At 33.2% G+C, this 72,089-nt stretch overlaps 1 pseudogene; it reads right to left on the bottom strand.

The window, feature by feature from the left end:
- Positions 1–16,358: 16,358 nt before the first annotated feature.
- LOC139862576 (G-type lectin S-receptor-like serine/threonine-protein kinase At4g27290) lies at positions 16,359–38,827 on the bottom strand (annotated as a pseudogene).
- Between the last annotated feature and the right edge of the window lie 33,262 nt (positions 38,828–72,089).

The following is a 72,089-nucleotide window of genomic DNA, read 5'->3' as shown; positions in this document are numbered from 1 at the left end:
TCGGATTTCGATGACTCGAACATGAAAGTTCATACCATCATCAATCTTAACACACTAGTACACCCTAAGGACTCTAAAAATGGTCACAAAGTCGGACCAAACCTGATTCAATTCGTTTTCATAGTTTAATCTCCACATAACACCATTTTAATCATAACTAGACATCCGGGAATCGAAATGACATGAATCCGGAGTCTAAAATTAATGTCTTGATGAGAGGAACTCATATAGACACTTTAATTTCACTTTTATAACAGTTAAATTTCCAGAAAATAACAAACAAGCTGCTGTCCCAAATTAATCAAACCGAAAACATGAATTAACGAGCATTTCTACGCATACAATCAACAATACAATAACATATAAGCATCATACTATCATTATAACATATAAAAACAGAAAAGTTAAAGAAAAATTGAAAAGCTAGGGTTAGGGTTTATACCCTAATCAAGAATTGATTTATATGAACGCGTAGAGAAGAACGAGAGCAATCCGATTATGTAAAAAACCCTATGATCCAAGCTTGATTTGATGATGAATTGATGATGATGATGGTGAGAAGGTGATGGCCAAGAAAAAAAGAAAAGAGGAAGAGGAGAGAAATTAGGTTTAGGGAAAAACAAGGAAATATGAAAAATGATAATGAAATGAAAAATGAAAAAAAATGAAAATGGGGAGGGGGGGTCCCATTTGGCCAAAATTTTGATATTGTGGGCCCCTTTGTGGCCCAGCATTGATAAATAAAATAATTCTTGTGGCCCGAATGCCCGAACGAAAACCCGAAACGCGAAAATGCTACTACGCGATTGATTTTTCGGAGAGATAACAAATACACGACGAATAAAATATATAAACACTATATATAATCATATGACATCAAAATATCATATTTAAAATAATTTGAATTTAAAAATCCCAAAAGCTTGACCGTTGGTTTGAAAACCGAAAAGATTCGTCGGATAGAAATCCGCGACACGTAGAAGCGTATAACTTAAAATATGAATACGAATATTCATTTAACACATAATAATTAATATATTATTACAAAAATAATAATATAGGTCATAAAAATGACGTGGCACGAATAACAGTTAACGGTTGTTAAATAATTAACGGTAAAAGATAACGGAAAAAGTAGGGTCGTTACATTTTGTTTTGTGATACAATCGCTGCACAGCAGCGTTTTTTTCTTTCTTTTTATTTTTTATTTTTTCTCATTTAAATACTAATTAACTGATGTTGAATCTATTTATTTTATCATAAAACGATTTTAGTAAATTAAAAATCAACTGATCGAGAAAAGCATGTCGAACTGGGTTGAAACAGAAGGAGGATATAAGAAAATATGGAATTACGAGTATTATGAATTAAGTTGGGTTTTAAATCAGGAAAACAGAAATAGCTGGGATGGTTGAGTGTTATGTGGTGTTAACGAATGGTCGGGAGTTCGAATCCTTGTTGCTGCGTTTATTTTTTTTTTCTTTTCAATTAATCAGACGGACTATATTTTAGGCCATGAATATGTGTTGGGTTTGGAAACTTAGATGGGCTGATATATATTGCGGCCCAATATGTACTAATAGGTATAAGTTACATAAATTACTCGGGGAAATTAAGTTAGAGAAAAATGGTACGGATCGTTTGGTAAAGGAGTGTTAGCGGGTTAGCGGAAGGTCGCGGGTTCGATACTTGGCTGAGGCATTTCTTTTTGTTTCGAAATTTTGAGGTAGTTTTCAAGTTTTAAATTTATTATTATTATTATTATTATTATTATTATTATTATTATTATCATTATTATTATTATTATTATTATTATTATTATCATTATCGTATCATTATTAGTATTGACATAAATATTATTATTATTAATACTATCATTTTATGAATTAAGAAAATAAGTATCATTATAGTTCTTAATATAAAAATTGGTATCATTATTATTATTAGTAAAATCATTATTTTTATAGTTGTTATTATTAGTATTCATTATTATTAAAATTATTATTTTTATTAAAAAGTATCATTTCTATAAAAGTTATCATTTTATCATTCATATTAAAAGTATCATTTTAACCCTAATATCATTATTATTATTTTTATCATTACTAATATTATTTTAGTATTATTATAATTTTAACAAACAAACAATATATATATATACAAAAATATATTTAATACAACCATAGTAATATTTTATAGTAATTATTTATTTAAGGTTTATAAAATAAAGATAATGTATTTAAGTTATTAATAAAACATGATTTAAAATAACAATTAAAATCACTGATAATATATAAATTTATTCGATTACCATTATATGTGTTAATATATATATAAATGATATAGGTTCGTGAATCCGAGGTCAACCCTGCATTGTTCAATATAGTCATATGTATTTTTACTACAAAATACATTAAGTGAGTTTCATTTGATCCCTTTTACTCATTACATTTTTAGGCTGAGAATACATGCAATGTTTTAATATCTGTTTTACAATATTTATATGCGTGAGTTTCATTTGCCCTTTTTACTCTTTACGTTTTCGGGCTGAGAATACATGCAAATGCTTTATTAACTGTTTTACAATATTTATATGCGTGAGTTTCATTTGCCTTTTTACCCTTTATATTTTTGGGCTGAGAATACAAGAGCAATTTTTTATAAATGTTTTACGAAATAGACACAAGTACATGAAACTACATTCTATCGTTGAATTATCGAAATCGAATATGCCCTTTTTATTAAGTCTGGTAATCTAAGAATTAGGGAACAGACACCCTAATTGACGCGAACTCTAAAGATAGATCTATCGGGTCCAACAAGCCCCATCCAAAGTACCAGATGCTTTAGTACTTCGAAATTTATATCATGTCTGAAGGAGGATCCCAGAATGATGGGGATATTCTTATATGCATATTGTGAATGTCGGTTACCAGGTGTTCAATCCATATGAATGATTTTTTTGTCTCTATGCATGGGACGTATGTTTATGAGAAATGAAAAATATGAAATCTTGTGGTCTATTAAAATATTGAAATGATTCTTATGATTAACTAATGAACTCACCAACCTTTTGGTTGACACTTTAAAGCATGTTTATTCTCAGGTATGAAAGAAATCTTCCGCTGTGCATTTGCTCATATTAGAGACAATTCTTGGAGTCATTCATGACATATTTCAAAAAACGTTGCATTCGAGTAGTCGAGTTCATCAAGATTATTATTAAGTCATTTATAGTTGGATGTATTATGAAATGGTATGCATGTCGTCAACTTTCAATGAAATGAAAGTTTGTCTTTTAAAAACGAATGCAATGTTTGTAAAATGTATCATATAGAGGTCAAGTACCTCGCGATGTAATCTACTATTGTGATTCGTTTGTAATCGATGTGGACTTCGTCCGGATGGATTAGGACGGGTCCTTTCAAGTATCGAGCACTTGCAGACTGCAAATGAAAACTTACATGGTTACAAAGCTTACTTCAGGATTTCAGAGTTCTCTGTCCACAGCCTATCTCCATCTATTGTGACAATGCATCTGCCATTTTTCATAACCCGTCCTAATCCATCTGAACGAAGTCCAAATCAATTATAAATGATTCACAATAGTTGACTACATTGCGAGGTACTTGACCTCTATATGATACATTTTACAAACATTGCATTCGTTTTTAAAAGACAAACTTTCATTTCATCGAAAGTTGACAGGCATGCATCCCATTTCATAATATATCAAACTATCAATGACTTAATAATAATCTTGATGAACTCAACGACTCGAATGCAACGTCTTTTGAAATATGTCATGAATGATTCCAAGTAATATCTCTAGAATGAGCTAATGCACAGTGGAAGATTTCTTTCATACATGAGAATAAACATGCTTTAAAGTGTCAACCAAAAGGTTGGTGAGTTCATAGGTTTATCGTAAACAATCATTTCCATAATTTTAATAGACCACAAGATTTCCTTTATTCAATAATCATATACTCGCAAATGTTAAAAAAATCATTCATATGGATTGAACACCTGGTAACCGACATTAACATCATGCATATAGAATATCCCCAAAACAGAAATCCATCTGTATAATATAAACTCGAAGTACTAAAGCATACCATTTTCCAGTATGGGGGGAGTTAGTGCCCGTAGATCTACCTTTAAGATTCGCGTCAATTAGGGTGTCTGTTCCCTAATTCTTAGGCTACCAAGCTAAAAGGGGTGATATTCATTTCGATAATCCAACCATAGAATGTAGTTTAAGTACTTGTGTCTATTTCGTCAAACATTTATAAAAGCAGCGCATGTATTCTCAGTCCCAAAAATATATATTGCAAAAGCATTTAAAAAGGGAGCAAATGAAACTCACATACTGTATTTTGTAGTAAAAATACATATGACGTCATTGAACAAGTATAGGGTTGGCCTCAGATTCACGAACCTATATCATGTATATATATATTAACACATATAATGGTAATCAAACAAATTTATATATTATATCTTAAATTATATATTTTATATATTTAATTTGTGTATATATTTAAAATGATTAATATTTATATAGTTATATTAATATCTATATATGATTAGTATTATATTAAAAATACTTAATTTTGTTATACATGAATAATATATAAAAGTGTTAATATGATTAATACATACTTATATGTAATATTACTATAAGTATATTTTTATATACATAATCTTTATTTGGTAAAATAATATTAATGATAGTAATGAAAGTTGTATTTGATGATAATATTAATAATAATAATTATAGTAATAGTAATACTAATAATGATAATAATAGTAATGTCACTAAAAATAATACTAAAAAAATAATAATAATTCTAATAATAATTAAAATGGTAATTTTAAATAAAATGTTATTTTAATGATAATAAAAATGATAATTTTATTAAACTGATACTTTTCATGCTAATGCTAATAATGATAATTTCAACAATGATAGTTATATTAATAATGATAATAATAATAATGGTTTTACTCATATTGATACTACTAATAATACCTAAATGATAGTGATAATAATAATACTTATAATGATAATAATAATAAGGATAATGATAATCATAATAATAATAATCATACTTGGAACTATAATCATAATAATAACAATAAATGATAGTTAATACTTATTTTAGTTAATAATAATAATAATAATAATAATAATAATAATAATAACAATAATAATAATAATAATAATAATAATAATAATAATAATAATAATAATAATAAATAACTACCTCAAATGGGAAAAGCTAAAAATAAACTGCCTTGGCCCGGACTCGAACCCGCGACCTCTCACTAACTCGACACCACACCAAACCATTTAACCATTTTTTTGTTTCTGTAATAACTCGCTCGCTTATACATATAACACGTACAGAAACTGTTACCATTTCCTCACCATTAGCATTTACCATCCCGTACATCTATCATCTTAACCCAATTAAATCATGGCCCAATAAAGGAAACACGGCCCAATTAATCCAAATGAATTGCACAGCCCAACAAGTTAAATGTTTGGATTTATAGGATTCGGTTATAAAGGGAAAATATAATCGATGATTTTGTTAATCAAATAACAATACTCCATCAACAGCCGGTAGCAGTAGAAAAGAAAATGGGTTCTGTTGGGTGGTATTTGTGACTCATTCAAACAGCAACCAGAAAGACAGATTGTGATTTCTGCAGCAGCTATTTAGCGATGGATTTTGGGTCTGCTACCTTACGAATGACAAAGAAACAGAAATAAGGAAAGAAGAGGAAAGAGAAAAAAAATCATCATCTTGATAACATCATCTCATCGTCATCCTTACATCATCTTCCATTAACATAATCTAATGTATCATCATCTCCATCATCTGTATCATCATAATCATAATATCATAATCATTCTATCCAAACCAACCATGATCATCATGATTATTATCATCATCCTCATCACAGAATACGTATCAATATCATCCATATCATAACCGATTGTCATCATTATCTAACATAATCACCTTCGTGTTTCTTTTAATAGTAGCGGTAAACGATAACTGTAACAGAAAGATTCAAACTGCAGAAGTGGTTTTTCGAATAAGGTGGGTTTTGGGTTTGTGGTTGTGCGAATAAAAATGGGAACGGGCAAGGATAAAGTCGACTGTTAATAGGGTTTTCATGTTGGTTGGTGTTTGATGATAATTGAAGATGGGTGTGGTTATGGGGTGATCGAAACAGGAGTAGTAGTTATAACAGAAGTGGCGTGTGATGGTGTTCACTATAGGAAACAAAAATAGATGAGTTCAATGGTGTTGTGGGTGAAGGTTCTAAATGAAAAAAATATGTGAGAGAAAGGAGAGAGAGAGAAAGAAAATGGTGCTAGTTTCTTGGTGGTGATTCCCGGATATCATAGTGGCTCGTTGGTGATGGTTTGTTTGTCTGATCAAAACAGAAAGAAAGTATAGCATAGCAGTAGCAATAGCGATGTTGGGGGGTGGTTGTTTGGTGTTCTATAGAGGTGAAATGGTGGCGTGGAGGTGGTGATCGGGTGATGGTGGTTTCTTGTTAAAATGGTAGTCACGAGGGTGTTTGCTTGTAGTGGGTGGTTCATCAAACAAAGATAGAGGGAGAGATAGAGAGGTACCGAGGGTAGTGGTAACCGGGTGGCGATGGATTATGAGGAAACAACCAAAGTAACTAGGATGGTAATTATAGGATGGTTATAGTTGATTCATGGTGGCAGGTGTTAGAGTGGTGATGGTGTAAGGTATCTAGTCTCGGTTGAATGTTAACTACAAATATATATATATATATATATATATATATATATATATATATATATATATATATATATATATATATATATATATATATATATATATATATATATATATATATATGCATATAACATACACATATTCCTTCAAGCAATCAATCTAGTGCAGTACACAAAATATTATAATAAATATTATAAAAGTAAAATGAATTATAGAAGTAATAGTATAGTAGCCAGAGAGGATTGGACTCTTCCTACCGACACCGAATATTAAGAGTATTATTTCGTGCCCCGTTGTTAATCAGTGTCGGATTAAAAGTACTCAAAAAAATCTCAAATTTTTATATTAGATAGTTTTATTTATTTTGGTTATTATGGTATAAAATTTGATCATTAATCTATTAAATAAAAATTACATCAACTGTCCCTCTCATTTATGGGTGAAATATAAAAAGTGCTAAAACTTAACAAATAGTTCCTAAATATATTTTTAATAAGCCTAAAATTTATAGAACTCATTTTCATATCACTGTTTATTTTAAAATTACATAAGTTTGAATTTAACTTGCTTAATATCAATCGAAACATCAAATGAGTATTACAATCATTTAATATTTATTTTTAATACACTTTATTTATATATATAAATATATTTTAAATAATAGTTATTATAATATCCTATTTTTATTTTATTTTACATAATTAAATTTTAATAGCAATAACATATAATATTTCAAATTATATTTTTAATTATCATTTATATATATATACACACACATATCTATTTACAATTAATGGTTCGTGAATCGTCAAAACTGGTCGAAGGTAATTGAATACATGAACATAGTTCCAAAATTTTTGAGACTCAACATTATAAACTTTGCTTATCGTGTCAGAAACATATAAAGATCAAGTTTAAATTTGGTCAAAAATTTCTGGGTCATCACACCATTGCCTTAGCTTCTAATCCTGTCCAACATGCCCGTACCAAACATATAGAGATTGATTGTCACTTTGTCCGTGACAAAATCAAGGCAGGTCAGATTGCTACCATCTTCATTCCTTCAGCTCACCAAGTTGCAGATGTTCTCGTAAAAGGTTTAAACAAAAGTCCACATCACAAATGTATTGCTAAGTTTGGCATTTGTGATCCCTACACAATGCCAACTTGGGGGTGGGGGGGGGATAATGGTATGACATGCACAACAAATAAAGTCAACAGCAAAGTCAATGCCATATCAAGCCAACATACAAGACGCAGAAGATATTTTACACACCTGGATTGTATATAATGGATTAACTTATATTGTTAGAAGTTTGTTATTACTGTTACAGTTGTTGGTAGTTAGGATATAGATATATATAGTGGTATACATATAGACACAGTCATATATATATATATATATATATATATATATATATATATATATATATATATATATATATATATATATATATATATATATATCAGATACACCATTTGTAATTGTAAGAACACATTAATGAATTTCAGTTCTTCAATTCAATTTACTCTCAAAATTGCCATCAACATTTCAGATCTGAGTTTATTAGATTTTTTTTTCCTTCAGAAAATGAGTGAAAGAAGAAGATGCTTTTCCAAAAAAAAAAACGCTACAGTAACTGCTACAGTGCCACTACAGTATAACAGTGAATATGGGGTACTTGGCGGGTCTCTATCGGGTGGCGTTTTACGTTTTTTTTGTTAAATATGTCAGTTTAGATTAAAAAAAAAAAAAAAATTGCACCAAATACTATAGTAAAAATGTATAGCTATATTTTTTTTTGGTTTTTTAGATCTAGTTATTAGATCCGTATGTAGATCTATTAGTTTTTTGTTTGTTTTTCATATTTTTTTTTAAATATGTTAGTTTAGTTAAAAATAAAAATAAAAAAAATGCGACAGTAGTTGCTACAGTTCAACGGTGAGTTTGGTGTGAATTTGGGGTATGTGGTGGGTTGTTATTGGCTGTCCAATTACGGGGTTTAGTATGTAGTATAATGACAAAGAACTTCACAAATGTCTAATGTTATATTATATATACTAGGTTTTGGAGCCCGTGCTTTGCACGAATGTATAAAAAGTCGTTCAAAAACCATAACATATTATATCATTCAAGTATGCAAATAGCGAAAGTAAATAAAACGTTAGAGCCCGTGTGTTACACATGTGAGTAAGATAATCGTGCGAAATTAATTAATTTTTCAAACAATTATTCTTTTGAGTTTAAGAGCTCATAATATTGACAAATTTTAAAAGTTCTTTTGAGTTTAAGAGCCAGTGGTGTTGACAAATTTTAAAAGTGGTTTTGAGTAGTGTTGGTAACTAAACGTCTACAATTTTTTTTTATTTCTCACCATGAACATCTTTTTATTATATATAAATTATATTATATACTACGTAATATTTAGAGAAAATATGAGTCTTGAAATTTGTCATGGAACGTGTCAGATTAAAACACTTTAGTAAAGTCAAGTTATATTGAAAATTAAATATTAATATAAAATAATTACAATATTTAGAATGTATATGTTAATTATTTTATTGAATGAATAAAATCTCTATAGTATTGTTCATAAAAAAACAAAAATTCAACCACTATATATACCATCATATTAAATACTTATCTCTAATAAAACAACAATAACAAAACTTTTTTTTTACGAGGAACCCCTACTACAAAACTTAATATCACATGAGTGGTGTATGAGGAAGGTGAGATGTAAACAATCCTTCCACTATCTTTGATTAAAGAGAAGTCATTTCTCTATCCACGGTGAAACACTCAAAGTAGTAGAAAAAGTCCTCACTCTCTCTCTCTCTCTCTTCGAAGGATAAAAAGATTGTTTCCGAGTGGACCTCCGACCAATAAGTAGGAAAAGATTTCAAAAAGTAAAAAAATAATAAAAAATGAAAAAAAGAGACGCCATGAAAATGGTGGAATCAAATTTTCATGGGTTTTAAATCATGCATGAAATTCAATTTAGGCTCTAAGCGTCAGTTAAGTCGCCAATAAATCGACGCTTGCCGTAAATTTACTTATATCAAACCAATAGACACTAAATACTTGTATTTTTATTATTAACATAAAATAAAAGTATATATAAATACTGTAACTAAATCAAACCTTCCTTATTTAATTTATTTCTGAATCCATTTACATAATCTTATCTAGTCTATAGTTCTATATTATTTTCTATACTACGGAGTAATAAAAAGGTTTTTGAGAATTATGATCACCTTCTTATTCTTATTCTTAGACGCATGTTACATACTCGATCAAATATTAAATTCGGCTTGTTTTCTTATCCATATTTATATGGAGCAAAAACGAAACCTGGCAACCCTATAATTTAGTAATGGATTATGGAAAGTGATTTAATATTGAATTATGTTTAATTTAATTTTGACCAAATCTTTTTAAGATCTATTCAATTTCAATTATTTAATTAAGTTTAATAATAAAACGACACGTAAGATTCTCTATTTAGGATTGACTAATAGAATGACACGTAAGATTTATTTAATTCCAGATTAATGAGAAATTGACACTTAAGATTAAAGGCATGCACTTTATATATATGTAATGTAATAATAATAATGTAATAATAGATACGGAGTATGTTATATATTATATTAAATATTAATTAATATTAATTAACTAAGTTTAATATTGTATAATTACAAAGCAAATGTTGACGGCTGAGAATAAACAACTGGATACAAAGTTGTTGTCTCGTCGACATAGGACAGTAGGGACCAAGGAATTTCTCAAGGATACCATGTATTTTGACGTTTGTTCTACGTTAAAATAGTTTGAAATACCGTACATGAATGCCACAATACAAAATTATTTTAATTGTATTTTGTTTTGTTTGATAACTAAACCTTGAATACAGGTGAATTTATGTAGGTTTCAACATCAAAATCATCTTATAGCCAATATCATCATCAACCCAATAGGAACATCTATTGGGTCACCAAAAGGAGCTTGACATGCCAAAAATAAAAAATAAAAATAAAAATAAAAAATATATTTTTATCGAGGTTCTAACGATCTCAATGTGACGTCATTGATAGAAATCGGGTGGATGATAAGCAAACTGCTTATACCAAAAAATGGAGGTTGTTTAGGTGGTGGCAATGCACCATTTTGATCGAACATTAAAAGCACGGATGACATTGTTGGTCGATCACTTGCATAATTTTGCACACATCAAAGTCCGATATGAATTGTTCGAACAACTTCAGAGACTACGCATGAAACCAGCTACGTTATTTGTGTTCGCACAGCTAAAAGTTTTATGGGTTATGATAACTTACAAAGTTCCAACTATGTTATTCGTGTTTGCTGCGTTCTCGTTTTCTCTAAACATTCTAGCCAAACCAAAGTCGGATATTCTCGGGTTCATCTTAGCATCCAACAAAATATTGCTAGTTTTAAGATCTCGATGAACGATCTTAAACCATGAATCTTGATGGAGATATAGAAGCACTCAAGCGATACCATGTATGATGTGATAACGATCCGACCAATCTAGTTTTGAACTTCTAGTTTGATCTGTCCAATATGAACTATCAGTTTAATTAATTAACATTCAGAATTGTCTACAACAAGCGTTGATTTATTGGCGACTTGACTATCGCTTAGAGCCTAGATTGAACTTCAGGTATGTTTAAAACCCATGAAAATTTGATTCTACTATTTTCATGGCGTCTCACACTTTTTTCTCCTTTTTTTTGTACCTACTTATTGGTCGGAGGTCCATTCGAAAGCAATCTCTTTATCCATAGAACATTGAGAGGGATGACTTTGTCTACTTTTGGGATGTTTCACTCTGGGTAGAGAAATGACTTGTCTTTATTCTATGATAGGGGAAAGATTGTCTACATCTTACTTTCCTCGTACCCTACTTATGTGGGATTGAGTTTTGTTGTTGTTGTAATGCAATATCCTAAAAGCTTTACGAGATTTCTATGTTGGAGTTCTGCAATGAATTTAACTTCGTTTTGTGAATTAATCAATCCCTTGTCTTGAAGTTTTCGACAACCTTTTCACAGCTATTTCACGTCGGTCGTCCAATGTGACGATCGGTCCAAATCCATATGGACGAACACGTCATTCATTGATTTCATTGCGAGGTATTTGACCTCTATGATACGTTTTGTAAACATTGCATTCTTTTGAAAAGGCACACCATAAATGAATATTTAAATCAAAGGTTTTCGACATCTAATGATTTCTACATATAGACAATCACCATAAATAATAGTTTACAACAGTACTTCCATTGACCATGCAGTCAAAATAAGATACATGGTGATGATTTGGTGAATGCAACGTTTCCTTGAAAAATATGTCATGCAAGACTCCATGCACATAGCTTGTCTAACATCTAAGCAAACAGCGGAAGACTTCTAGGAAACCTGAGAATAAACATGCTAACAAGTGTCAACACAAAGGTTGGTGAGTTCATAGTTTTAGTGTTTCGTATAATCTGTATATAAAAGTGGATCACAAGATTTTAGTTGTTTCATCCAGAAATGTTTATCAATAGATTATATAAAAGTGGATCACAAGATTTCAGTTGTTTCATCCAGAAATGTTTATCAATAGATTATATAAAAGTGGATCACAAGATTTCAGTTGTTTCATCCAGAAACGTTTATCAAAATATTCTACGAAATTGAGCACCCTGGTAACTAAACTTTAACGTATATATAATTTGTACCCTTTGTATAATCATCTTAATAATACACGCAAACCAACGTGTACGCTTCTCAAATAGCATACGTCCGTTAAAAGGCTAGTGCTCTAGCTCGGACGGGGATATCAAGCCCTATGGATCCATATATAACTACTCGCGCCTACCAGTTCTTATAACCGGCAGTTACTAGTTACCAAAGCTAAGGGATTTTCGGTTCAAACTCGGTGTAGAATTTAGTATGTACTTGTATCCATTGCGTTTAAAATAAAGTGCATGTATTCTCAGCCCAAAAATATAGATTGCAAAAGCAATTAAAAAGGAAGCAAATGAAACTCACGCATATAAATCTAGTATTTTTAGTATTTATAAACAGTCGCATGTATTCTCAGCCCAAAAATGTATTGAGTAAAAGGGATCATATGAAACTCACGCATATAAATATTGTAAATCAGTTTATAAAGCATTTGCATGTATTCTCAGCCCAAAAATGTAGAGAGTAAAAGGGATCATATGAAACTCACAGTTTAATATTGATATACAATATTGCAGGAAAGCACGTAGACGCATCGGAGATGATAAACACGAGGTTTGATTCACAAAAATACCCCCGAACATTACCCATAATTTCCTTGGCAATAACCCATATTTTCCTTAGCTTTAGCTCGCTCGGAAACTCGTTTTGAAAATTACTTGAACAGTACTCCGTCGTAATATTTTATGTACATTATTATTTTTGTATCGCAAAAATAATAATACTAATAATAAGATTAATAAGATTAATAATAATCTTAATAATAATAATAATAATAATAATAATAAATATTATACGGAGTAATATATATTTGTGTATGTGTGTTTGATTTTTCATTCGAGCAAAACACCTGAATTTATAGTACCTGGCCTGGAATCTGGAGTCATGCGACTCGCATGGAAATGGCCTTCTGGCCATGCGACTCGCATGAGGACCAGGGACAGCTCACATTGTTTTTGTCCTAACATTTGTCGACATAATAAAATATAAATATAATATATATAATTTAAATTAATTAATTATATATTATATTAAATTCACGTGCATAGTTGACTTGTAATTTTTGTTCCGATAAGTCGTACGTTGTCACTCGACTTATGTCCCGGTTCCGGTTTTTCGAACGCCCTTTCGTACGCTGAGAAAACTTGTACTTTACGTTTCGTGAATCATACCTTTGTCAAAATATAGTCTTAAATCATCCATAAAATATACCACTGTAGCAAAGTTACTTTGCAAAGTCAATTTTTACTGTAGCAATTCACTATAGCAAAGTCAATTTCACTGTAGCAAATAGTGATTTTCAAAAACACTGTAGCATTTTGGGTACTGTAGCAATTTGAAAATACTTTATCAAATTAGTGTTTTACTGGTTCATCTTAAACGTTTTAGTTAACTTATCTAAATATCAATCAAATCAATAATCGAATGTTACTATCGTTTACTAAATAACTTGAAATCATATATATTTAATTTTGGGTACTGTAGCAATTTGAAAATGTTACTATCGTTTACTAAATAACTTAAAATTTTATATATATGTATATATCTTTTTAATATATATAAATCAGTTTTTAAATACACATTGGAAGTTATTTATAAATAAATTTTAATAATAAATATTTCAACTTATCATATATATTCAAATAGATATTTAAACCAATAAGTTTAATGTACGGTATCAAACAATTAATACATTGTTACCTTTTCATGTTATAGTATATATGTATCTATTTACATATAATTGTTCGCGAATCGTCGAAAACAACCGAAGGGTATTTAAATATATAAAAGTAATTCAAAAATTTTGAGATTCAGTTTTACAGACTTTGCTTATCGTGTCGGAAATGTTAATCATACAAAGATTAAGTTTAAATTTAGTCGAAATTTCTGGGTCATCACATCCAATACACCCTAAAGATTTTGATCCCATTAATTTGGCAATTGTGATTTTCTATAAATTAATGTATGGTTTCAATAATAGGAGACAGCATATCCAACGACATTTTGACTTATGTAAAAATGATTGTCAAAGTAACGTAGGAAATATTGTGAATTAGATATCACCCGTTAAAAAGTCAAGGAGAGGTGGTTGGATGTTTGAAATAAAATGTAGTGATAAGTTTTGGGTCTGTTTTGACTCTTGACCCGAGACTCTCTAAGATTTATGGGCTGTGTTGGGTCTGTTTTGACAGGTTAAATGGGTCTTTTTTGAGCCATAACCCATTAGGATTTATGGGCTGTTTTGACCTGATCCATGAACCATCAGGGCTAACCCAGCTACTCTGTCCTTCCAACTACAACTCAGTTACGAGAGGGTGAACAAAAGGCTTGAAACAATACTTCATTCATCACAGGTTTAGTGACATTAATCATTAACATTATTCCATCAGATTAATGCATCAGTTAAGGTTTTGTTGTATATATACAGCTTCACTTTCATCTCTAAAGACACTACAGTAAATCATTCGATAGTTGATCCTTCTAAAATCATTCGATACCAAGACTTGATGGAATCGATAACATAACTATGACTCTTTCTCTCTTTTTGTTGGAACTAGATTTGGACGTAGATTTCGGAACTGCTATAACAAGTAGCAATGTCAAGAAGTAAATAATTACTGCACATGTCTGTATAAGCTTTCCAGTATATAGACCATTCTTGAGTTGGTTCGTTCCAGTTATATCGTAACATTGTTCCATCTGGAAGCAGCTGAACACGCGACCTGGCTGATTTGTTCACAATTGTGATTCTATAAAAAGCCTCTTGATCATCATATACAAATTCGTGCGTGTTTAGGGTGTTCGACGTATGTGCAGGCGCTTCACTGAATCTTTCACCGTTCCATGGTCCTAATCTGAAAATCGGAACAGAACCTCGTTCTTCGAAGAATGGGGGAAAACCGCGGGTGTCCAAAAATATTTGAATATTGACCCGTTGAAGGATCGTCGAATCTCTTCCACAATGTTAACCGTCAATCCCTACCGGAGACAAAGTCCTTTCCTTGTTTCATACCGGGAAGAAATATATCTCCCAGCCCAGGGAAAACAAAACTTTGCCAGATAAAGTTTTCCGGACCCAGTTCTCTCACGACAGGTTTCCGGAGTTTAGCAGTTCGGCCTCCGGAATGATGGTCATGACAGATATTGGGTTGTTTATAGAAGACCAAAGAATGGTGTTGTTCCTACCAGCGATAACTAATAGGGATCCGTTGATGTCTAATCTAAAGACAATGGATGGATCCCCAAATAACTGTTTGTAGAGGTTCCGGGACTAAAAAATCCAAGCTCGTACATTTGATCGTCGAGGAGTGTATCGCCATCATGGATGGCCTGATTAGCGGTTAGGGTTACTTGTATGGTCGTAGTTGTCGAAATGGAAAACAAAAAAACGCAAGAGTAAAAACTTGTGAAAGTTGTACATTGATGCCTTATTGCTTGTAATATTGGAATTTGGAATTTATGTAGTCTGTATATGAGGACTTTGAGGACTTTGAACAAACAGCTTATGTGCAAGTTACAAGCTAGAATATTAATATTAATCAAATTCAAATCATATGTACATGGAGTATTAAACTAAAAATATTATTACAACGATTCACCTAGAAGAACAAATGATTTACAGTAATATTTGAAAGACATCAAATTAACACTTTGACTATAATGTGATTTTCAATTTTTTTTTTTTTTTTTAGATTTATTTTGAGGTCTTGATTTTATTACATTCTATGTGTTAAATTGCATTAAGCTCAGAAAAAAACACACTTATGGTCACCAAATGGACCTTAATTGACACGCAAAAAATTACACATCTTATCGAGGTTCTAACGCTGTCATGGTGATATCATTGATGGATATCAGATTGACATTAGGCAGACCGCCCAACACAAAAAATGCAGGTTGTTTAGGTCGAGGTAAGGCATCATAATTTTGATCGAACATCAAAACTACAGACGCCATTGTTGGCCGATCTTTCGCATGATGTTGAACACATAAAAGACCAATATGTATTGTTCGAAGTACTTCAGAGTCTACACATGAGTTGTGCATATGTGGACTAAGCGAATCACGAGCCTTGCCTTCTTAGTAGAGTCTCCATGCCTAAATACAAGTGATGAATCAACGACAACAATAATCTTTTCAAATGGGTGATAATTTGTTATACCGGTATTCAGTTTCGGTTTTAAACGATTTATTTTAAAAGCTAAACTGAATGAAAACCAATTAAAAACAAACCGAATTTAAATTATATTTTTGGATCATTTCGATTTGGTTTACAGTATGAATATGATTTTTTATTCAGTTTTACTCAGTTGAATTCGATAAAATTGAAAATCGAGAAAAAAGTAATAATAAAATGTATTACTTATATAGAAAATGTTAACAAGATCCCTAAGGGTTGTCGTTAAGATGCATAAATAATTTATACACGACGGTTATGTTTGACTTTGATGTAACGGTTATTAAATTGTACAAGCTTTTTATGAACCTTAACGACAACCCTAAGGGTTGTCGTTGTTGATGGCAACGGAGACAGAAGCCAGGACCACCACAGAATATTGTCCGCTTTGGGAACAGCGAGCCACCAGCGACTCAACTGCCCTCACGGGTTTAAAACGCGTCCTGTGAGGAAGAGGTATCAAGCCACATATAAGGGCCTTTGTTTTTGCCTCTCCAACCGATGTGGGAAAGGGGTGAAGGTCACCCCAACAATCCCCCCCCAACATCGGTGTGGTAACCCCGGCTCTGATACCAGTTGATGGCAACGGAGACAGAAGCCAGGACCACCACAGAATATTGTCCGCTTTGGGAACAGCGAGCCACCAGCAACTCAACTGCCCTCACGGGTTTAAAACGCGTCCTGTGAGGAAGAGGTATCAAGCCACATATAAGGGCCTTTGTTTTTGCCTCTCCAACCGATGTGGGAAAGGGGTGAAGGTCACCCCAACAATAATTGAAAAGGGGGAGATTTGTTGGGTTTATATTTAAGTTTCCAAATATGAGGAATACTTAGCCCAAATGTCAAAGCCCAACAGTCGTTAGTATTTTCCTCGACACCGAACAAAATTAAAGTTTCATTTTGAATTTGTTTTGTTTTGTTTTTGAAATTTGAATTCAGATTCAGTTTATTTTTCGGATTTTGTCCCAAAGAATCTAAAACCGAACAATTCGAAATGAATAAACTGGGAAAATCGAAGATGAATCAATCAACACCCATAAAATTTAGTATGAATTATAGGTATATAACTTTCATGTGCAAGAAGGTTGTTACTTGCATATTCACGAGTGAATCCTCTATTTTTCTTTCCACTTACAATTTCCAAAACAAGAACTCCAAAACTATACACATCTGATTTTTCTGAAAAAGTCCCGTCTACAGCATACTCCGGCGATATGTATCCCCTACAGAGATTTTATGGAAATTAAGCATACGATAAGTGCGGCAAACATATAGAAAGACTTATCATGTATAGTTCAAGTTGTCTTCTTACAAAGTTCCAACCACGTTATTTGTATTTGCTTCGTTCTCATGTTCTTTGAACATTCTTGCCAAACCAAAGTCAGAAATCTTTGGGTTTAAATCCACGTCTAACAAAATGTTGCTAGCTTTAAGATCTCGATGAACAATCTTAAATCGTGAATCTTGATGAAGATAAAGAAGCCCTCGAGCAATCCCATGGATGATGTGATAACGAGAAGACCAGTCTAACGTTAAACTCTTCATTTTGTCTGTCGGACGTAAAATTTTAGTAAAAGAAAACATTTAGATATACGGTTGTTCTTAATTCATTAATAATAGTGCCTTATATTTGTGGATTAGTACAGTGACAACCTCTAAATACATTGTTAGCGTACATAAAAGTGTTATACACAGTACATATATAGCTGTTATATTTTGAGTTTAAAATGACAATTTTTGGATTGTACAAGTTGTACAATCCACATTAACAGCATCGTTAACGGTCAACGTTATACCATTTTATCTTTTTATGAACCGTTTTATATTTTAAAACCAGAAACAATATATATCAATAATTTGAAGTAAAAAAGTCGTACCAAAGATGAACGTGTCTAGGCTTTTATTTGGCATGTATTCGTAAATTAAGTTACTTTCATCTCCTTGAACGCAATATCCCAAAAGCTTTACAAGATTTCGATGTTGGAGTTTTGCAATGAATTTAACTTCATTTTTGAATTCATTAAGCCCTTGTCTTGAACTTTTTGACAATCTTTTCACAGCTATTTCTCGCCCATCGTCTAATACACCCTGAATATTAATTACAATCCGTTAACATCCACAATTACTAATCAAGAATGTAATTTTCTTATAAATAGTAGTTACTGTAGTTACCCTGTAAACAAGACCAAAACCCCCTTCTCCAAGTTTCATGTCATCAGCAAAATCATTAGTTGCCTTCGATATCTTAGTCAAACTAAAAGATATTAACTCTGTATCATCATCTTCGCTTTCCATGGAATAATCTTCGCCGACAGTTTGAAGCGGTTCATCTACAACGACAATGTATTACGAGTATATAACATGAGTTATGGTTCAGTTAGCTTTCAAATAATTTGTATCCATATCTATACATGTTACTGTTAGGACCATCATAGCTTAACATGTCTGTTATATAAGCCCTTCTTTAATACTCTAGAACTGTACTATTTAGTGATAGAGTAAGTAGTTCATGTAGACATTATATTCTTTTATCATTGATGTGGAACTTTGATTTGTACCCAATATATACCAATTAATACTCTACATGTCCCATAATAAGTGTCACATTTTAACTTTTAAAAGTTTTTTTTTTATAACTTTTGATTTTAAATATTTTTTTTTTGTTATATAATACTTCATAAGAGTTATACTAACGAAACTATATTGGGACACATTTTCTTCATATAATTTTCATCAAATATCATATAACACACAGAAAAAATGTATTTAAAGTTAAAGTTTAAAAAAAACTTTCAAAAGTCAAAATGAAATATTTATTTTGAAGCGGAGAAAGTATTATATTTACCCGATCAAAAACGATGGAAAGCATACCTGTTTTTTCGCTTAGTCTTCTTTTCTTCCTACTCTTGTTATACAGGATTGCTAAAATCAAGATCACTATAACAAGACTTGAAGAAATTGATAAAGCTAGTATGATTTTTTGTCTCTTTTTGTCATTGGAGGTAGGTTTGGATGTAGATTCATTAACTGGTATACATAACAAGAGCAAGATATACAAGTTAATAATGATAAAAACCAAACAGGTTGTGCTAGAAAATATTGTTTGATGTACCCAATACAAAGTCCAACTTTATGTATAATTCGTATTACTTTTATACATTTTATTTTTTCCCGGCAGTTACTTCGCGGAATTAGTACTTAATACTTAATAATAATAAAGATAAATAAAATTAAATAATATAATATAATAAAATAAAATAAAAGTAAGAATAATAATATGAAAAAAAATAATTTTATTTGCATTATCAATTACCAAATCAGTGATTAAAGATATAATCATTTGTTTAAAATTCAAATTAATCAATGTTTGATGTGAAAAGAGAGACAAATATAACATGTAATCCAAATCAATTGTTGAAATTGAAGGTTAAAATCTCATTTAAATGTCAAGATTTAATCTTTTTACAAATGCTAACATAAAGTTTTATATATATATATATAACAGTATAAAAAAGGAAGAAAAAATTAAAATTTTTTCATAATAAATAAACCTCTGAGATCATATATATTCATATAACTTCCAAGAACACTACTTCCAAGAACATTATCGTGATGTATAGTTAGTCGGGTTGCTCCCTTAGCACCCATTTCGTGTATTTCTAAATTGTTTCGTGTGATTCATGGGTGATTCAAGCATGTAAGAATCCCCATTGTATTGTAATCTTTGTGTTTTTTAAAAATATTTGCCTTTCAAAAAAAAAAAAAAAAAAAAAAAAAAAAAAAAAAAACTCAACGGTTTGGATGAGCCTTTATAAAACTTTGTATATTTTATTTAGTTATTTTAGTGTGATTTCCTAAAGTTTACATAAGAGTTATTATACATATAGACGCCCCTTGTTTGCATTATTTTATTTGCCTTGAAAACTTTTTCTATAACTTTTTTTTATATTTATAGAAAGAAAAAAATCTTTTACGGGTATCATTTAGATCGAATAAATATATCTTTAATCAAATTTATATGGAAAATTAAAAATAAATACGGAGTTTTACAAACGGGAGGTGATATGTACACAACCCAAAATTGTTATGTACACAACCATAATATTTTACAGTGCTGTACAGTACAGCACTGTAAAACATGATAATTGTGTACATAACAATTTTCAATTTTAAGTTGTGTACATATCATTACCCTTTACAAAATCGTTAGTTGTCAATATTGATCACTTGGGCACCTTGTCAGCCTGATTCAAAATTTGTCTGCTAGTCATCATTATTGAACTATATACTCCGTACTACATATGACTTTAAAATAACATCAGTTTGTGACAGAAAAATGTTGTCGATGACTTATTTATTAAAGGAGTTGATCCGTACACCATTTATTTTTTTACCATACACCACCAAACTATAATCTTTGACTATTTTACCCTTCTAATTCAAGGCTCTTTTCCCTAAATTAATTATGAGAAAGGGTAAAATAGTCCAAAATTAAATTTTGGTGGTGTATGGCAAAAAGTAAGTGGTGTACGTATCAACTCCCATATATTAAATGATCGACTCAAACCTTGTAAACAATTAAATGATCGATATGATATGAAATGTAAACTTACTTGTTAAATCTGATATGGCCATTCTTACGTAAAGATTTTGGCTTTCCTCAACCGTTCGAACATCCAACAAATCATCGAACCATATCAAACATCCGCTTCCGCCCATGGTTACATTAATGTTCGCGTAGGCCGTACACGAGCAATTGTTCTTGCAAACCCTCGCGCATTCACTTAACGTCATGCTTCTATTATACCACGATCTCCGAGTGTCTGGAAGTTTAACGTTTTTAAACACTCGAAAACCATCCCCATTCGGACAATTTAAAGGTGTTTTTCGACGACAACCACTTGACCACTCAGTCGCGGTCCATTCATTTGGGTTTCGTGGTTCAAACCCTTCCATACTGTTGGTGCATAAAAGGCCCGAGTTCGGATCAACCAAACAAGTTGGGCCCGTCAACCGACATAAGCCCAAGACGAGTATATAAGGAGTTGAAAGGCTTCATTTGTAGGTTGATGGTTCCATAAACCCTAATCAGTCCCCTGGTTGTTTCTCTCCAATCACAACCATACCAAAAATCCACCAAGTCGAATTAAAGACTCTAGGCTTCGATCTAATCAATCATTCTTGATTGGTTCGACTAAATCGACACCCGAACGTCACGAATTCGCTAGAACATCGATCTAAAGATCCGAATAGCTCCTACAAAGTGGTATCAGCGCGTACGGTTGTAGGATCGAATCGTTTGCAGCGAAAAATCGTTTTTGAGTTGTTAAAAAAATTGATTTTTTGGGTATTTTCACGTTTTTGGGTCAATAATTGAAAAATCCGATTTTAGGGTGTTAAAGTTCGAATTGATCAGTGATATACGTTCCTGGTAATCGTACAAACAATCTCCAATTTACAGATTTTGTTTTCATTTCCTATTCATCAAGAAATCTGAGTTTTGTATCCAATTTTTTCGTTCTTAAATCGACCGGATTTGTAAGTTTTAAAGTGTTTTTGGAAAATCTAAAAATGTAGAAGTGTTAGAAATCGTGTCTAGTATCTTTCTGCAAATTTTTAGCTCCTAATTCCATGTTTTGAGCCTCTTCTACCGTCGACCGCCACAAAACGCCACCACCGCCGCCGGTTTCTGCAAAATTCACCAAGAACACCCTGTTTTCTCCCTCGGCCGTTCGTCTCACTCCCTCGACCGATAGTCTCATTCACTCAACCGATTGAAACGACTCGCACGACCGATCGTCTATAATACCAATTTTCTAAAATTGTAACGAAGTGCTGCCCGATCGTCGACTGATAGTTGTATGTCGATCAACACTCCTGTTTCTGACGATCGATTGTGAAGAATCAAAGAAATTAAGTCGAATTTTTTTTTTAAAAAAAAACATTTAAGTTGCAGGTTGTTATGTGTACTCTGTTTCTGTTTCTGCTGTGTGTTCTTGCGTAGAAGAAGAAGTAACAGTATACTTCTATTGGTTTAGATATTGGTTTGGATTGTGTTAAGACTCATTTCAAGAGGAAAAGAGAAGGTTATCTTTTTGTGAAAAAGCAAGGGACCCCATCTTGGGATTATTTCTGGTCGATACAAACAAGAAGCAAGAGAGTTAATTTAATCAATTATTTCAACCCTTGTGGGCTCCATCTCTTGTTTAACCTTGGTCAACAAACAAAAAAAAGTGTTGTCTAATTGTGTAGTCTACTTGGTCCCACCTCCCTTCTTACTCACGTGAAGAAACAAGAAAGAAAGCAAGGAGGGTGTTTTTGATTGGTACAAGACAAATAAGGTGGACCCCTTTTGGCTTATCTTGGTCAACTAACAACCAAACATATAGAATGGGTGATTCATTGTCCATTGTTAAGCTACATTAGTTATCAGTTCAATTAATAAACTTTTTGTAAATTGTTTGTCAGAGACATAGAAAATTGATTTTAAGGATTTAAAAGGTTTAGTCATTATGATGGATAATTATGATGGATAATGGAATGAAGAAAAATATGGAAATTTTTTTGAAACATGAATGGAAAAGATTTACGGCGCGGAGTACTGAGAGTTTAGAAGATACGATAGCGAGGTATTGTCATCTCTTGTCTGAAATGAAAACTTGCGGAATCGAAGTGACGCAATCTAAAGCTGTTAAAGTTTTAAAAGAGGGTTTGCCACGGAAATGGGATCAATACATTGAGCAGATTGAATCAAGAGCATGGGCTTGCAACAAGGTTCTTACTCTTAATTCGTTTATATCCAAGTTGATAGAGAAGGAATTGGAGCAATGTACTAGAGGGAATATACTTCAAGATTCTAAGATAAACGATGTGTCTGAATCTGGGCCAGAGTTTAAAATTGAGAAGCTGGAGATAGTGTCAGACAGTTCTAGGCCAGAGTTTGAAATTGAGGTCTCGAACTTGACTACCGACTGTACATTCATGGCCAACACGTCGAGTAATGATAAGGTATGCAATGAATCTACTTCTGTTTGTTCTAAATGTGTTGATTTTGAACAGGAAATAGCTAGACTTGAATGTGTAGTTTCTAAACTTAGTGAAATACCTGTTAATTGTGAAACTTGTTTGAATCTTAGACTTGAACTTAAAAATTTGAGTCTTGAAAATCAGACAAATAAGAAGAATTATGATGATGCACTTTTCTACCTTAATAAGCAAAAAGACTATGTTGATGTTATTAAGGCCTTAGAGAATCAGGTAGGACACTTGAAAGCAACAGTTGTAGATGATCAGAAAGTCATTACTATGTACTTGAATCAGATAGAAAGCCTTAAGGAAGAAAAGGAATCTTTTAAGATAAAATATGAAACTGAAAAGGCTAGGATTGACAATTGGCAGAGATCAAAGTATGTCCTACAGACCTCAAATCCTCCTAAGGATGACAAACAGAAAGGTGTTAGTTACAAAGAGTGTGCGCCTCCTCTTATGAACGAATATCTTAAGAAGCCTAGTGAGAAGTGTAAGGATGATATTGTTGAGCAACAATATGGTGAGTCTAAGGAGACACCAGTTGACCTTAAGGATAAGAGTGAGAAGGTAGAGGTTAAGAAACTGCTAGAAAGTGTTTATGAAACAGAGTCAGATACTGATATTGACACTGAGAAAGACGGCAAACCATTCCGACCTGTGACTAAACCCATCACCATTTTGAAAAATCCTGAGAATGCTCGTAGGGTTAGTGCTAGTAAGAAACCAATATCAAGAAAAGTTGAGAAGTCTAGGAATCCTAAGGAGAAGCTTGTGTTTCAAACACCAGTTAAGTATGAGAAAGGACTGAACTTAGAAAATGAGTATGTTCTTACTCCACCACCTGAAGAACTTTTTAAGAGTGAGAGTTCTAAGACTAGCAGTGTTCCTAAGTTTGTTGACGAAGTTCTTTCAAATGATGAGACAGTTGAGGAGATTATGTCAAAACCTGTTGATAGACCTAAGTTAAAACCAATAAGAGCTACTAGATCCAAGTCCTCTAAGTCTAAATCAAAATTCAAGGTTAAGTCTGATCACAATCCAGTGGCCAAGCAAGTTACTGAGGAAGGAGACCTAGAATACAAGACTATCCCTGGGGTCCCCATAAAGACTCCGAACGTCGAAAATAGGTACATACCTCCACATAGACGAACTTTGAGTCACGAATGTAGACTTGACAGGAGAGCAGGTCATTACTCAGGTAAATTCGCTGACCGTAGAACATATTTTGATTCAGGAGAATTAGGACACATTGCATGGAATTGTCCAAAGAGGTCTCGTACACCATATAGGAAGGTTGACCTGAACCAAACATTTAATGAAAATTTGTCTAGGTCAAAATGGAAGAACAACAAATTTTTCAAAAATCGTTCAACCTCACCTATTAAGAACCGTGTTTTTTCTCCAACTGTTAAGATTTCCACGCCCATTGATGTTAATGAAACACCATTTTATCATAAACAGTCACAATCTAAGCGTCGTGTCTGGAAATCTAAATCTGAGGGAGGTGGTAGTACTAGTGATAGTGATGTGAATATGACACCGTCAGGATCCATTGGAAAATGGGTGGATCTACAGGTTGTTGGTGTCGACGGGAAACCCACTGCCATTCGGGCTTGGGTTCCCACTTTGAACTAATATTGTTTTTGAGCTTGTGCAGGTCACCATGGTTGTTTAACCTTGTTGATAGTACCTGGATTGTCGACAATGGGGCGATCCGCACAGAATTGCCCAGGAGAATGGCTTGTATATACTTCTGTATGCAACCTGAATCGAAATGTATGTTATTGGCTTCTACATAATTCATTGTAGAACCCGTGTAATAACGTCATTTGGTGTCAAAAATCAGTCTGATATCGTCCCAGAAACGAAACGTCAAATGAGTAACCAACTCTTTTTATGTTTTCTTTGTTGTATTTGTTTACATTTGCATGTTAGGTAGTTTAAATTTCCGCATTGCATTTTATTTTCTGATTGCATAAAATCCAAAAAGCCAAAAAGATTTTCGGTTTTAGTATTTTAGGGGGAGAAAATGGTAACATCAGAAAATACAAAAAAATCATAATATTATAAAAATTCATAAAAAAAATAAAAAAATCTTGAAAATGAACCGTTGATCTATCTGTTGGAAAATGAATGTATTATTGAACTTGCATGTTTATCGTTTGGCGCATATAGTAAGTAATATAGATTAAATCAGTGATTATTCATATCAAGTACTATTAAGCCTTATGACTCAATCATAGAATGAGATGATCACACTCATAATCATGTAAATATCTTGATGAGGAAATCATGGAAAGATTTACAGCGGTTGAATGGTAGTCACCTAATTATCACGTGTGCATATTCTAGAAATAATTGTTCAGGTAATCAACAGAAGGTGAGGGTATTCCCTATTGAGATTTATACTGGACATATTTGGCGACGAATATCCCCAAGCAATAATCAAAATTTGCTCTACCATTGAGTCTGATGACTAATTAGGATATTCAAGTGATCAATACAAGGTGAGGATATTTTGTACAGATATTGTATATCAAATTCTATGCTTGAATCCAAACATAGAAAGGTTAGCTTACATAGAGGTAAATATATTTCGAAAATAATGTCTAAAAGTATATCCGACCATCACGGGCCGTCCTTGTCTTTAAGGGAGAACACCTATGAATGATTTGAGCATCCAAAGTAATTATGAAGTCAATGAGCATCTACATAAAGTTCAAGTCAAGTTTCAACAGGATGAAAACAATATTCAAATGTTCAAAGACGAAGAGTTCAAGTCAAAATCAATCAAGAAGAAAGATAATGAGGAGAGTTCCCATAATTAAAGAAGATTTGTGCTCAAATCTCAAATCATTCATAGTGTGCCGCTCTCGCGTGGCTTGGATTGTTGATCCAGGAGTTCACATTAAACTGCCGAGCATCCTTGTGCCTGTGATATAAGATATACCCATTAAGACAGGAAGCTATAAATATATTTACAGATATGTAATCTAAGTTATGCTATCACAGATGAAAAGTATGGGGCTTATAGCGTTTGTGTATGCACATCTCAAAATATTCAAAATACTATGAGATCTATCCAAGCCATCTAAATTAAAGGTATAGGTTGAGGTAGAAGCTCAAGGCTGACAGGAATATTCAAAATACTGTGAGAGTACCTCCTGATCAATTAGATCAAATGTATGTGCTAGTGATAACGGACAACGTCTGGACTTTAGTGCTCAATTGACTACCTGATACATCGTGCAATCTCAAATGAGGACTGATTCTATGATCTAATCTAGCATAGCAATATGTTAAAGTAATTAATCAATATGATCATCAAAATGTCTATGAGGAAAGAATATGAAGGCTTAATGTGACTTGATATCTATAATCAGAGTTTTAATCTGTAGGTACTTTATCCTAAGAGTTGAACGAAGTTGATTTGCTACTATAGTTTAGTATTGATTCCATGTTAAGATCAACATCTCGCAAAAATATGTGATTTTGTTTCCGTTAAAATGTTTGTTAGTATTTTAGCGTAATTGCATCAACTTTTCATACATGCATTCATACTATGAAAAATGCAAAAATATTTTTAGTGTCTTTTAGCATAAATTTTAGAAAATTCAAAAATATTTTCTGTCTTATTTATTTTTTGGTTACTCATGTGAATTCAAATTGACGTATCAGACTGAAGCTGAGTTTGTGTGAAAGGCGAATAAATGTTTTGCTGATTGAAAATTCATGTGTTTTGAAAATGTTTAAACAATTTATTTTGAATGTTTGTGAAGAATGTTGTGTCAAAATGGTTAAACCAGTGTGTGTTTGAGATAAATGTTTTATATGACCAACATTTTGTTAAAGTTGATATACGTACGAGCCATGTTCACTGCAAGAAGAAGTTAAAGTTAGAGCTTCTGAAGTTCTGATGAGAGTAAAGGAATGGCGTACGTGATAGAAAGGAATGAAGTTGCTTAATTGATTGTCTCGCATATTCTAAATGTTTATGATTGTAAAGAAATGAGAGATTGATTATGTCTAACGTGCTCATGTCTATATATGTCATTGTGCTTTGTGATGTTTACATGTGCAGGTTATGAAGCTTTAGAAAGAAATAGAAGTTACTGTGGGGTAATCAGAATCGTCTGATTATTTATGGGCCAAACAATGTCAAATCTTAAAATTCCGCTGCTTCTAAGAAGATTTGAAGAGATTGAAGAACCTGAAGTCACAACAGTCATAAGTTAGGGTTAATCTGATGACTGGTGCGCTTTGAAGATTGTTGAGTATAATTCTCCGGGTATCTAAAGAGATTTTGAAAGGACCCGTCCTAATCCACCTGGACGAAGTCATCAACATTTGGTCCCATTGCGATGATCGGCTCTAAGTAATGTCCTTATATTGAGCAAATGCACAGCGGAAGACTTAATTCGTACCTGAGAATAAACATACTTTAAAGTGTCAACCAAAAGGTTGGTGAGTTCATAGGTTTATCATAACAATCATTTCAATATGTTAATAGACCACAAGATTTCATAATCATAAACATAATACACTCGCAAGTGTATGTAAAGCATTCTAAGTGGTTGAGCATTTGGTAACCATACTTAACATTTAATCAACGTGGCATATTCCCTTTATTATGAAATCTCACTACACCGTACCAAGTGTAGTCACCAAAACAAAGTACTGTGCAACCGTTGAATACTGGTCGTCCAGTCCGGTTGGGGTTGTCAGGCCCGATAGATCTATCAACAGGATTCGCGTTTACAATACCCATGTAAATAGTAGTTACCAAGCTACAGGGAAATATGCCAGTGGTACAACTCAATGTAGAATATATTTTTAAGTACTTGTGTCTATTTTGTAAACATTTATAAAAGCAGCGCATGTATTCTCAGCCCAAAAATATATATTGTAAAAGCAATTAAAAAGGGAGCAAATGAAACTCACTTTTGCCTTGAAGGTATTTAATTCGACTTGGTCTCCGATAGATATCACGAACCTAACCATATATATAATATATCAACATATTTTCTTTTTAAGTAATCGTTACATATATATATACTTTTAGTACTTTTAATATTTTCTTAGTCCGTAGTTAGCAGTCCGATGTTAGTGGTCCACAATTAGTTGCTTAAATAAAATAAATAAAGACCCCATCGTATTCGTATTGATCAGAATTAATCTCGACCCATGGTACCATGTTGTCAAATGACGTGTTGCGTACATAAAGTACCGTGTTGTCAAATGACGTGTTGCGTACAATCATGAGGTCTTATGATTAATCTTCTCGTGTTGTTTACGGGTGGTCCTGAAATATATAAAATCAAATCATAAGTAATTATATATAAAATATCATATTAATTAGAAAAGATATGATTAATTTACTTTTTCTCCAAATATTTTCGTAGCTAAACTAGCTTCGGATACCCAATCTTGTTTTAGTCGTAGTTTCTTCATTACAACTCCGTTTTTGTTGGTTCAACTTGCCACTTCCTTGGATCGAGTCAAATTTTAAGAATATGAACTGAAAATACCTTAGTTTGTATTCGAAATTATAGGTTATAGGTCAAACTTTGGTGAAACTTATGAAAGTGATCATTTTCCATTATAAAAACAACATTTAATGATCATTTTTCTAAAAATACTTACACTTTGAGTTAAACCATGAAATTTTTATGTGTTAACATATTCATAAGAAATATCATTTTTCCAGAACATGAACTTCCAATTCAAAGTTCAAGATGGTTTTTAATTATCCAACCCAAAACAGCCCCCGGTTGCACTCTGACGACGTAGATTCAGTTTTTAAGATGTTCTTTGTAAAACCAAGTTATATTTTGTTAGGTTAGCATATCATTATGATATATTACAGGTCTTAAATTGTTTTAAAAGTCAAGTTAGAAGGATCTATTTAGTTTGCGAACAAGTTTGAAATCATTCAAACCATGTTCTTGTTGTTAAAATTTTATACCACAAAATAAGATAGCTATATGAATATGAATTGAATAAGATTATGAACAAGGTTACTACCTCAAGTTACTTGGACAAAGTTACTGCAAAAGATAAGAAATAATCTTGGAATCAAAGAGTGGTGGAGTTAGATCAAAAGGTTGGAAGTAAACTTCTTCAAATGGGTGGTTATTTTGATATGTTCTTGAAAGAGTTTTCTTATGGTGTTTAAGGCTTGTAATTGAAGCTAAATGATGGGGAAAATGCTTGGAGATGATCAAGTATGAAGTTAGGAGTATTTTGAGAGATAAATGAGGGTGTAGATATGAGAAAATGGAGTGAAGAAATGGTGTTCATTTATAAAAACGTTTTTAGTTTATAAAGAAAGAAAATGATTCCTAATTTTGTTTTCTTACTAATAATTCATACTACTTGACAAATCCTAGTTACCTCATATCTAGGGCAGTAATAATGTTGATTAGGATGTTGATTTGATGTGTATATACCAATAGTAAATACGTATAGAAGCTGGGTATGATACGGGTACATATACCCTAGATATACGTATAGAAATCTTGAGGAAACGGAACGAGAATTCAAATATAGCTATATTTTGTGAATATACTTATATTGTTTTATGTATTTAAGTCCTTAAAAAGTGATTAAATACATTATATATACGATACATGTATAAGCATTATAGATTATAAGTATATATATCAAAGAATGTTACGTATAATTATCGTTTTGAAAACTTAAGTTAGTAGTTTCAAAATATACTTATAACTCATTGTCATTAGTACACAATGAGATGTTAAACCATCCTTAAATCATGTTAAATATATATAAATACATATATATACACAAACGTATAATTATCGTATGTTATATAGTTCGTGATATCATCGGTCATATTGGACGGTCAAACGTTGTGTAAAACTCTTTTCAAAAACACAAGTCTCAACAATTTAGATTGCTTATCATGTTTGTATGGTTTAATTTATGTAAATATTAATCTCATAAGTATAATTTGGTCAGAAAATTCCGGGTCATTACAGTACCTACCCGTTAAAGAAATTTCGTCCCCGAAATTTGATAGAGGTTGTTATGGATAAAAATAAGAAGGTTTTCATGACAAATATAAGGTGATAATGGAGTTTTATCATCATTTAGTAATGTAGATAAAACGATTCGATTATGCGAAGAATATAAATGAGACTATCGTAAAAGAGTGAGATGAGTAAAATATATTCGTCTTAACCGATGACGTAGTTATGATTGATTTCCGGGATTTAAGGTATTTAAAGAGAATCTTACATAATAAGATTTGGTTCTTTGGTGATTAAGGAAATCAGGATCTTCTTTGATTATATGCAATAATCTGTTTCGATTGCTCTGTCGGATATTTCACTATAAATTCACCCCTTCGTTTCCTTATTTTCCACGACTCACACCTTCTATTCTTTCTCCCTTGATTCTTACTTTAAAGCATTCATCAATATGCTCCATCCAGTCCTGATTCTTGATATACTCCTAACTTTTATATCTGTCATTCTTCTTTTTCATCTACCACCAGAAGAATCTATTTACTTCTACTATACTCTTGTGTTTATAGTGTTTCTAATTCTCCCGTGTCTCTATATTGCTATCTGCATCGATATACACGGTTTGTAATTTCAGGGTTATTATCGGAGTTTATATTCTTCCTTATTTTTCGGAGCTTCATGCTTTCGTTTTCTCTTCCCGACTTCGAGTCAAGCGAGTAATCGTCCAGAATTCGTAGATATGAAATTCAGAATGAACATAGCTAATGCTCTAAGAAGAAAATGGTAATAGAATGATTTTGATTTGTTAAATTACCATAATACCCTGGAGATGACCGAGTCATCCAGAAAAATATTCTTTTGATATGTTTAGAGATCAGATAGAATGTAAGAGTCGTGTAAATGGCACATGATGACGGTACTATAAATCATCATGCTTTATTAGAAACTCAGCATGACTTACTGTAATATAATGACGTTGATCAAGTGTCATTATATTATACTAATCCATGCTTCAGTTCCCAACACTACTTCAAAACATTCATATTTTAAACTCGAAGGTTTCAGAATTTAGAAACTAACACAGTTTCTTTTATGTTGCAGATATTACAGAGAGATAAATGATCTCAGATAAGAATAGTTGTGAAAATATCGCCAGAAATATGGAGGATATTTATAATAGAACATTCGAGAATATCTTAGAATTTCTAATATCAATGGATGATGAAGAAGATTTGTCTGTGAAGGTTTAGAATGAGAACTAAGATGTTTGCTAATGATTTCAGCAGGCACAGAATCATTTGGATTCTTTGAAGGCAAACTTATTCTTTGTGATTTGTCCACGGCTTTCTTCATAGTTTCGCATAATCCGCTTTTCGGTACTAAATTATCTATCGAGCGTTCCTAACACTCCTTTCTTTATCATCAAACTTTTGGCCATTAAGATCATCTACAACATGCTGCTTCGTCAGCATTTTCAAAGTTAACTGATCTGGGTCATCGGTTATCAAACCGAGGTAGTTTCAGGAGAATTGTGTTTTTAGAATGATTAATCGCTGATGGTAATATTGTGGAATATAAAAGGTTCCCCAGTAACAATAAAGAGTACGCATATATATCGCGGTTATAATAAAGTTGTTTCGGATGAAAAGTCGGAGTTGACTTGCTGGAGCTGTGACAAAATTAGCTACTTTGGAAAGGGATTGCAAAACGATCTTCGGTAATAACAATGTCAAAGGAACTAGAATAGATACGTGTCAAACGTTTACTCAGTTTCTGAGGGTTTTTCAGGTGCATAACTATATGCATCAATCTTTTCTTCCGTAGATGAAGTGCGGTTGGTTTATCCTCTCGGTTGAGTTGTTTTTAAGAATCATGATAGATTTGAACGCTGATTGTAATCGTCGAGATACAATGAGGTTTAAGATGAAATCAAGTGGCAATCTTGAAGAAATGTTTAGTTTCCTATGTTATAATCAATATTTTAATTCATTTTAATTGTCCAATGTCATTAGTCCACAGTCGATAGTCCACAGTAACAGTCCAATAATTCATATATAGTTTAATATATAATATACGAATTAATTAATACGTGTCGTGACCCGTATACGTCTCAGACTCGATCACAACTCAAACTATATATATTATTGTAGAATCAACCTTAACCCTGTATAGAGAACTCAATCATTACTGCATATAGAGTGTCTACGGTGATTCCAAATAATATATATAGATGCGTCGATATGATATGTCAAAACATTGTATACGTGTCCCGATATTTAAAGTGCGTAAAATAATTACAGAAATTAAATGACGATAAATAAAAGTGCGATAATTAAATTGCGATAAATAAACTGCGATAAATAAAATGTAATCAGTTAGCTAGGAACAGTTAGCTGGAACAGTTAGCGTGGATTCTTAACAAAATTTTTCATAGTTAATTTGTTTGTTTCTAACAGATTTTATTTTGTCATATGTTTTCTTCATATGCCACTTGTTGGATTCTGGGAAGTCAAAATCCAAATATGAAATTGAATGAAAATGGTTATTCTGCGGTGAACGGATACGTATATCGGTGGTTGTAAGTAGGATAGTAAATGACTGTTGAATCAGCTTCGACGAATGTACAATGTAACTTATTAAGATGAAATCTAATTATTCCTCGGGTATTACCTACCCGTTAAAAAAAATAAATCCACCATTAATATTTTGTACAAAAGAACTTTTAATTACAATCTTTATGAAAACATATATACATATATATTTTCTTCAGATGAAATCATGAATTTAATGAGTTAATATGATATTAATCTCATTTGCTTTTCGGTTTGAGCTAGAATAAGAAATCTTTAAAACTTTTTGAAACCACATATTCTTCGCAGAATATCATGGATCAATACTTCATCGTTCATTATTGTTGGTACTCCTTAGTATCAATGGTGCGTATGATGTTGATGTTTGTGGGACAGATTATGATGTCGAGACGTGTGATGCGGATGTTGTTTGTTAGTGGTGATGATGGTATTGTTGATTTTATTGATGGTGGTGCTGATTATACTGCTGGTGCTGCTGCCGGTGTTTGCAACCTTCGCACCATGTTCTCCAAAGCCGTCATGCTAGCGCGAAGTTCGTTAACTTCTGCTAGTACACCGGGATGATTGGCGGTTGGAGCGAGCGAATGAACAAGATTTGTAATATGGGATAGTATATAATCGTGATGAGATACTCTAGAAATGAGAGAGAAAATGGTGTTTCGAATAGGTTCGCCGGTAAGTGCTTCAGGTTCATCGCCAAGAGGGAAATTTGGTGGATGGAATGGATCACCTTCTTCTTGTCTCCAGTGATTTAGTATATTACGAACCCATCCCCAATTCATCCAGAATAGATGATGGGAAATTGGTTGATCCATTCCGGTGACGCTGCTTTCGGAGCCCGAATGGAAATTCATATCGGCATAACTGTCGGAATCTGAAGAATTCGAACTAGTTGCGGAATCCATCTTGTATAATGGGGAAAATGAATTTTTGGTATGGAATAGATTATAGGAGTTAGATTTGGTACTCTTCAATACATAATTTACATATGTATATATAATACCAAAATTCCGTAAATTACGGAGAATCTTTGAAAAGATATCAGTCAAAGTTCGCAATAACAGATATGCTAAGATAAGAATTCGTCTATACACTATCAATGCAGTAAATGCAGTAAAACGTGTCTAGACTTATGAATGATAAGCAGGTAATTAAGCAGATGATTTTCGACTAGAAATGATAAGCAAAACTTTTGATATGTAGACACGGTCGAAGTCCAGACTCATTAATGCATCCTAACAACTACTAGTTAGACACACTAATGCAAGACCTGGTTCGCTACGACCACCGCTCTGATACCAACTGAAAGGACCCGGCCTAATCCACCTGGACGAAGTCATCAACATTTGGTCCCATTGCAATGATCGGCTCCAAGTAATGTCCTTATATTGAGCAAATGCACAGCAGAAGACTTAATTCGTACCTGAGAATAAACATGCTTTAAAGTGTCAACCAAAAGGTTGGTGAGTTCATAGGTTTATCATAACAATCATTTCAATATGTTAATAGACCACAAGATTTCATAATCATAAACATAATACACTCGCAAGTGTATGTAAAGCATTCTAAGTGGTTGAGCACTTGGTAACCATACTTAACATTTAATCAACGTCGCATATTCCCTTTATTATGAAATCTCACTACACCGTACCAAGTGTAGTCACCAAAATGAAGTACTGTGCAACCGTTGAATACTGGTCGTCCAGTCCGGTTGGGGTTGTCAGGCCGGATAGATCTATCAACAGGATTCGCGTTTACAATACCCATGTAAATAGTAGTTACCAAGCTACAGGGAAATATGCCAGTGATACAACTCAACGTAGAATATATTTTTAAGTACATGTGTCTATTTTGTAAACATTTATAAAAGCAGCGCATGTATTCTCAGCCCAAAAATATATATTGCAAAAGCAATTAAAAAGGGAGCAAATGAAACTCACTTTTGCCTTGAAGGTATTTAATTCGACTTGGTCTTCGATAGATATCACGAACCTAACCATATATATAATATATCAACATATTTTCTTTTTAAGTAATCGTTACATATATATATACTTTTAATACTTTTAATATTTTCTTAGTCCGTAGTTAGCAGTCCGATGTTAGTGGTCCACAATTAGTTACTTAAATAAAATAAATAAAGACCCCATCATATTCGTATTGATCAGAATTAATCTCGACCCATGGTACCATGTTGTCAAATGACGTGTTGCGTACATAAAGTACAGTGTTGTCAAATGACGTGTTGTGTACAATCATGAGGTCTTATGATTAATCTTCTCGTGTTGTTTACGGGTGGTCCTGAAATATATAAAATCAAATCATAAGTAATTATATATAAAATATCATATTAATTAGAAAAGATATGATTAATTTACTTTTTCTCCAAATATTTTCGTAACTAAACTAGCTTCGGATACCCAATCTTGTTTTAGTCGTAGTTTCTTCATTACAACTCCGTTTTTGTTGGTTCAACTTGCCACTTCCTTGGATCGAGTCAAATTTTAAGAATATGAACTGAAAATACCTTAGTTTGTATTCGAAATTATAGGTTATAGGTCAAACTTTGGTGAAACTTATGAAAGTGATCATTTTCCATTATAAAAACAACATTTAATGATCATTTTTCTAAAAATACTTACACTTTGAGTTAAACCATGAAATTTTTATGTGTTAACATATTCATAAGAAATATCATTTTTCCAGAACATGAACTTCCAATTCAAAGTTCAAGATGGTTTTTAATTATCCAACCCAAAACAGCCCCCGGTTGCACTCTGACGACGTAGATTCAGTTTTTAAGATGTTCTTTGTAAAACCAAGTTATATTTTGTTAGGTTAGCATATCATTATGATATATTACAGGTCTTAAAGTGTTTTAAAAGTTAAGTTAGAAGGATCCATTTAGTTTGCGAACAAGTTTGAAATCATTCAAACCATGTTCTTGTTGTTAAAATTTTATACCACAAAATAAGATAGCTATATGAATATGAATTGAATAAGATTATGAACAAGGTTACTACCTCAAGTTACTTGGACAAAGTTACTGCAAAAGATAAGAAATAATCTTGGAATCAAAGAGTGGTGGAGTTAGATCAAAAGGTTGGAAGTAAACTTCTTCAAATGGGTGGTTATTTTGATATGTTCTTGAAAGAGTTTTCTTATGGTGTTTAAGGCTTGTAATTGAAGCTAAATGATGGGGAAAATGCTTGGAGATGATCAAGTATGAAGTTAGGAGTATTTTGAGAGATAAATGAGGGTGTAGATATGAGAAAATGGAGTGAAGAAATGATGTTCATTTATAAAAACGTTTTTAGTTTATAAAGAAAGAAAAGGATTCCTAATTTTGTTTTCTTACTAATAATTCATACTACTTGACAAATCCTAGTTACCTCATATCTAGGGCAGTAATAATATTGATTAGGATGTTGATTTGATGTGTATATACCAATAGTAAATACGTATAGAACCTGGGTATGATACGGGTACATATACCCTAGATATACGTATAGAAATCTTGAGGAAACGGAACGAGAATTCAAATATAGCTATCTTTTGTGAATATACTTATATTGTTTTATGTATTTAAGTCCTTAAAAAGTGATTAAATACATTATATATACGATACATGTATAAGCATTATAGATTATAAGTATATATATCAAAGAATGTAACGTATAGTTATCGTTTTGAAAACTTAAGTTAGTAGTTTCAAAATATACTTATAACTCATTGTCATTAGTACACAATGAGATGTTAAACCATCCTTAAATCATGTTAAATATATATAAATACATATATATACACAAACGTATAATTATCGTATGTTATATAGTTCGTGATATCATCGGTCATATTGGACGGTCAAACGTTGTGTAAAACTCTTTTCAAAAACACAAGTCTCAACAATTTGGATTGCTTATCATGTTGGTATGGTTTAATTTATGTAAATATTAATCTCATAAGTATAATTTGATCGGAAAATTCCGGGTCATTACAGATTTTACTCAAAGGTTCAACATATGATATTTCATGGTAATTGTATCGACTTGCGATTATCATTGGAATATAACAAGGATAAAGATGAAGAGAGAAAGTACGTGCCATATTAGAGGAGTTTATTGGTGCTTAAGGGATATCTCGTGAAACTGAATGTAATGCCACATCCGAGGGGGAGTATGATGATCCTCAAGGGAATTTGTTGGTGTATAAATTCGAGTGAATAATGAATGTTGATCGAACTAGGTCCTAGGGGGAGTATGTTGGTGCATAAAAGGCCCGAGTTCGGATCAACCAAACAAGTTGGGTCCGTCAACCGACATAAGCCCAAGACGAGTATATAAGGAGTTGAAAGGCTTCATTTGTAGGTTGATGGTTCCATAAACCCTAATTAGTCCCCTGGTTGTTTCTCTCCAATCACAACCATATCAAAAACCCACCAAGTTGAATTAACGACTCTAGGCTTCGATCTAATCAATCATTCTTGATTGGTTCGACTAAATCGACACCCGAACGTCACGAATTCGCTAGAACATCGATCCGAAGATCCGAATAGCTCCTACACATACAACTACAAGCCGGTGAGTTGTTTGGGTTGCACTTTCCGTACTTACCACATAGCCCGTATTGACTACACATGTCCACGTATGCGTTCCAAAATAGGAACCATTCTTTGGTTCGGTCTTTCCAGTTTAGTCGTGACACGCTTCCATCTGGAAGCATATGGAGGCGTGATATGACTGAACTGTTCACAAGTTCGTATCTATAGAACACCTCTTTATCAGTGAACACAAATTTGTGCGTAAGTATCGCGTTTATATGAAAAGGCATACCATTGAACGTATCACCGTTCCATGGTCCAAACCTCGAGCGTGGAATGGACCCTTGATATTCAAACAATTGAGGGAATCCATCAGTATTCATGAGCGCTACGAATTGACCCGATGAAGGATCATCGACACTCCTCCACGACCTCAACCGTCTCTCTCGTCCTGAAACCAAGTCCTTCCCTAATTTCATTCCGGGAAGAAACGTGTCTCCAGGATAATCAAAACTCTGCCAAATAAAACTTTCTTGGCCCGTTTCCCTCACGACCAAATTTCCAGAGTTCAGAAGTTCTGCCTCCGGATTGACGGTCGTGAGAGATCTTGGGTCATTATTTGATGACCAAACAATGGTGTTGTTGCTACCAGCAATAACCAATAGGGACCCATTGGTGTCTAATTTAAAGACACCAGACGAATCCGTTATTGGTGTCTCCCGGTTAGCTACCCACACCACGGTTTGTGGGGATATGTTCTTATACCATATCCCCAAGTAACGGTTTCGAGTGTTTTCAGTACTAAAGAATCCGAGCTCGTAAGTTTCATCGGCCGAAACAAGAGTATCTCCATCTCGGATTGCTTGATCAGCAGTTATGGTAACTTGTACTGTACAAGTTGATATACCGGAAAGCACTACACTGATGAGTAAAAGCTTGTTAAGGTTTGTCATTAATGTTTGGTTTTGTGTGGGTAGAATGTAAAATTCTTATGGAATTTATATAAAAAAGTATATCTACAAAACTTGCGTGAGTTGGAGACTTGGAATTAAAGCCAAAACTGGTTGACTAGCTCAGTAAGTCGTTGTCCAATATCCCGTGAGTAAATAGTCAACTTTGACTTTCACTTGCTTACAATAATGATGAATGATGATGGTGATTAATGGATAACTAAGTGGGTGATGGGTCATATATCATTATTGATAGGATATGTAATAGGCGAGTACAATAGATCGAGGTAGAATTTATAAATTGATGAATCATATAATATAATTTGGAAAATTAAATATAATCAAATTTGGTTAAGATTAGAGAACTTCCCTTCAGAAAAAAAAATGCAGGTTGTACTGGTCTAGGCATGCAATGCACCATCTTGATAAAATATCAAACCACATATAACATTGTTGGTCTGTCTTTTGCATGATGTTGCACGTATAGAAGAGTAGAAGACGTACCATTGACCGTAGTGCAGCAAAATCAACACACGAGTCACTCATATGTGGACTAAGCAAACTTAAGAGCAGTGCCTTCTGCATAAAGTATCCATGCCTGACATAAAATTTAATAAACCACAACAATCATCATTTAGTTATATAGAATAAAATTCAAATCAACATTAAAATTAAGTTTAGAAAACTTGTATGCACATGAAGGTTATCACTGTCCTTTTCTTGTGAGAATCCTCTTTTTTTACTTTTTGCTCACTATTTCTAACACAAGAACGCCAAACTGAATACGTCAGATTTTTCTGAGAAAGTTCCATTTACAGCAAACTCTGGTAATATTCAAGGGTGATGATCCGTACACAACTAAATTTTAATCATACACAATCAAACATGCTTTACTGGATTGTAAAGTACAACATCATGAAGCATATCTCGTTGTGTACGGTTAAAAATTGGTTGTGTACGGATGAGTCCCCAATATTTAACCCCTAAAACTAGATCAAGAAAACAGGACATAAGATTTTAGCAAGTGTAATGTGTAAAAAAAGTAAGGTGGCTTGGGATATTATTGTCTACATCCTACTTACCTCATACCCCGCACTTGCAATGATGCTTACAAAGTTCCAGTTAACTTCATTGTCGGTGGTTTCTTCATTCTCATGTTCCCTGAACATTCTAGCACATCCAAAGCCCGATATCTTTGGGTTCATCTCAACATCCAACACAATGTTGCTAGCTTTAAAATCTAGAAGAACAAATTTAAACCGTGAATCTTGATGAAGATAGAGAAGCCCTAGAGGGATCCCATGTATGATGATAAAATGGCCAGACCAACCTAGCTAGTTTTGAACTTCTAGTTTCATCTGTCCAAGATGAACAACCTAGCTGGTTCCTTCTAACAATGCAAAGTCTTCAAATTCATGTACCATTATGACTGCATTAAGCACAACCATGAAAAGCAGGCAAGACAACCTGAATGCATGTCGACTGTTATATTGTGCAAAAATAGATGCATCACACACATAATCCATCAACACATTTCAATTTATTAAAGTATATGTGCAAAATAGAAGTACTTTCTACTTCATATATATGTGTATCCCGATCCCTATCCGGAATACGTAAATTATCAGGAGAATTCTCTTCACATTCGGTACACGGTATCGTCTTCAACCATATTCTATCAGCAAGGCCAAAACCATCAAGGGTTTGTAACCGGTTAACGGGGTATATAAGATGCTAAAGAGTTGCAAGCACTACGTAAGCCCTACAGGCCTTGGTAACATGTAAGCCATGCACTTGGGAGTGTGCATAGGTCATAGATAAGCCATGCACTTGGCACTCGCGTTAACAAAGCAATGGTACCCCGGGGTATCCGGGTTTCATGTGATCGAGGATTCGAATTTAGGCGGAGTCATCTCAAATTATGTTTTACGGACAGTTACTTTGTAGTTTCTTTTGGGGGTTTTCTCAACTTCTGACTGCGTTTCCTCCTATATAATCAGGTGGGTGGCTCTGGCCCCATCCATGACTCCTAACATGATGTTAAAGGAAAAATTTAATTAACTATTACTTATAGATATTAGATATACATAAAATATAAGGTTTGATCCTCACACACTACTTTTTATCTATATACACATAATTCACTATTATACCCTTAATTATACTTAGAATAATAATATAAGTTCAAGTCTCTAGATTAATTTATGGGTATAATTGTGAATTTATAAAATAAAAGTGTAGATGGATAAAAAAAAGTTGTGTGTGACACCTCCGATAAAAAATGAGAGTTTAATTGAGATAGATAAAATAACATATTCAAACCTAAATATTGAACTAACAATTTAGGTAAAGTTTTTACCGGGTATACAGGACCGTCGTTGATGTTTTCTTGTGTGAAATGTAACTTCAGTTGGTTACTTTAATTCTTTCAACACTAAAAAATAATAAAATTAAGCTCAACGAAGTCATCTTGAAGGAAGAATCTTCGAAATTAGAAGGAAAAGGCATTTGAAATTGAGAAAAGAATATATGGTGCGCCCGCACGCGTTGATTTTTCATAACGAACATGTCAAAGACGATTGGTGAAAGAAAACGGGATTAATGATTGGACTGATTTTGCATAAAGTAATTGATAATGCTAAAAACGAACATATATTTCATAGCATTATTCCTCAAGAAAGACAAGCTTTTAGTTGCAATTGTTCTATTTACAAGTGATATTCGTTTAAATAATAAAAGGTGAAGACAAAAGACAGATTCGACGAATTGAAGACGCAAACGACCAAAAAGCTCAAAAGTACAAAAGACAATCAAAGAGGTTCCAATTATTGATAAGAAACGTCTCGAAATTACAAGAGTACAAGATTCAAAACGCAAAGTACAAGATATAAAATTGTACGCAAGGACGTTCGAAAATCCGGAACTGGGACCAGAGTCAACTCTTAACGCTCGACGCAACGGACTAAAAATTACAAGTTAACTATGTATATAAATATAATATAATATATAATTAATTATATTAATTATATATATATTATATTTATATATAAAAAACCGTCGGCAGAGAAACTCCAAGGGTGTGAGCTGTAAATACATTCTCCGCGACTCGCGGAGTTTGAAGGGGATTTTGCCGCGAGTCGCGGAGCCCCAAATTTCAACTCTGGCTATAAAGCAAACCGAATTCTGATCAAAATTTCATATTCTATTTTCTCTCTTCTCTATCTATACGATATATATATATATATAATTTATATTTTAATTTTAATTTTAATTATAATTCTAATAATAAGGGTATGTTAGCGAATGTTGTAAGGGTGTAAGTCGAAATTCTGTCCGTGTAACGCTACGCTATTTTTAATCATTGTAAGTTATGTTCAACCTTTTTATATTAATGTCTCGTAGCTAAGTTATTATTATGCTTATTTAAAACGAAGTAATCATGATGTTGGGCTAATTACTAAAATTGGGTAATTGGGCTTTGTACCATAATTGGGGTTTGGACAAAAGAACGACACTTGTGGAAATTAGACTATGGGCTATTAATGGGCTTTATATTTGTTTAACTAAATGAAAGTTTGTTAATGTTAATATAAAGATTTACAATTGGGCGTCCCTATAAATTACCATATACACTCGATCGGACACGATGGGCGGGGTATTTATATGTACGAATAATCGTTCATTTAACCGGACACGGGAATGGATTAATAGCTACTAGAATAATTAAAACAGGGGTGAAATTACATTCAAGGGTAATTGGTGTAATTGTTAACAAAGTAGTAAAACCTTGGTTTACACGCAGTCGATAACCTGGTGTATTCATTAAACAAAGTATTAAAACCTTGTTACAATTCGAATCCCCAATTAGTTGGAATATTTAACTTCGGGTATAATAATAATTTGACAAGGACACTTGCAATTTATATGTATGACTGATGGACTGTTATGGACAAAAACCAGACGGACATATTAAATAATCCAGGACAAAGGACAATTAACCCATGGGCATAAAACTAAAATCAACACGTCAAACATCATGATTACGGAAGTTTAAATAAGCATAATTCTTTTATTTCATATTTAATTTCCTTTATTTTATATTTAATTGCACTTCTAATTATCGCACTTTTATTTATTGTTATTTAATCGCACTTTTAATTATCGTACTTTTTAATTATCGCAATTTTATTTTATCGCAATTTTATTTTATCGCATTTTTATTATTCGCAATTTCATTATCGTTATTTACTTTACGCTTTAATTTAAGTCTTGTATTTATTTTATATTTTACATTAGGTTTTAACTGCGACTAAAATCTTAAAATCGACAAACCGGTCATTAAACGGTAAAAACCCCCCTTTATAATAATAATATTACTTATATATATATTTGTATTTTTATAAAAGTAAACTAATATAGCGTTGAGCTTTGTTTAAAGATTTCCCTGTGGAACGAACCGGACTTACTAAAAACTACACTACTGTACGATTAGGTACACTGCCTATAAGTGTTGTAGCAAGGTTTAAGTATATCCATTCTATAAATAAATAAATATCTTGTGTAAAATTGTATCGTATTTAATAGTGTTTTCTGCTAAAATTAATAACTATTTTATATACACCTCGCATAACATCAAGTATTTTTGGCGCCGCTGCCGGGGACTTATCTTAAAAGCCGGAAGCGCAACGCTAATATAAAAAAAAAAAAAAGATTTTTAGTTACTTTTATTAAAAGTCGTTTTTGTAAAAATACGTTTTAAAAATTCAAAAATATAAAAAGAAAAACAAAAATATAAGTATTTTTTTTTAATATTTAAGTTTTATAAGTTTCTTTATTTTTATTTTAGTTTATAAAAAATATAAATTTTATTTTAAAATCATTTATTTATTTAAAAACAGAAAACAGAAAATAAAAAAAAAATAAAATAAAGAAAAACGCGTAAAAATTCAAACCTGTCAGCTGAATTCTGGAACCCCGCGACTCGCGGGGTTTGGTGCAATAAATGCCGCGACTCGCAGAGGGTATCTGACAGGCGACAGGAAGCCCTAATCGAGCATTGATTACGGGTTATTATTAATTATAATTATTATTATTACCTAATTATTATTATTATTATTATTAGTTTTATTTTTATTTTTACTTTTTATTTAATTTATGTATTTAGTATTAATTAGTTTTATTAAATTGTAAAATTAGTAGTTTTATTAAAAAAAAAAATAATATAAAAATAATATTTTTATAAAAATTGTACTTTTTACAACTTTTTGTATATTTTTATATTTTGTCCCTTTTTAATCATTGTAGCGTAATATTTGTATTTTTCGCTCATATTTAATTTTAAACTTAGTTTTTGCTATAGTTATTTTTACTCCTAGATTTTTAGGCTTTGCCGTAGAATTCCTTAAGTGCTTTTTCTTTAGACTAAGATTTAGGTGCTTTAGAATTTTGCGACGCCTTTTTAAGTTTTAGTTTCTTTTTAAGTTATTTCCATTTGAGATTTAGTTTTTCCTGTAAGCTTTAATATTTTTAGAACTTTTACTATGTACCAATTATCATTCCAATTAGTAATTTCAATTTGCGATTATAATTTTAAGTTAGTTGTAGTAATAAGGTTAGGTTAGTAAAGTATTTTTAAGTTTTTATAAGTTTCTTTTATTTTTCCGTCACCTTTTATTTTTCAACCAAATTTTTTCTTTTTCTACCTTTTGCGACGAACTCTTTTTCTCTCTTATTTCTCGCTATTCTAGTTTTTAGGACTTAGAATTTTTTCTACTTCTTATCTAAATTTCTTAAAATTACGAAAATTTATTTTAAGTGGTTAAATTAATAGACATCAAAATTTTCTGGTTCGTAGTAATAGTTGGATTTGTACGTGGACCGGGTTATTGGAGCCAAACAGTCCTCAATTATATTGAGACCAAACGAATCCTGCCCCTCTGCTGCATCTTTTGGCTATTCGAAACGTGGGCAAAATCAGAAAAGTCTATTAATTGGATAACTTATTATAATTTTTCTTTCCTTTTTAAAACTAATAGGATATTCAGTGAATGCACCGAGCAAGACGTTCATCACCTTTTGTACGTTCACCACCTGTAACTAGATCAAGACATTTAGCAAATATAACCGCCGTTGATTTTTCTTTAGAATCGTCATCCAGTAGACCAAGTACTTCAGTTCAAATTTCCGATAATCCATTTTTTGAACCCGACCTCACAATTGAGAATCCGGAAAATATTCAGGAACGGTTCATAGATCCTGAACCACTAAACTTTCCTCCGGAACCACCAATCATTCAAACAGAGATTGTTGAGGAACGAACCATTAAATCAGAATCATCTAGTGATACCGATTCAACAAATTCAATTATGGAGAATCTGGAACCTTTAAGTATGGAAGACCGAATGAGAGCTAAACGCACTGGCCAAGGTCACGCAATTACTCATCCAGACATTAATGCGCCAGATTATGAAATCAAAGGACAAATTCTACACATGGTGACTAATCAATGCCAATTTAGTGGTGCGCCGAAGGAAGATCCAAATGAACATCTACGTACCTTTAATAGGATCTGCACACTATTTAAAATCCGAGAAGTGGAGGATGAACAGATATACCTCATGTTATTTCCCTGGACTTTAAAGGGAAAAGCCAAAGATTGGTTGGAATCGTTACCTGAAGGGGCGATCGATACATGGGACGTTTTAATTGACAAATTTCTTAAACAATTCTTTCCTGCATCTAAAGCCGTAAGACTTCAAGCAGAAATTGTTACGTTCACACAGAAACCAAATGAAACTCTATATGAGGCGTGGACAAGATATGGAAAGTTATTAAGAGGATGTCCGCAACATGGTTTAGACACCTGTCAAATAGTACAAATATTCTACCAAGGATGCGACATCACTACAAGAAAAGACATAGATATAGCAGCTGGTGGTTCTATTATGAAGAAAACCGAAACTGATGCTTACAAAATTATTGATAACACTGCTTCCCACTCACATGAGTGGCACCAAGAAAAAGACATCATTAGATCATCTAAAGCAGCTAGAGCCGATTCTAGTCATGACTTAGATTCCATTTCTGCAAAGATAGATGCTGTAGAGAGACGAATGGAAAAGATGACTAAAGATATTCACTCAATACGAATTAGTTGTGAGCAGTGTGGAGGACCACATTTGACAAAAGATTGTCTCAGTATTGAATTAACAATGGAACAAAGAGAGAATATTTCATACATAAACCAAAGGCCTGGAAATAATTATCAGAATAATTATCAACCGCCAAGACCGATTTACAATCAAAACCAGAATTATAACCGAAATATTCCATACAACAACCAACAAGGTCCTAGCAATCAACAAGTATCCAATAATACTTACAATCAGCAAAGACCGAATTTTCAAAACAAACCACCACAACAAACCGATGATAAAAAGCCGAATTTAGAAGATATGATGACGAAGCTAGTTGAAACTCAAACGCAGTTTTTCACATCTCAGAAACAAACCAATGAACAAAATGCTCAAGCATTTAGAAATCAACAAGCTTCTATTCAAAATCTGGAACAAGAAGTGAGTAACCTAGCAAGGTTAATAGGTGAAAGAAAACCGGGAAGTCTACCTAGTGATACAAATGCTAACCCCCGGAATGAAACAGCTAAAGCTATTACCACAAGAAGTGGTACAACACTTAAATCACCTGAAATACCTGTAACTTCTGATGAAACTATTCCTACTCCACAAGAACCACAACCTGATCAAGATAAGGAAAAAGAACCGGTAGTTGAAAAGGTTAATGAAGATAACACAGTTAAGGATAAACCTTATGTTAAACCATACCAACCACCACTTCCTTACTCGAGTAAAATGAAGAAAGAAAAACTTGAAGCCGAGCAATCCAAATTCTTGGATATGTTTAAACAGATAAATGTAAATCTTCCTTTCATTGATGTAATTTCAGGAATGCCAAGATATGCTAAATTCTTGAAAGATCTAATCACAAATAGAAAGAAAATGGAAGAACTCTCGGCTGTTACTATGAATGCTAATTGTTCAGCAGTGCTGTTGAATAAGATACCAGAAAAACTATCTGATCCAGGAAGTTTCACAATTCCATGTTTTCTGGGTAGTCTTAGTTCAATAGAAGCATTGGCAGACTTAGGTGCTAGTATAAATTTAATGCCGTATTCACTATACGCTAAACTAGACCTTGGAGAATTGAAACCAACAAGAATAAGCATACAACTAGCCGATAGATCAATAAAATATCCTAGAGGGATAATGGAGAACATGCTAGTTAAAGTTGGTACTTTAGTATTTCCAGTAGATTTTGTTGTTTTGGACATGGAAGAAGATTCTCAAGTTCCTCTCATATTAGGAAGACCATTCTTAAACACGGCTAAAGCAATGATAGACGTGTTCGGTAAGAAACTGACCCTAAGTATAGAGGATGAGAGTGTTACCTTTTCAGTTGATAGAGCAATGCAACAACCACAATCTGCAGATGATACATGTTATTATATTCAAACTATAGATGCACAAACAGAATTATTAGAAGAATTTCCAGAATTACAAGGAACAGGAGAATGTTCTTTAGGAGAAGGTAATGAACCAATTGATGAAGCTGAAATGTTAGCTACACTTATAGCTAATGGATATGAACCAACAACAGAAGAAATTCAAATGCTAAAAGAAGAAGACAGATATCGATATAAATCATCGATAGAAGAACCTCCGAAATTAGAGTTAAAGCCACTTCCAACCCATTTGGAATACGCTTATTTACATGGTAAATCTGAATTACCTGTAATAATATCGTCTTCTCTTACTGAAAATGAGAAATCACAACTCATTTCTGTGTTGAAAGCTCATAAACCAGCCATTGCATGGAAGATTCATGATATTAAAGGAATAAGTCCTTCGTATTGCACACATAAAATCCTTATGGAAGAAGGTCATAAAACGTATGTGCAACGCCAACGAAGACTAAATCCTAATATGCAAGATGTAGTTAAGAAAGAGATTATTAAACTGCTAGATGCAGGTTTGATATATCCAATTTCTGATAGCCCATGGGTAAGCCCAGTTCAATGCGTGCCTAAGAAGGGTGGCATGACTGTCATTACAAATGAGAAAAATGAGCTTATTCCTACTAGGACTGTAACAGGATGGCGTGTATGCATTGATTATAGAAAATTAAATGATGCCACCAGAAAAGATCACTTTCCCTTACCTTTCACAGATCAAATGTTGGAAAGATTAGCCGGAAATAGTTACTATTGTTTTTTAGATGGATTTTCCGGATATTTTCAAATTCCAATAGCACCCGAGGATCAAGAGAAAACCACATTTACGTGCCCTTATGGTACTTTTGCTTACAAACGCATGCCATTTGGACTTTGCAACGCCCCTGCAACCTTTCAAAGGTGCATGATGGCGATTTTTCATGACATGATAGAAGAATGCATGGAAGTTTTCATGGATGAATTTTCAGTCTTCGGTGATACCTTTAAATCATGTCTAGTTAATCTGGAACGAATGCTAATTAGATGCGAACAATCAAATCTAGTACTTAATTGGGAGAAATGCCATTTCATGGTTAAAGAAGGCATCGTTCTTGGACATAAAATTTCAAAAGAAGGAATTGAAGTGGATAGAGCTAAAGTAGATGTAATTGCTAAACTTCCACATCCCACCAATGTTAGAGGAGTTAGGAGTTTTCTAGGGCATGCCGGTTTTTACCGACGTTTCATAAAAGATTTTTCTAAAATTGCCACTCCTATGAATAAACTCCTAGAAAAGGATGCTCCATTCATCTTTTCAGATGAGTGTATCAAATCTTTTAATATTCTTAAAGAAAAACTCACTAATGCGCCGATCATGATAACACCAAATTGGAATCTACCATTTGAGCTAATGTGCGATGCAAGTGATTTTGCAATGGGAGCCGTTTTAGGACAAAGGATTGAAAAACGATTTCAACCTATATATTATGCTAGTAAGACGTTACAAGGAGCACAAACGAACTATACAACTACTGAAAAAGAACTCCTTGCTATTGTCTTTGCTTTTGATAAATTTCGATCATATCTCGTTCTAGCAAAAACGGTGGTCTATACCGACCATTCTGCTCTTAGATACCTATTTTCAAAACAAGATGCTAAACCAAGATTAATCCGTTGGATCTTACTCTTACAAGAGTTTGATATTGAAATCCGAGATAAAAGAGGAGCAGAAAATCTCGCCGCTGATCATCTTTCTCGTCTTGAAAATCCCGAATTAGAAGTTCTAAATGAATCGGCCATACAAGACAACTTTCCTGATGAATATCTATTGAAGATAGATTATAAAGAAATCCCATGGTTTGCAGACTATGCAAACTACTTAGTTTGTGGATTCCTTGAAAAAGGATTATCGTACCAAAGACGAAAGAAATTCTTCAGTGATATAAAACACTATTTCTGGGAAGATCCACATCTGTTTAAAAGTTGTCCCGATGGAATAATACGCCGATGTGTATTTGGAGATGAAGCTAGTAAAATTTTAAACCATTGTCACACAGGACCAACAGGAGGGCATTATGGGCCTCAACTAACAGCAAGAAAAGTTTATGAAGCTGGATTCTATTGGCCTACAATTTACAAAGACGCACACCTTCTTTGCAAATCCTGTGATGCATGTCAAAGGGCCGAAAAAATAAGTCAACGTGATGAAATGCCACAAAATATCATCCAAGTATGTGAAGTGTTTGACATTTGGGGTATTGACTTTATGGGTCCATTTCCAAAATCTCATAATAATTTATATATACTCGTAGCCATTGATTATGTATCTAAATGGGCGGAAGCACAAGCTCTCCCAACTAACGATGCACGAGTTGTAGTCAACTTTTTAAAACATCTTTTTGCAAGGTTTGGAACACCGAAAGCTTTAATAAGTGATCGGGGTACTCATTTCTGTAATAATCAACTTGAGAAAGTTCTTAAAAGATATGGAGTAACTCATAAAATCTCCACCGCATATCATCCACAAACAAGTGGACAAGTTGAAAATACCAACCGAGCTTTAAAACGTATTCTAGAGAAAACCGTAGGATCAAATCCGAAGGAATGGTCCATTAAATTGGAGGATGCACTCTGGGCTTTTAGAACAGCCTACAAAACTCCAATTGGAACCACACCTTTTAGACTTGTTTATGGAAAAACATGTCTTCTTCCAGTAGAAATTGAACACAAAGCATTTTGGGCTTTGAAGACATGTAATCTTGATTTATATGAAGCTGGACGTCTACGATTAAGTCAACTAAACGAATTAGAAGAATTAAGACATGAAGCATACGAAAATTCGTTAATCTATAAAGAAAGAACGAAGAAATGGCATGATAAAAGAATCAGAAGTTCAAAAGAATTTAAAGAAGGAGACAGAGTTCTTCTTTTCAATTCACGATTCAAGCTATTTCCTGGAAAATTGAAATCAAGATGGTCTGGACCATTCATAGTCAAAAGAGTTTTCCCATACGGAACGATAGAATTAATAAATTCAAATGGGATAGAATTTAAAGTTAATGGTCACAGAGTTAAACATTACATACATGGTCCGATGGAAGTCGACAACGAAGTTAATCACAATTTCGACACCACAGCTAACTAAGTGTGGGGAGAATCAAGTCTTTAAAGGATAATATGTATTTCTGTTAGAGTTAGATTGTCTATTTTCGTGTAGTTCTCGAAAATAGAACCCGAATGGTCTTTCCCTAGCAGACCCTAAAGAACTAGTCTTCTCCCCCCATTCTGAATTTTTATTTTTTTTAGGTTTTTACGAAATGAAGACTGCCTGTGAACTAAACCATGGTCTAATGCTACACGCTTTGATCACTAAACGTAATAATGACATACTACCGAGCGAATTAGTATCAGTAATCAGAGAAAGAATGGACGGAGTTAGAAAAGAATCCAGATGCGAAGATAATAAGTTACAATTTGGTAAAGGAAAATCAAAATCCGCAGCGAAAAGAAGAGCACGACACCTAGAACGATGTCACAAATGCGGAAAATGGTCACATGGAGGTAAATGTTCAAATAATCAAACCTATTCAAATACCGAATTTGTTACTTTATGCAGAGAAGGACCGTTCATATGTTTAGAAGAAAAGACACTGAATGCTCGAGGTTACGCCTATGCAGCCATGGAAAACCAATTAAACTGACTATCTTATGAATGGAATAGATCATATAACTAAGAAATCTATTTCACAGGTATGTCTGTACAGTTTTTATTTTTATTTTTATTTTTAACCTTTTGATAATAAACGCTAATTTGTTCGCTAAAAAGTATTAAATTGGTATTGAATAAAATTAGGTTTGGCGACCGAAATTATTGATATCATTCAAAAATTTATTACATCACTGCGAAATTTAACGTTTATTCTTAAGGTATAAATATCTTTAATCAATCAACCCAAAATATTTCAAAAATTCGTCATGAGTTAAATTAGGTCTTGGAACCGAAATTACTTTACCGAAAAGAGGGGCGCATATTTTTGATAATATTTGATTGATTAAAGTGGGATAAAAAGACAAAAAGATTTTTAATTTTATTTTTACCATATTTTTAAAATTAATATTTAAATCTTAAATTAATATTGTAAACTTTGTAAAAACAATATTTTTAAAATTATAAATATTTGAAAAATTAATATAAGTTTGATATGAAATTATAAATTTTTAAATTAAGTCTGGTGTGAATTTTTAATTTTTAAAATATGAATTTTTAATTTTATGCATTTCAAATTTTAAGTTTGGTGTGATTTTTTTTTATTAATTTTGAATTTTATATTTATGTTGTGTGAATTTAAAAACAAAAATTTACTTTATCTCATTAAGTTAAGAATATGATTTTTAAAATTCGTCGTAAGTTGAAGACTAGGTCTTTGAACCGAAATTGCTTTACCCGAGGGAGGGACTAGAACTTTTATTATCATTATTTTTAATCTTATTGATTTAAAGTATGCCAAAAAAATTAAAAAACCCAAAAATCTTAGCTTATAAAACAATCGCTAAAAAAAAAAAAGACAAATTTTAAAATTTTGTCGAAGGACGGACTAGGACATCGATCCGAAACGACCTCGTCCTAAATAATAAGGGAAACAAAATTTTAAAATTAATTTCTTAATTGTTTTCAAAAGTTAATGATTATAAAAAAAAAAAAAAAAAAAAAATATATACCAAACTCCGCGAGTCGCGGAGTTTGGAGGGTATTTTGCCGCGACTCGCGGAGAGACTAAAAACCGGAAAAAAAAAATATAACTGCAGAACAGATCAGTCCCCAACCCCCAACTCAAAAATAACTGCGAAAAAAGAACCCGAAAAACACCCCCAAAAATCCCAATTTTTAACCGTTAATCACCAAATTTTTTGCTAAAATCATGTTGAGAAGGATGCTATCTAAGAATTACTCAAGAAAAACGGTAAATTTCTACACCTAAACACCATTTAATCCGAAATTTGGTGTTCTTGAGCTATTTTTTTTCCCAATTTGATTTTGATGCTTTTTATTGTAATTAAGCTTAAATTGTTTATGTATTATGCTTGTATAACCTAGATTGATACTGTTTAACATGATTAGAAGCCTTAAACTTCAAATTTTGAATAATCTAGGGTTTGTGTTCTTGAGCAATTTGGGGCTTTTTGATATAAATAGGTTATGGCCGATTTTTGTCATGAATTGTTGCTAAATTGAGTAGTGTAACATGTCTAGGTAGTTAAATGATCCAAACTTTGAGCCTAAACATGATTTTGAGAATTAAAGTGGACTTTTTCAAGTCTAAAATTCATGAACTTGATTTTTGAAAGATAATGCCATTTGAGACTTGTTTGATTGCTAAGTAATGATTATTTTGACATGTTATTTGAGTTGAATGCTTATGAACTTGGCGAAAATTTTCGTATATGCTTATTTGAAAAAGTGTAGATTTGATAAAAATGTGAAAATAAGCTTAAGTTTGATATAAATTGATAATGTCATTGTAATTATTTTGATTGATGATTTTGCTGACACTAATGCATATTTGGATGCACAAAATTTGTGTTTGATGTGTTTTGCAGAATGAAAGGGGTGAATCTTCATCCCAAGCCCGCAATGCTCCTGCTGAGAATTTGGAACAACAGGAGGTGGATAACTACTACAAGCAGGATGTACCTCATCCAGTCATGACCTTTTCCGATATGCACTTGGAAGAGTTGCACCCGAACCTGAGATTTGACAGACTTTGGATAGATTATCCAAAATATCAACGGGGTTTGCATACTCTTCATTCTAAGGTTGTTGAGGTACCAAGGTTCATAGAATGGGGACCCTTAGAAGCTGTAGAATTGGCCGGGCCAATTAGGGAATTACTTGTACAGAGGTATGGTAATTCTTCTTTTAATGACTGGATATGTTTATTCACCATACGTAGACCTGTATATAAAGTATGGTGTGAAGAATTGTTATGTAGTATAGAGTTGAATGATCGGGTAGCTAGTTTAACCGATCGTTCTTTTATTAGATTTTTGTTAGGCGGTTCGATGCGCCACATGTCTTTACTGGACATGGCTCAGGCTTTACGTATATATACGCCTGAGGAGTTAACGTCTGCCGATTGTAGAGGATTGATACTAAACGGTAGAAAGATAGATGAGAATTTTGATACACACGGTGTGTGGAGTCAAATGACAAGCCATCACCGTTTCAAAGGGGGAAATTACTCTTATTTGGATATAGATAGAGCCGAATTAAGAGTGATACATAGATTTTTAGCTAATTCAATTACACAAAGGGGTAAGAACAAAGAAAAAGTAAATGAACAGGATTTGTTTTACCATATGTGTATTCGAGACCCACAAAGCGCTGTAAGTATACCATATTGTGTGGGTTATTATTTATCAGCTATGGTTCGGGGGATGCGACCACATAGCATAATAGGAGGTGGTATTTTTATTACTTTGATTGGTGAATATCTCGGTGTGGATATAAGTCGGGGGGGATTATTACTAGAAGAGCCGGAACCCCGCGATACTATAGGTTTAAATGTATACCATGGTGCGAAAGTTTTGAAGAGGCAGAATAACGCCGCAGTACGATACCATGGTAGGCATCCACAGGTGGAGAGAAACCAGCAACAAGGTAATGTAGGAGGGGGGAATGAGATGCAAGAAATGCATAGGTTTATAGCTTCTCAGGAATACGAAAATGCTAGACAGAGAGCATTTGAAGATTGGCAAGTTCATCAGAACCAGATCATAGCTCATTGCCAACATATAGGTAGAAACTATATTCCTACACCGAAACCCGTCTTCCCTCCTTGGTCGATAGAGATGCAGCCACCATATCCTACGTATGACCCTACCGAAGCATTCTATAGCACTTATGGTTATGCCTGGAACCCCTATTGGTACCAATATCATCCTTAGTTTACTTATTATTTTTTTTATTTTTATTTTGTAATTTGTAATTATTGATACGTTTAATACTTTTGTTAATATTGTAATCATTTTTATAATTATCTAACTTTTATTCTTAGACTTTAATAATTTTTGAATGTGGGGTAATATACCAAACTTCAAAAATATGTATATATGTTTGCAGTTTATCTTATGTACACAACAGGGTAAAACAACGCATTTTCAAAGACTGGCATTAAGTTCAGCAAAAGCAACTAATTTTGACGACAAGATGCAAAATATATGTGAAATAACAACAAGACGGAATGAACAAATGATGTGCACCATTTATCATTCAGCAAACAAACGCCAATATATTTGGAAACTTTGGTAAAATTTAATCATTTTCACACTAATCACCCTCAATAATTTAAATTGTTACTGATTTCTTGCAAATGAGGGCATTGCAAGATCTTAAGTGTGGGAAGGGGTTAAATTCTTTCGGATTTTAAATTTTTTTTTTACTTTATACACTTGGTTACCATTAAAAATACTAGTAAAGCAGTAGTTGTATTAGAATCTAGTGCTCTCTGATAATAAAGAACAGCCCTAGTCTTATATACTGACTACCCAATTCTAGTAAAATTTTTCAAAATTTTCAATTAATTGAATTCAAAATCATGTTTATACATATTTATGAACGATAAAACTAGGTTTTAACACCGAAATTATTGTTACCTCGGAAGGGACATAAATTGAGAAACAAACTAAAATGTTAAAATTCATTTAAAATGGAATAGAGGACGATAAAAAGGAAAATAAAAGCCAAGTGTGGGAAAATTTACCAAGTTATTTTAAACATATGTCACATATATCTGTAACAAATAACTGAAAATACTTTTGCTTTGGACTAAACTAAACTGTTTTACCCGATGAAAGAAAAGAAGAGATGGATCTACACGATGAATCAATTCCATCATTAAAAGGAAGTAAAGTCTTCCGAAAAAGACACGCGCTTCTTGATTTAGGTCATGAAGTTGTCGTCCAGACCAGCTGTAGGTTGACGAAAAATCTAGAAAAGTCATCACTAAAATCAGCAGGAAATCCACGGACCTCAGCATTAAACAGGGTCGCCAAGTGGTCAGATTTATCCTAACCATGAGAAGGATTTATCTCGTACAATGGGGAGGCACCGTGCAAATTAGCTTGATAAGACTAATGAATCAGATCCCCAGAAAGGATAATCTCCTTAAAGATTAAAAATCAGCTTTTAAGCCTGATATTACTCAATCCTAGAGATTGACCTTAAAGATTGAGAATTACAAACTCATGGAATTCGATGATATCTAAACTCGAGCTTAAACGAGAAAATATTTTGATCAAAATTATAAACTGATTTGTTTTCTGAAAACCCTATTTTCAATGCGTTCATTACCATTGAACGTAAAATCCTAGGAATTCACCTGGAATTCATTAGGTCACCTGAACCAAATCGGGTGTCAACCGTAAGAACGGTGGTTGCATAGCATGGTCAAAGACAGGACCTTGTGCCAGACCGAAAAATTATAAGGGTGAGCTTTACTATTGCTCCTACCAAGGATAGTAATTGCGTCCGACACGTTATATACCATAATTAAAAGCATGTCAGGGGACATTGCCTTAACAGTTGCTTGTTCAACGCTTTCCTTTACAACCGGACGGTAGTTTACCGAAAGGTAATATACGGGACAAGTAAACTGGACGTGTTGCTTTCCAAATACAAGGTTAGCAAGTGGGTGACACAAAACCGCAAGTTTTGAGCTAAAATTTTCAAATCTGAAACCCACCAAACCCACAAAAATATTTTGCAAACACCGGTAAAGGGTTATTCCGGAAAACTTATCTAGGGTAAAAACTAGATTTCAAAAGATCAAATGTTTTCATAAAGATCCAATTTCCTTAATGGATCTAAATTTTTATAGTCATGTGGGACTGTAAACCATATAGTTACTACCATTGTTTATACCGCCGTATAGAAATCACTGATGTACAAAGTGTGAAGAATAAAGAAGTGATTCTAGTATTTCAAGACGATATTGCTTGAGGACAAGCAACGCTCAAGTGTGGGAATATTTGATAATGCTAAAAACGAACATATATTTCATAGCATTATTCCTCAAGAAAGACAAGCTTTTAGTTGCAATTGTTCTATTTACAAGTGATATTCGTTTAAATAATAAAAGGTGAAGACAAAAGACAGATTCGACGAATTGAAGACGCAAACGACCAAAAAGCTCAAAAGTACAAAAGACAATCAAAGAGGTTCCAATTATTGATAAGAAACGTCTCGAAATTACAAGAGTACAATATTCAAAACGCAAAGTACAAGATATAAAATTGTACGCAAGGACGTTCGAAAATCCGGAACTGGGACCAGAGTCAACTCTTAACGCTCGACGCAACGGACTAAAAATTACAAGTTAACTATGTATATAAATATAATATAATATATAATTAATTATATTAATTATATATATATTATATTTATATATAAAAAACCGTCGGCAGAGAAACTCCAAGGGTGTGAGCTGTAAATACATTCTCCGCGACTCGCGGAGTTTGAAGGGGATTTTGCCGCGAGTCGCGGAGCCCCAAATTTCAACTCTGGCTATAAAGCAAACCGAATTCTGATCAAAATTTCATATTCTACTTTCTCTCTTCTCTATCTATACGATATATATATATATATATATATATATAATTTATATTTTAATTTTAATTTTAATTATAATTCTAATAATAAGGGTATGTTAGCGAATGTTGTAAGGGTGTAAGTCGAAATTCTGTCCGTGTAACGCTACGCTATTTTTAATCATTGTAAGTTATGTTCAACCTTTTTATATTAATGTCTCGTAGCTAAGTTATTATTATGCTTATTTAAAACGAAGTAATCATGATGTTGGGCTAATTACTAAAATTGGGTAATTGGGCTTTGTACCATAATTGGGGTTTGGACAAAAGAACGACACTTGTGGAAATTAGACTATGGGCTATTAATGGGCTTTATATTTGTTTAACTAAATGAAAGTTTGTTAATGTTAATATAAAGATTTACAATTGGGCGTCCCTATAAATTACCATATACACTCGATCGGACACGATGGGTGGGGTATTTATATGTACGAATAATCGTTCATTTAACCGGACACGGAAATGGATTAATAGCTACTAGAATAATTAAAACAGGGGTGAAATTACATTCAAGGGTAATTGGTGTAATTGTTAACAAAGTAGTAAAACCTTGGTTTACACGCAGTCGATAACCTGATGTATTCATTAAACAAAGTATTAAAACCTTGTTACAATTCGAATCCCCAATTAGTTGGAATATTTAACTTCGGGTATAATAATAATTTGACAAGGACACTTGCAATTTATATTTATGACTGATGGACTGTTATGGACAAAAACCAGACGGACATATTAAATAATCCAGGACAAAGGACAATTAACCCATGGGCATAAAACTAAAATCAACACGTCAAACATCATGATTACGGAAGTTTAAATAAGCATAATTCTTTTATTTCATATTTAATTTCCTTTATTTTATATTTAATTGCACTTCTAATTATCGCACTTTTATTTATTGTTATTTAATCGCACTTTTAATTATCGTACTTTTTAATTATCGCAATTTTATTTTATCGCATTTTTATTATTCGCAATTTCATTATCGTTATTTACTTTACGCTTTAATTTAAGTCTTGTATTTATTTTATATTTTACATTAGGTTTTAACTGCGACTAAAATCTTAAAATCGACAAACCGGTCATTAAACGGTAAAAACCCCCCTTTATAATAATAATATTACTTATATATATATTTGTATTTTTATAAAAGTAAACTAATATAGCGTTGAGCTTTGTTTAAAGATTTCCCTGTGAAACGAACCGGACTTACTAAAAACTACACTACTGTACGATTAGGTACACTGCCTATAAGTGTTGTAGCAAGGTTTAAGTACATCCATTCTATAAATAAATAAATATCTTGTGTAAAATTGTATCGTATTTAATAGTGTTTTCTGCTAAAATTAATAACTATTTTATATACACCTCGCATAACATCAAGTATTTTTGGCGCCGCTGCCGGGGACTTATCTTAAAAGCCGGAACCGCAACGCTAATATAAAAAAAAAAAAAAAGATTTTTAGTTACTTTTATTAAAAGTCGTTTTTGTAAAAATACGTTTTAAAAATTCAAAAATATAAAAAGAAAAACAAAAATATAAGTATTTTTTTTAATATTTAAGTTTTATAAGTTTCTTTATTTTTATTTTAGTTTATAAAAAATATAAATTTTATTTTAAAATCATTTATTTATTTAAAAACAGAAAACAGAAAATAAAAAAATAAAATAAAATAAAGAAAAACGCGTAAAAATTCAAACCTGTCAGCTGAATTCTGGAACCCCGCGACTCGCGGGGTTTGGTGCAATAAATGCCGCGACTCGCGGAGGGTATCTGACAGGCGACAGGAAGCCCTAATCGAGCATTGATTACGGGTTATTATTAATTATAATTATTATTATTACCTAATTATTATTATTATTATTATTAGTTTTATTTTTATTTTTACTTTTTATTTAATTTATGTATTTAGTATTAATTAGTTTTATTAAATTGTAAAATTAGTAGTTTTATTAAAAAAAAAAATAATATAAAAATAATATTTTTATAAAAATTGTACTTTTTACAACTTTTTGTATATTTTTATATTTTGTCCCTTTTTTAATCATTGTAGCATAATATTTGTATTTTTCGCTCATATTTAATTTTAAACTTAGTTTTTGCTATAGTTATTTTTACTCCTAGATTTTTAGGCTTTGCCGTAGAATTCCTTAAGTGCTTTTTCTTTAGACTAAGATTTAGGTGCTTTAGAATTTTGCGACGCCTTTTTAAGTTTTAGTTTCTTTTTAAGTTATTTCCATTTGAGATTTAGTTTTTCCTGTAAGCTTTAATATTTTTAGAACTTTTACTATGTACCAATTATCATTCCAATTAGTAATTTCAATTTGCGATTATAATTTTAAGTTAGTTGTAGTAATAAGGTTAGGTTAGTAAAATATTTTTAAGTTTTTATAAGTTTCTTTTATTTTTCCGTCACCTTTTATTTTTCAACCATATTTTTTCTTTTTCTACCTTTTGCGACGAACTCTTTTTCTCTCTTATTTCTCGCTATTCTAGTTTTTAGGACTTAGAATTTTTTCTACTTCTTATCTAAATTTCTTAAAATTACGAAAATTTATTTTAAGTGGTTAAATTAATAGACATCAAAATTTTCTGGTTCGTAGTAATAGTTGGATTTGTACGTGGACCGGGTTATTGGAGCCAAACAGTCCTCAATTATATTGAGACCAAACGAATCCTGCCCCTCTGCTGCATCTTTTGGCTATTCGAAACGTGGGCAAAATCAGAAAAGTCTATTAATTGGATAACTTATTATAATTTTTATTTCCTTTTTAAAACTAATAGGATATTCAGTGAATGCACCGAGCAAGACGTTCATCACCTTTTGTACGTTCACCACCTGTAACTAGATCAAGACATTTAGCAAATATAACCGCCGTTGATTTTTCTTTAGAATCGTCATCCAGTAGACCAAGTACTTCAGTTCAAATTTCCGATAATCCATTTTTTGAACCCGACCTCACAATTGAGAATCCGGAAAATATTCAGGAACGGTTCATAGATCCTGAACCACTAAACTTTCCTCCGGAACCACCAATCATTCAAACAGAGATTGTTGAGGAACGAACCATTAAATCAGAATCATCTAGTGATACCGATTCAACAAATTCAATTATGGAGAATCTGGAACCTTTAAGTATGGAAGACCGAATGAGAGCTAAACGCACTGGCCAAGGTCACGCAATTACTTATCCAGACATTAATGCGCCAGATTATGAAATCAAAGGACAAATTCTACACATGGTGACTAATCAATGCCAATTTAGTGGTGCGCCGAAGGAAGATCCAAATGAACATCTACGTACCTTTAATAGGATCTGCACACTATTTAAAATCCGAGAAGTGGAGGATGAACAGATATACCTCATGTTATTTCCCTGGACTTTAAAGGGAGAAGCCAAAGATTGGTTGGAATCGTTACCTGAAGGGGCGATCGATACATGGGACGTTTTAATTGACAAATTTCTTAAACAATTCTTTCCTGCATCTAAAGCCGTAAGACTTCAAGCAGAAATTGTTACGTTCACACAGAAACCAAATGAAACTCTATATGAGGCGTGGACAAGATATGGCAAGTTATTAAGAGGATGTCCGCAACATGGTTTAGACACCTGTCAAATAGTACAAATATTCTACCAAGGATGCGACATCACTACAAGAAAAGACATAGATATAGCAGCTGGTGGTTCTATTATGAAGAAAACCGAAACTGATGCTTACAAAATTATTGATAACACTGCTTCCCACTCACATGAGTGGCACCAAGAAAAAGACATCATTAGATCATCTAAAGCAGCTAGAGCCGATTCTAGTCATGACTTAGATTCCATTTCCGCAAAGATAGATGCTGTAGAGAGACGAATGGAAAAGATGACTAAAGATATTCACTCAATACGAATTAGTTGTGAGCAGTGTGGAGGACCACATTTGACAAAAGATTGTCTCAGTATTGAATTAACAATGGAACAAAGAGAGAATATTTCATACATAAACCAAAGGCCTGGAAATAATTATCAGAATAATTATCAACCGCCAAGACCGATTTACAATCAAAACCAGAATTATAACCGAAATATTCCATACAACAACCAACAAGGTCCTAGCAATCAACAAGTATCCAATAATACTTACAATCAGCAAAGACCGAATTTTCAAAACAAACCACCACAACAAACCGATGATAAAAAGCCGAATTTAGAAGATATGATGACGAAGCTAGTTGAAACTCAAACGCAGTTTTTCACATCTCAGAAACAAACCAATGAACAAAATGCTCAAGCATTTAGAAATCAACAAGCTTCTATTCAAAATCTGGAACAGCAAGTGAGTAACCTAGCAAGGTTAATAGGTGAAAGAAAACCGGGAAGTCTACCTAGTGATACAAATGCTAACCCCTGGAATGAAACAGCTAAAGCTATTACCACAAGAAGTGGTACAACACTTAAATCACCTGAAATACCTGTAACTTCTGATGAAACTATTCCTACTCCACAAGAACCACAACCTGATCAAGATAAGGAAAAAGAACCGGTAGTTGAAAAGGTTAATGAAGATAACACAGTTAAGGATAAACCTTATGTTAAACCATACCAACCACCACTTCCTTACTCGAGTAAAATGAAGAAAGAAAAACTTGAAGCCGAGCAATCCAAATTCTTGGATATGTTTAAACAGATAAATGTAAATCTTCCTTTCATTGATGTAATTTCAGGAATGCCAAGATATGCTAAATTCTTGAAAGATCTAATCACAAATAGAAAGAAAATGGAAGAACTCTCGGCTGTTACTATGAATGCTAATTGTTCAGCAGTGCTGTTGAATAAAATCATGCTCATCAACCTCTTGCACTATGGGTTCGTTGACATCTTGTCTAAGTCTACGAAGGTGGCCCTTGTGGTATCCTGCATTGGTAAGATGGTCTTCAACTTCATCTCTTCGAAAAGAAAAAAAATCATGCAGTTAGAATGCGAGAAAAACAGATCATGTATGTGCATGTGTCGATCTGCGCTATCCTACCCTTTATTTTTGGGGCAATGATGTTGTGCCTGGTATCCGTCCATGGCCAATGCGCAGAAATCCCGCCGAGGGGCGGCAAAATATTGTCGTATGGTATGTCCACCGGTGAGGCATTGCAACATCACGCAAGGAGTTTCTTTGCGTCTTAATTAAGTGCATGTGTTTTGTTCAGCCCGCAACTATCTTTTCTTGCTAGATCATTGAAATGTCCCGTTCTTATTGATTAAAAACGTTCCATATTAATTGATTTCGTTGCGAGGTTTTGACCTCTATATGAGACGTTTTTCAAAGACTGCATTCATTTTAAAATAAACCATAACCTTTATTTCATCAATAAAGGTTTAAAAAGCTTTACGTAGATTATCAAATAATGATAATCTAAAATATCCTGTTTACACACGACCATTACATAATGGTTTACAATACAAATATGTTACAACAAAATAAGTTTCTTGAATGCAGTTTTTACACAATATCATACAAGCATGGACTCCAAATCTCGTCCTTATTTAAGTATGCGACAGCGGAAGCTCTTAATAATCACCTGAGAATAAACATGCTTAAAACGTCAACAAAAATGTTGGTGAGTTATAGGTTTAACCTATATATATCAAATCATAATAATAGACCACAAGATTTCATATTTCAATACACATCCCATACATAGAGATAAAAATCATTCATATGGTGAACACCTGGTAACCGACATTAACAAGATGCATATATAAGAATATCCCCATCATTCCGGGACACCCTTCGGATATGATATAAATTTCGAAGTACTAAAGCATCCGGTACTTTGGATGGGGCTTGTTGGGCCCGATAGATCTATCTTTAGGATTCGCGTCAATTAGGGTGTCTGTTCCCTAATTCTTAGATTACCAGACTTAATAAAAAGGGGCATATTCGATTTCGATAATTCAACCATAGAATGTAGTTTCACATACTTGTGTCTATTTTGTAAATCATTTATAAAACCTGCATGTATTCTCATCCCAAAAATATTAGATTTTAAAAGTGGGACTATAACTCACTTTCATAGATTTTTACTTCGTCGGGAAGTAAGACTTGGCCACTGTTGATTCACGAACCTATAACAATATATGCATATATATTAAAGTATGTTCAAAATATATTTACAACACTTTTAATATATTTTGATGTTTTAAGTTTATTAAGTCAGCTGTCCTCGTTAGTAACCTATAACTAGTTGTCCACAGTTAGATGTACAGAAATAAATCGATAAATATTATCTTGAATCAATCCACGACCCAGTGTATACGTATCTCAGTATTGATCACAACTCAAACTATATATATTTTGGAATCAACCTCAACCCTGTATAGCTAACTCCAACATTCACATATAGAGTGTCTATGGTTGTTCCGAAATATATATAGATGTGTCGACATGATAGGTCGAAACATTGTATACGTGTCTATGGTATCTCAAGATTACATAATATACAATACAAGTTGATTAAGTTATGGTTGGAATAGATTTGTTACCAATTTTCACGTAGCTAAAATGAGAAAAATTATCCAATCTTGTTTTACCCATAACTTCTTCATTTTAAATCCGTTTTGAGTGAATCAAATTGCTATGGTTTCATATTGAACTCTATTTTATGAATCTAAACAGAAAAAGTATAGGTTTATAGTCGGAAAAATAAGTTACAAGTCGTTTTTGTAAAGGTAGTCATTTCAGTCGAAAGAACGACGTCTAGATGACCATTTTAGAAAACATACTTCCACTTTGAGTTTAACCATAATTTTTGGATATAGTTTCATGTTCATAATAAAAATCATTTTCTCAGAATAACAACTTTTAAATCAAAGTTTATCATAGTTTTTAATTAACTAACCCAAAACAGCCCGCGGTGTTACTACGACGGCGTAAATCCGGTTTTACGGTGTTTTTCGTGTTTCCAGGTTTTAAATCATTAAGTTAGCATATCATATAGATATAGAAAATGTGTTTAGTTGATTTTAAAAGTCAAGTTAGAAGGATTAACTTTTGTTTGCGAACAAGTTTAGAATTAACTAAACTATGTTCTAGTGATTACAAGTTTAAACCTTCGAATAAGATAGCTTTATATGTATGAATCGAATGATGTTATGAACATCATTACTACCTTAATTTCCTTGGATAAACCTACTGAAAAAGAGAAAAATGGATCTAGCTTCAATGGATCCTTGGATGGCTCGAAGTTCTTGAAGCAGAATCATGACACGAAAACAAGTTCAAGTAAGATCATCACTTGAAATAAGATTGTTATAGTTATAGAAATTGAACCAAAGTTTGAATATGATTATTACCTTGTATTAGAATGATAACCTACTGTAAGAAACAAAGATTTCTTGAGGTTGGATGATCACCTTACAAGATTGGAAGTGAGCTAGCAAACTTGAAAGTATTCTTGATTTTATGAAACTAGAACTTTTGGAATTTATGAAGAACACTTAGAACTTGAAGATAGAACTTGAGAGAGATCAATTAGATGAAGAAAATTGAAGAATGAAAGTGTTTGTAGGTGTTTTTGGTCGTTGGTGTATGGATTAGATATAAAGGATATGTAATTTTGTTTTCATGTAAATAAGTCATGAATGATTACTCATATTTTTGTAATTTTATGAGATATTTCATGCTAGTTGCCAAATGATGGTTCCCACATGTGTTAGGTGACTCACATGGGCTGCTAAGAGCTGATCATTGGAGTGTATATACCAATAGTACATACATATAAAAGCTGTGTATTGTACGAGTACAAATACGGGTGCATACGAGTAGAATTGTTGATGAAACTGAACGAGGATGTAATTGTAAGCATTTTTGTTAAGTAGAAGTATTTTGATAAGTGTATTGAAGTCTTTCAAAAGTGTATAAATACATATTAAAACACTACATGTATATACATTTTAACTGAGTCGTTAAGTCATCGTTAGTCGTTACATGTAAGTGTTGTTTTGAAACCTTTAGGTTAACGATCTTGTTAAATGTTGTTAACCCAATGTTTATAATATCAAATGAGATTTTAAATTATTATATTATCATGATATTATCATGTATGAATATCTCTTAATATGATATATATACATTAAATGTCTTTACAACGATAATCGTTACATATATGTCTCGTTTAAAAATCATTAAGTTAGTAGTCTTGTTTTTACATATGTAGTTCATTGTTAATATACTTTATGATATGTTTTCTTATCATAGTATCATGTTAACTATATATATATATATCCATATATATGTCATCATATAGTTTTTACAAGTTTTAACGTTCGTGAATCACCGATCAACTTGGGTGGTCAATTGTCTATATGAAACATATTTCACTTAATCAAGTCTTAACAAGTTTGATTGCTTAACATGTTGGAAACATTTAATCATGTAAATATCAATCTCAATTAATATATATAAACATGGAAAAGTTCGGGTCACTACAGTACCTACTCGTTAAATAAATTTCGTCCCGAAATTTTAAGCTGTTGAAGGTGTTGACGAATCTTCTGGAAATAGATGCGGGTATTTCTTCTTCATCTGATCTTCACGCTCCCAGGTGAACTCGGGTCCTCTACGAGCATTCCATCGAACCTTAACAATTGGTATCTTGTTTTGCTTAAGTCTTTTAACCTCACGATCCATTATTTCGACGGGTTCTTCGATGAATTGAAGTTTTTCGTTGATTTGGATTTCATCTAACGGAATAGTGAGATCTTCTTTAGCAAAACATTTCTTTAAATTCGAGACGTGGAAAGTGTTATGTTCAGCCGCGAGTTGTTGAGGTAACTCTAGTCGGTAAGCTACTGGTCCGACACGATCAATAATCTTGAATGGTCCAATATACCTTGGATTTAATTTCCCTCGTTTACCAAATCGAACAACGCCTTTCCAAGGTGCAACTTTAAGCATGACCATCTCTCCAATTTCAAATTCTATATCTTTTCTTTTAATGTCAGCGTAGCTCTTTTGTCGACTTTGGGCGGTTTTCAACCGTTGTTGAATTTGGATGATCTTCTCGGTAGTTTCTTGTATAATCTCCGGACCCGTAATCTGTCTATCCCCCACTTCACTCCAACAAATCGGAGACCTGCACTTTCTACCATAAAGTGCTTCAAACGGCGCCATCTCAATGCTTGAATGGTAGCTGTTGTTGTAGGAAAATTCTGCTAACGGTAGATGTCGATCCCAACTGTTTCCGAAATCAATAACACATGCTCGTAGCATGTCTTCAAGCGTTTGTATCGTTCTTTCGCTCTGCCCATCAGTTTGTGGATGATAGGCAGTACTCATGTCTAGACGAGTTCCTAATGCTTGCTGTAATGTCTGCCAGAATCTTGAAATAAATCTGCCATCCCTATCAGAGATAATAGAGATTGGTATTCCATGTCTGGAGACGACTTCCTTCAAATACAGTCGTGCTAACTTCTCCATCTTGTCATCTTCTCTTATTGGTAGGAAGTGTGCTGATTTGGTGAGACGATCAACTATTACCCAAATAGTATCAAAACCACTTACAGTCCTTGGCAATTTAGTGATGAAATCCATGGTAATGTTTTCCCATTTCCATTCCAGGATTTCGGGTTGTTGAAGTAGACCTGATGGTTTCTGATGCTCAGCTTTGACCTTAGAACACGTCAAACATTCTCCTACGTATTTAGCAACATCGGCTTTCATACCCGGCCACCAAAAATGTTTCTTGAGATCCTTGTACATCTTCCCCGTTCCAGGATGTATTGAGTATCTGGTTTTATGAGCTTCTCTAAGTACCATTTCTCTCATATCTCCAAATTTTGGTACCCAAATCCTTTCAGCCCTATACCGGGTTCCGTCTTCCCGAATATTAAGATGCTTCTCCGATCCTTTGGGTATTTCATCCTTTAAATTTCCCTCTTTTAAAACTCCTTGTTGCGCCTCCTTTATTTGAGTAGTAATGTTATTATGAATCATTATATTCATAGATTTTACTCGAATGGGTTCTCTGTCCTTCCTGCTCAAGGCATCGGCTACCACATTTGCCTTCCCCGGGTGGTAACGAATCTCAAAGTCATAATCATTCAATAATTCAATCCACCTACGCTGCCTCATATTCAGTTGTTTCTGATTAAATATGTGTTGAAGACTTTTGTGGTCGGTATATATAATACTTTTGACCCCATATAAGTAGTGCCTCCAAGTCTTTAATGCAAAAACAACCGCGCCTAATTCCAAATCATGCATCGTATAATTTTGTTCGTGAATCTTCAATTGTCTAGACGCATAAGCAATCACCTTCGTTCGTTGCATTAATACACAACCGAGACCTTGCTTTGATGCATCACAATAAATCACAAAATCATCATTCCCTTCAGGCAATGACAATATAGGTGCCGTAGTTAGCTTTTTCTTCAATAACTGAAACGCTTTCTCTTGTTCATCATTCCATTCAAATTTCTTCCCTTTATGCGTTAATGCAGTCAAGGGTTTTGCTATTCTAGAAAAGTCTTGGATGAACCTTCTGTAGTAACCAGCTAGTCCTAAAAACTGGCGTATGTGTTTCGGAGTTTTCGGGGTTTCCCACTTTTCAACAGTTTCTATCTTTGTCGGATCCACCTTAATACCTTATTTGTTCACTATGTGACCGAGGAATTGAACTTCTTCCAACCAAAATGCACACTTTGAAAACTTAGCGTACAATTCTTCCTTCCTCAATACTTCTAACACCTTTCTCAAATGTTCACCGTGTTCTTGGTCATTCTTTGAGTAAATAAGTATGTCATCAATGAAAACAATGACAAACTTGTCAAGGTATGGTCCACACACTCGGTTCATAAGGTCCATGAACACAGCTGGTGCATTAGTTAAACCAAACGGCATGACCATAAACTCGTAATGACCGTAACGTGTTCTGAAAGCAGTCTTTGGAATATCATCTTCTTTCACCCACATTTGATGATACCCGGAACGTAAGTCAATCTTTGAATAAACAGACGAGCCTTGTAGTTGATCAAATAAGTCGTCGATTCTCGGTAGTGGGTAGCGGTTCTTGATGGTAAGTTTGTTCAACTCTCGGTAGTCGATACACAACCTGAATGTACCATCTTTCTTCTTGACAAACGAAACAGGAGCTCCCCACGGTGATGTGCTTGGTCGAATGAAACCACGCTCTAAAAGTTCTTGTAATTGGCTTTGCAGTTCTTTCATCTCGCTGGGTGCGAGTCTGTAAGGAGCACGAGCTATTGGTGCAGCTCCTGGTACAAGATCTATTTGAAATTCAACGGATCGATGTGGGGGTAATCCCAGTAATTCTTTCGGAAATACATCGGGAAATTCTTTTGCAATGGGAACATCATTGATGCTCTTTTCTTCAGTTTGTACTTTCTCGACGTGTGCTAGAACAGCATAGCAACCTTTTCTTATTAGTTTTTGTGCCTTCAAATTACTAATAAGATGTAGCTTCATGTTGCCCTTTTTTCCGTACACCATTAAGGGTTTTCCTTTTTCTCATATAATGCGAATTGCATTTTTGTAACAAACGATCTCCGCTTTCACTTCTTTCAACCAGTCCATACCGATTATCACATCAAAACTCCCTAACTCTACTGGTATCAAATCAATCTTAAATGTTTCGCTAACCAGTTTAATTTCTCGATTCCGACATATATTATCTGCTGAAATTAATTTACCATTTGCTAATTCGAGTAAAAATTTACTATCCAAAGGCGTCAATGGACAACTTAATTTAGCACAAAAATCTCTACTCATATAGCTTCTATCCGCACCCGAATCAAATAAAACGTAAGCAGATTTATTGTCAATAAGAAATGTACCCGTAACAAGCTCTGGGTCTTCCTGTGCCTCTACCGCATTAATATTGAAAACTCTTCCACGGCCTTGTCCATTCGTGTTCTCCTGGTTCGGGCAATTTCTAATAATGTGGCCTGGTTTTCCACATTTATAACAAACTACATTGGCATAACTTGCTCCGACACTACTTGCTCCGCCATTACTCGTTCCGACACCATTTGTTCCTTTCGTTCTATTAACCCCTGGTCCGTAGACCTCACACTTCGTCTCGCTATGACCATTTCTTTTACACTTGTTGCAAAATTTGGTGCAGAACCCTGAGTGATTCTTTTCACACCTTTGGCATAGCTGCTTCTGATTGTTGTTGTTGTTGCGGTTATTATTGTTGTTGGGATGATTGTTGTAGTTGCTGTTGTTGTTGTTGTTGTTGGGCCGTTTGTTGTAGTTGCGATTGATGTTGCGATTGTTGGGATAATTGTTGCGATTATTGTTGTAATTGCTGTTGTTGTTGTATTGGTGATTCTTATCACCGTTTTCCTCCCACTTTCTTTTGACTTGCTTCACATTGGCCTCTTCAGCAGTCTGTTCTTTAATTCTTTCTTCAATCTGGTTCACTAGTTTGTGAGCCATTCTACATGCCTGTTGTATGGAGGCGGGCTCGTGTGAACTTATATCTTCTTGGATTCTTTCCGGTAATCCTTTCACAAACGCGTCGATCTTCTCTTCCTCATCTTCGAATGCTCCCGGACACAATAGGCACAATTCTGTGAATCGTCTTTCGTACGTGGTAATATCAAATCCTTGGGTTCGTAACCCTCTAAGTTCTGTCTTGAGCTTATTGACCTCGGTTCTGGGACGGTACTTCTCGTTCATCAAGTGCTTGAATGCTGACCATGGTAGTGCGTAAGTATCATCTTATCCCACTTGCTCTAGATAGGTATTCCACCATGTTAACGCAGAACCTGTGAAGGTATGCGTAGCGTACTTCACTTTGTCCTCTTCAGTACACTTACTTATGGCAAACACCGATTCGACCTTCTCGGTCCACCGTTTCAATCCGATCGGTCCTTCGGTTCCATCAAATTCCAAAGGTTTGCAGGCAGTGAATTCTTTGTAGGTGCATCCTACATGATTTCCTGTACTGCTAGATCCAAGGTTATTGTTGGTATGTAGCGCAGCCTGTACTGCGGCTATGTTTGAAGCTAGAAAAGTACGGAATTCCTCTTCATTCATATTCACGGTGTGTCGAGTAGTCGGTGCCATTTCCTTCAAAATAGTTAAATGGAACAAGTTAATCATACAGAATATTAAGAGTAGTTAATAGTATTTCGTAGCATAATATGAACTCATTTATAAAAGCTTTTTCTTCATATTAGCGTTTTATAAGTTTAAATTCGGGTAGTACCTACCCGTTAAGTTCATACTTAGTAGCTAATATACAATTCAACTACTACAATTCTATATGAAAAACTGATTATAATAATATTTCGCGTTCAAACTTTTATACAATATTTTACAAACTTACAATACCGCTTATTTTACATAAAGCATGAAATATAGCACACAATAACTTTGATACAAGATAGTTGTGAAGACAATTCTAGCTAGTACACAAGTCGTTCAGCAAAGGCAATAAAGACACGTAATTCATACGTCCAGAAACAAGTCATGCATTCTGGTTTTACTAGGACTACTTCCCATCCTTGGTCTTGTGCAACATAACCGTTATGGCTGTTGATAAGACAGCGTGTTGTAACGTCATCAAAGGGACGAGGGTTACGTAATGTCCAACAGTCCCGTAATAATCTAAAAACCTCATTTCTTACCCCAATTACCGACTCCGTCACTTGTGGAAACGTTTTGTTTAATAGTTGTAGCCCGATGTTCTTGTTCTCACTTTGGTGAGAAGCGAACATTACTAATCCGTAAGCATAACATGCTTCTTTATGTTGCATGTTAGCCGCTTTTTCTAAATCACGAAGTCCAATATTCGGATATATTGAGTCAAAATAATTTCTTAACCCGTTGCGTAAAATAGCATTTGGGTTCCCCGCAATATATGCGTCAAAGTAAACACATCGTAACTTATGGGTTTCCCAATGTGATATCCCCCATCTTTCAAACGAAAGTCTCTTATAAACCAAGACATTCTTGGAACGTTCTTCGAATGTCTTACAAACTGATCTCGCCTTAAATAGTTGTGCCGAGGAATTCTGACCGACTCTAGACAAGATTTCATCAATCATGTCTCCGTGTAGGTCTCTTAAAATATTGGGTTGTCTATCCATTTTGTGTTTTTAAACTGTAAAATAGACAAGAGTTAGATTCATAAAAAAATACTTATTAATACAAGCAATTTTTACATATATCATAAAGCATAAGCACACTATATTACATATATTACACCACACGAATACAACTATCTTATTCCGACTCGCTCGTTTCTTCTTCTTCGGTTTTGGTTCGTTTTGCCAGGTTTCTAGGGATATATGATGTTCCCCTAATACGAGCCGTAATTTTCCACATTGGTTTAGAAAAACCTGGTGGTTTAGAGGTTCCCGGGTCATTGTTACAACTTAAGGACTTCGGGGGTTGACGATACATATAAAGTTCATCGGGGTTGGAATTAGATTTCTCTATTTTTATGCCCTTTCCCTTATTATTTACTTTTGCCTATTTAAATTCAGTTGGGGTAATTTCTATAACATCATCGGAATTCTCGTCGGAATCCGATTCATCGGAGAATTGGTAATCCTCCCAATATTTTGCTTCCTTGGCGGAAACACCATTGACCATAATTAACCTTGGTCGGTTGGTTGAGGATTTTCTTTTACTTAACCGTTTTATTATTTCCCCCACCGGTTCTATTTCTTCATCCGGTTCCTCCTCTTCCGGTTCTGATTCTTCTTCCGGTTCCGACTCTTCTTCCGGTTCCTCTTCGGGAACTTGTGAATCAGTCCACGAATCATTCCAATTTACATTTGACTCTTCATTATTATTAGGTGAGTCAATGGGACTTGTTCTAGAAGTAGACATCTATCACATAATATCAAACGCGTTAAGAGATTAATATATCACATAATATTCACATGTTAAAAATATATAGTTTCCAACAAAATTTGTTAAGCAATCATTTTTCAAGTAAACACGGTCGAAGTCCAGACTCACTAATGCATCCTAACAAACTCGATAAGACACACTAATGCAAAATTCTGGTTCTCTAAGACCAACGCTCTGATACCAACTGAAATGTCCCGTTCTTATTGATTAAAAACGTTCCATATTAATTGATTTCGTTGCGA

This window comes from Rutidosis leptorrhynchoides, chromosome 8, assembly GCF_046630445.1.
Source record: "Rutidosis leptorrhynchoides isolate AG116_Rl617_1_P2 chromosome 8, CSIRO_AGI_Rlap_v1, whole genome shotgun sequence".
Lineage (NCBI taxonomy): Eukaryota > Viridiplantae > Streptophyta > Magnoliopsida > Asterales > Asteraceae > Rutidosis > Rutidosis leptorrhynchoides.
The sequence above is the reverse complement of the archived record's forward strand: the minus strand, read 5'-3'. Positions and strand labels throughout refer to the sequence as shown.